At 33.7% G+C, this 70,869-nt stretch overlaps 6 protein-coding genes across 11 annotated transcripts in view; 2 read left to right on the top strand and 4 right to left on the bottom strand.

The window, feature by feature from the left end:
• Positions 1-6,802, top strand: part of LOC136221980 (PX domain-containing protein EREX) — a 7,912-nt gene extending 1,110 nt beyond the window's left edge. Inside the window, exons 2-10 of the mRNA XM_066009456.1 lie at positions 325-435; positions 889-987; positions 1,121-1,207; positions 2,681-2,789; positions 3,083-3,843; positions 4,280-4,444; positions 4,529-4,771; positions 5,839-6,057; positions 6,379-6,802. Coding sequence (XP_065865528.1) covers positions 325-435; positions 889-987; positions 1,121-1,207; positions 2,681-2,789; positions 3,083-3,843; positions 4,280-4,444; positions 4,529-4,771; positions 5,839-6,057; positions 6,379-6,636 — 2,052 coding nt within the window. The 3' untranslated portion in view covers positions 6,637-6,802. The remainder of the gene's footprint in view (positions 1-324; positions 436-888; positions 988-1,120; positions 1,208-2,680; positions 2,790-3,082; positions 3,844-4,279; positions 4,445-4,528; positions 4,772-5,838; positions 6,058-6,378) is intronic.
• Positions 6,803-7,989: 1,187 nt separating this feature from the next.
• On the bottom strand, positions 7,990-12,171 carry LOC136221982 (signal recognition particle subunit SRP54 2). Its single transcript, XM_066009457.1, has 9 exons — positions 11,771-12,171; positions 11,564-11,663; positions 11,288-11,441; positions 11,023-11,173; positions 10,793-10,941; positions 10,337-10,437; positions 10,057-10,214; positions 8,695-8,809; positions 7,990-8,598 (listed from the first exon to the last, which is right to left on the bottom strand). Exons 1-9 carry the CDS (start codon positions 11,999-12,001, stop codon positions 8,270-8,272), a joined length of 1,488 nt encoding a protein of 495 aa, XP_065865529.1. The 5' UTR covers positions 12,002-12,171; the 3' UTR covers positions 7,990-8,269.
• A 15,603-nt stretch (positions 12,172-27,774) lies between these two features.
• On the bottom strand, positions 27,775-36,443 carry LOC136223454 (uncharacterized). Of its 2 annotated transcripts, none has more exons than XM_066011456.1 (11): positions 35,968-36,443; positions 35,606-35,674; positions 35,055-35,144; positions 34,112-34,230; positions 32,283-32,478; positions 31,348-31,523; positions 30,472-30,601; positions 29,109-29,269; positions 28,470-28,561; positions 28,232-28,337; positions 27,775-28,123 (listed from the first exon to the last, which is right to left on the bottom strand). In XM_066011456.1, the coding sequence occupies exons 1-11, from the start codon at positions 36,292-36,294 to the stop codon at positions 28,078-28,080; spliced, it is 1,512 nt and encodes a 503-aa protein (XP_065867528.1). In that variant the 5' UTR covers positions 36,295-36,443; the 3' UTR covers positions 27,775-28,077. The 2 variants fall into 2 exon arrangements, with proteins under 2 accessions (XP_065867528.1, XP_065867527.1); XM_066011455.1 differs by having other exon boundaries at positions 28,232-28,343; positions 35,968-36,442.
• A 4,008-nt stretch (positions 36,444-40,451) lies between these two features.
• On the bottom strand, positions 40,452-44,765 carry LOC136224151 (uncharacterized). Of its 2 annotated transcripts, none has more exons than XM_066012414.1 (5): positions 44,406-44,765; positions 42,807-42,921; positions 41,649-41,878; positions 40,959-41,132; positions 40,452-40,859 (listed from the first exon to the last, which is right to left on the bottom strand). In XM_066012414.1, exons 1-5 carry the CDS (start codon positions 44,574-44,576, stop codon positions 40,773-40,775), a joined length of 777 nt encoding a protein of 258 aa, XP_065868486.1. In that variant the 5' UTR covers positions 44,577-44,765; the 3' UTR covers positions 40,452-40,772. The 2 variants fall into 2 exon arrangements, with proteins under 2 accessions (XP_065868486.1, XP_065868487.1); XM_066012415.1 differs by having other exon boundaries at positions 41,649-41,863.
• Positions 44,766-49,482: 4,717 nt separating this feature from the next.
• On the top strand, positions 49,483-55,372 carry LOC136223559 (probable U3 small nucleolar RNA-associated protein 11). 2 transcript variants are annotated; one of them, XM_066011639.1, is made up of 10 exons: positions 49,483-49,620; positions 49,842-49,927; positions 50,049-50,139; positions 50,237-50,328; positions 50,415-50,508; positions 50,619-50,698; positions 53,818-53,901; positions 54,671-54,770; positions 54,862-54,957; positions 55,097-55,372. In XM_066011639.1, exons 2-9 carry the CDS (start codon positions 49,872-49,874, stop codon positions 54,952-54,954), a joined length of 690 nt encoding a protein of 229 aa, XP_065867711.1. In that variant the 5' UTR covers positions 49,483-49,620; positions 49,842-49,871; the 3' UTR covers positions 54,955-54,957; positions 55,097-55,372. The 2 variants fall into 2 exon arrangements, with proteins under 2 accessions (XP_065867711.1, XP_065867710.1); XM_066011638.1 differs by having other exon boundaries at positions 55,053-55,372.
• A 397-nt stretch (positions 55,373-55,769) lies between these two features.
• On the bottom strand, positions 55,770-56,989 carry LOC136223560 (adenine phosphoribosyltransferase 2). 3 transcript variants are annotated; one of them, XM_066011642.1, is made up of 5 exons: positions 56,763-56,989; positions 56,583-56,648; positions 56,325-56,417; positions 56,046-56,254; positions 55,770-55,973 (listed from the first exon to the last, which is right to left on the bottom strand). In XM_066011642.1, exons 1-5 carry the CDS (start codon positions 56,851-56,853, stop codon positions 55,911-55,913), a joined length of 522 nt encoding a protein of 173 aa, XP_065867714.1. In that variant the 5' UTR covers positions 56,854-56,989; the 3' UTR covers positions 55,770-55,910. The 3 variants fall into 3 exon arrangements, with proteins under 3 accessions (XP_065867714.1, XP_065867713.1, XP_065867715.1); XM_066011641.1 differs by having other exon boundaries at positions 56,583-56,693; positions 56,763-56,984; XM_066011643.1 differs by lacking the exon at positions 56,046-56,254 and having other exon boundaries at positions 56,583-56,693.
• Between the last annotated feature and the right edge of the window lie 13,880 nt (positions 56,990-70,869).

Here is a 70,869-nt window from a genome sequence, read left to right as displayed (position 1 = left end):
CAAAGTGCAAATAGAAGAAGTTTATGGGTGATAAGATCAACTTGAAGTTTTGATGTGGTTGCTTGCATGGAACTTCATGCTACCACTGCCTTAATGTTCTCCTTGGTTGACATCCTTGAGCTCCAGTGATCTAGTAGGATGGTCTAGGATGGCGGAAATTTAAGCACATTAAAGTTACATATAGCTTATGGATATTCACCAAATACATTTTCAGTTGCTCAATGATATATAAATACATGATTCGAGTTATAATTGGCGTATATGAAACATTGGAGCCTGGATTCATTTGTTCTTATTTAATAATTTGTTCTATATTCAATGTAGGATGGACGGGACTCTATTTGGCCACATGACCCTCACTCAGGATGGAGTTACTGTGTCACAGTTCCTTCCTGGACTTTCCTATCAACTCCAAGAGATTCAGTTCCTGTGACGGTATTTTCTATTTTCTTTTTCTCTCAATGTTTTTACTTGTTGTTCGGTACTCAAGCTGATAGATAAAGGTCCACTTCACATAAATATCGGACACACCTCCACACGCGACTGGGCTTGAAGCGTGCACAACACAGGCCCATATTACCATGTCGTGTCATGGAACCAATTGAACTAAAAGCTCAAGCTGATAGTTAAAGGTCCACTTCATATTAATATCTGACATACGAAAATAAAACAGATTATCACTTGATCTGTCACTAGAAACTAGAAGAATTCCTTCCGAGCTTTTACATATGTATCTAAATACAACAATAAAGGAGGGATTTACTCTTTTACTTTTGTATGACTACTTTGAGTTATTATGATGCTGATCATGTGATAGCATATATTTTCTTTATTTTATCTTGAATTCAGGGTTTAGTTTTGTTTTAATATTCATTATGGATACTACAGTTTTACAGAGTCCAAGTTGGTATACTATCACCTGAAGGGATCACCACAACTCGAGGGATTTTGCGAAGATATAGTGAATTCTTGAAGCTACATTCTGAAGTGAGTAAGATGTGAAGTATACTTTAATGCTAAGATTAACAGACTTCGGGAATGCTGCTTTGGGTGATTGTGCGTCCGATCTTGTTAGAATGTAATGGTTTCAAGAAATTCTAATTTTTACCATGCTTTGCAGCTTAGAAAGGCATTTCCTGATAAAATGCTACCTCCACCTCCTCCAAAGAGTTTTTTGAGAAGGAAGAACAGGATGCTATTGGAAGAGGTAGGGTAGTGTTTTCCATCACTAGCTTCATTTTATATTTTGTTATGGTATAATATTTTCCAGAATTAATAATCTAACAAGGCAGCTCAATTATTTGTTTCAGATTCTAAAAAGTGAGAATAGATTATATGAACCTTTTCTATGGGCTATTTCATAAGGAATATGAGGTTATATCCAGGCTTATGAAGAACTTTAGTTTTGTTATGGTATAATATTTTTCAGAATTAACAAGGCAGCTCAATTATTTGTTTCAGATTCTAAAAAGTGAGAATAGATTATATGAATAACCTTTTCTACGGGCTATTTCATAAGGAATATAAGGTTATATCCAGGCATATGAAGAACTTTAGCTAATTTTTCAATTATCTCTTTAGCGTTTTTGCTTTCTACTACATTAACAGACTCTGAAATTGAATTCACCCGACCCTAGAGTACCCATTTTATTTTGGGAACATCCAGTGAAGACCGAAGCACCGCTGAGAGGGGAACTAATTAGTAGCCTCTTTTAGAACCTCTAAATCCCTATAGGCTGAGAAACTCTAGTCGAACAAATAGATACACACAGAGATATGCATATACACCCTTCCATCTTCTCTTCAAGCAGTTATAGTTACATGTGAAAAACAGTAAGTATTCATTATTTTAGGTAGTTCCAGGACCTTAAGGAGCCTGAAGGGATTTATGGAGCAGGTTATCCTTTGCTATTCAGACTCTGTTGTCAACTTCATTTTTGTGGGTTATCCGCTTTTTTATCGGGTAAAAAGTCTCTATGAATTATAATTCTGTCTTAGTAGTTAATTAGAATTTATCTGATGCATTTTATGATTGAAATTGTTGTTATTTGACTATTTGTGTTGTTATTTACAATTTTATACGTTATATTGTTTTGGCGCACCTAGGCTCTAGGGCCCCCTTGCGCCTTTCACAACTATGTTATTAACGTGGTAGCCACGATTGTTTTTCGTTGGTCCAGATCGCCGGATCCGCTGTAGTGACTTTATTGACATAAATTTGTTACTTTAGTGACTTTATTGGGTTAAAAAATACTTTAGTGGCCACAAGTGCATAAACTCCCTACTTTAATGATTGTACTATGTTGCATGGAAACTCTTCTTCATTAGCATTCCCGGTTTTGTGTCCGTGTCTGTTTTCGTTTCTTTTCCATTCCCATTACCGTTTCCTAGCTAATTTTTCTTAGAAATAAAGTTTCCCGGTATCCGTTTCCATTTCATTTCCCGTTTCTGTTTCTGTGCAACATAGCTGTAGAAACCTTTTTCCCCCTTATTTTTTTATTGGGCAAAGTGTTTCAAATTTTTTTCTCCTGCACTTTTTATTATAATATAAGAGAAACAAGATCTTATTGACATAATGATTTTGCTGCAACTTAGTTTACATCGGATCGTCTCTTCAGATTTTGCCTCAGATTTTCTTTTAATTCATGATAATACTCTAAAATTTGTTAGCATCTTGCAGAGAAGATGTTCCTTGGAGGATTGGATGGAAAAGCTTTTATCAGATATTGATATATCTAGAAGTGCTTCAGTTGGAACATTTCTCGAGCTTGAAGCAGCTGCTAGATCATGTAGGCCTCTCTTGATACATTCTTTTGCTAAACTTTGATCAGCTATCTTTTGTCATATGCTTAACAGTTATTTGATTCTTGACTGTAGCTCGGGGATGCTTATATGACGATGACATTCATATATTGACATTGCTTTTATTCACAAATTGGTTGAAATATATGAAAAATTAGAAGTAGGCAATTCCCATCCTAAACATTCTCAGAATACCTGAGTTCAAATCACCTTTTCAAGAGTATGATTTTACTCAAATGATAACACTTTTTGAATTGAGAACTGCCTTGATCCTTTTCAGCTTTTGATGATGCAAATTCTACTAGTGACATAATTCCATCAGCTCTGTTTCACACCAGCTCGGATGTTTCTCTGTTTTCTGGTAGTTTGTCGAATGCATCAGATCTGGGGAATGATTCTCCTGAGGTATCAGAGTTGGAAACTCCAAGTTATATGAGGGGTTACAATGTCGATTTGGGCATGGTGACATCAACTTCTGAACAAAACACAATTAATCCAACAGAAGCAACAGTCAAATATGGCATATTTAACAGGAAATCTATTCTGGAGAACTTAGAAAAGCTTACCTTGCAGAGAAGGCATACCAGAAGACAGAAAGATGTCATACAAGAAGACCAAGCTGTAGAGAATATATATAGGGCTAAATCTTTTCCTGGGGACGGAAATGAGCCTTTACCTGGAGTTGAGTATGAGAGACTGGACGGTCATGTCCGGAGACTATCAATGGAGAGTATTGGGAGCAACTTAAGTTCTCTTAAAGCTAGTGAAATATCAAATTTGAAGTTTAGTAATTTATTTGGTGATGACTCGCTTGATCTTCAAGAAGTTGCTGATGATCCCAAATTATTTGATGCTCCTGTAACCTCTAATTTACAATTTCAAAGGGACGTACGAGTCATCCTTCCGTTAGATGAGCGTCATAAGTTGAATAGGGTTCTTAATACGGCGAGACAGAGAATAGCCACAGCAAAAACAGACATGGAGGATCTTGTTGCCAGATTAAATCAAGAGATTGCTGTGAGGCAATTCCTGACAACAAAGGTACACATGATCACACTTTTTATTTGTCTTGCCCAGAATAAGCTCTTCATTATTATTTTCAAAACTATAGTCAAAGTGAGGGTTACTAATGGTTGCATGTCTAGTATGCCAATCTTTCTTTGGTATGTTGCTATTAGGTATTTAGCTCGGACACTTAGAGGAGTCCCTTTGTAGAGTGGCATTTATAGTTAGTGTTTCTTATGTTATATTACTACTTCACTAGTCTATACCATTTTGGCATTTGATGACCTATGGATGAGCGCATTCAGCATGGACTTAATTGCAGTAACCATCATGATGCCTGAACTTATTCTGGCTATTATTGTTAAACGTCAAAAGAAAACATTTTCACCAGAAATAGAGAAGGCTAAAATAAAGAATGCTGTACAGTTTTAATAGAATGGCTATAATTGATATTGAATATTTTCTCCTGTAGGTTAAAGATATGGAAGTGGATCTTGAGACCACAAAGAATAATTGTAAGGAAAACATGTTGCAAGCTGCTTTGATTGAGAGGGAAAGATTTACTCAAATGCAGTGGGATGTGGAAGAACTTCGTAGGAAGTGTTTGGAGATGGAGACAAAATTAAAATGTGAACAGGTTTATCTTCTACAAGCTACATTTTTATTTTATACATCTATCACAATGATGTATGTTTCTGAATGACACATGAGAATGTTCCAGGATGAAAGGGCTCTTGTCGAGTCTGCAAAAAATTCTATTGTTCAGGAGAATGAAATGTTGCTGCAACAGTTGGATGTTGCCAGAGAGGACCTTGATAATTTGCAGAAGCATCATGAAGAGTTCGAATTGAAGTCAAAAGCAGATGTGAAGCTCCTTGTTAAGGAAGTCAAATCCCTTCGAAGTTCTGAGTCAGATCTTAAACAGGAACTTAGCCGCCTGTTGAAAGAAAAATTGGAAGTGGAGGTATAGTCTTTGCTTTGCTTTCGACATTTTACCGTTGCTTTCTATGATTTTGCTTCTCTTGTGGACTTCCCACTATTATTTAAAATAATTTTCGTGCTTACTTGTACCTGAAACAGACATGTTGCCAGTCACTCGTAAAAGCTTATGTATTTTTTTGTAAATCTTTTATTACAAAATCAAGATATAAAAGTAAGAAACAACTAAAGTGCCTAAAATTTGCTCACCCTGTTCAATGTAAAATTTAAAAAAGCTCTCTTGGCTTGATGTTTCACTGTTAGAGTCAAGATTAAATTTTATTATGTAAGATTTTTGAAGGATAGAAGAATGCTAAAGTTGAACTAAATATGAAATTGGTGGCTGGCTAGAAAAGCTGGGGAGTAGCAGTAAAATTGAATCACCAGGCAAAAGAAACATGATATCTATACATGTAATGGGTGAAAAGTCATTGTTGTACTGATAAAGGCCTGATAACTCCCTTTGTTGTAAGATAACAGCCATTATCACTGCAGTGAAAAGGAATAAAGCCTTTGCATACGGGCTATAATAGTAATGGGGGCTTTTTTTTCTAATGACAGAAGTATTGGAACTATTGCTAAATCTGTTTAAAAATGGCATAGGATTGGAGCTATCCTTCCTGTTTACATGAGTGGTTAACTCTGCTGCACGAAAACAGACACGGGCACCGGGAAACGTTATTTCTAAAAAAAATATAGCACGGAACGAAAATGACGCCGAAACGCTACTGTAAGATGAGTTTCCATGCAAAATAGGTGGTTAATTGTCAAAGATTTAGAAGAGAAGTTTATCTTCACGAGATTCTGGACTTACGAAAATACATTATGTTGTAAGAAGAGAGCATCTTCTTTCATTCTCCAAGTATGCGGACTGTCGTAGTGTTCCTAAAGTTTCGAAAAAGCTTTGTTTTTCGTTATTGCAGGATAGCAACTTAATACAAGTCTCTAAACATGATATCAATTTTGTCTTGTTTTTGTTCTTGGTATTAATTTTTTTTTTTAAAGAAGGCCACTAACTTCGTTACCATTGCGTTATTGTATTTCTACTTTTAGAGGACTCTTCAAAAAGAAAAGCATAGAATCCAGGCTGTAACTACTGCCAATACCAAGTTGTTACATGAATGTGAAATCCTCCGCAATAGGCTTCAAGAATGTAGTGTTAATTTCCTAGTAGAAGAGGAAGATAAATTGATTATGGACACTTCATCGCCATCCGATGCTGTAGATATCTTGACAACATCTGACAATCGAATTGGTCTCCTTCTTGCAGAGGTAAATTCTATACCTTTTTTTTCAGATAATGTTTCAAAAACAAAATTGCTCTCAGCTTGTCTCTTTTTTCCTTTGTGAAATGCAAATGTTATTGGATGCAATGGCAATGCTACATGAATGCAACGGTTTTAGAATACGCTCTCTTCACATTTTAGCCTATCACGCATGAAGATGTTGAGAAGTAATTAGTTGTATATTTTCCCCCATTCCCCCATAGCTCTTGATGTGGTAATACTAGAAGACAATTCTAATTCTGGTTAAATAGATAACTGAAGTTGCATGATGTCTTTTTAACACCCGTATTGGATGGTTTTTTAACAGGCGCAGCTCCTTGCGCAAGATGTAGAAAATTCAGTGGCAAGAAGAGATGAAAGTCGTGATAGCAGTGGCAGTGATAGAACTGATGATGAATTGAGGAAATTGCTGACAGAAGTATTTGTTGACAATGCCAGATTGAGGATGCAAGTGAATTCTGTAATTCGTTGTGCTGTAAATGCAAATGTAAAGTCAGAGAAAGAAGATGAGCAAGAGGAAACACCTTCGCGGAAAACAGTTTTGAGCAAGTTCCTGGAAAGATAAAATAAATATGTTTAGTTTTTATATCCAAACCAAAATTATACCCCATGTGCATATCCACCATTTGTAAATTCTGTAACTGGTACCTGATTTTATATTATTAATACGCTAAATGTTAAATATATCAGAATAAATTAAACAATATATTTATAGCACAGGTTCAGCAACTTATGTAGCATATCTTAATAGTCTGGCTGTTCTGTAAAGGCTTTAGAAACTCTTCTTTATTAGGCTTAATACATCGTTTGCTTCATGAACTTGTCCAAAAAGTTTGATTGACTTCCTAAATTTTCAAAATGTCTCGATAGTCTCCTGAACTTGCATAAAATATTTAGTTAGCCCTCTGAACTTGCGTAAAATGTAATCAATTGATTATTCGGTTGCAAAAAAATAAATTAAATGCGGAAAACGTGTAAGTTGAATACATTTTATTGATTACATTTTACGCAAGTTCAGGGGGCTATTGGGACACTTTAAAAGTTCAGGGGGCTAATCAAGCTTTTTGAACAAGTTCTCACGGGGCAAACGATGTACTAAGCCTCTTTATTAAATGATAATTTAAGGTCCGACTAATTTGATCAATTTATGAACATACAATAAGACTTCCTTAGATTTTCTTTGAAAATATGATCAAATTCTAATAAGTTTTATTGAAAATGGTAGAAGTGTTGATAAATAAATGAATGAAAGATAAACTTGAAAGGATTGTGTGGCTTATTTTATGATCATAGTTGGTTTTCTATGTCATAGTAATTATACAGTGTTTCAAGGGTAGTTTACACTTAATTTTACCTTTTATTAATATAAAAAACTCCTATAAAAATAAAGGATTTAAAATTGCTTAACATATCATTTTCATCCCCCTACAATGTAAATAACTTGTGCTATTACTATTGGAGTAATCAAAAGCTAAATGACTTTTATGTTAGTAAATGACAAAGTTCAGGGATCTAAAGTCAAAGTTGAATAATATTTAGATTCCATTTTGAAGTATAAGAACCATTGAAAAAAAGAGGCTAAATTGATGGTGATGGTTGTAATTTACCCATTTTTCAATGTCAAAAAATATTTAGACACAATCTTAGCAAAGATCAATGTATATTAGTAATTATTATGATTATATTATTACATATCACAATTAAAGAAAAAATCATGCAAAGTAATATAAAATTACTACTAGTATACTGCCTTTTCAAGTGGGATGCAATTCACATTATAAAATTGTTAATCTAATTAATGATATTATAATATAATTGAATGGTCACTGTACAAGCATTAAAAATCCTTCCAAAAAAATAAAAGCATTAAATTATTTAATTAATTTTCAATTCAACTTTATTGTTTTACTGTGAGAACTAAATCAAAATCAAATATTTATATTCAATGACCTGAAACCTGAAACTGCCACATTTATCTCTTTTTCCAATTAAAGTACACCTGTAGCTGGAGTATATAAAAGTTTAAATTAAAGTACATGACTGCCAAATGTTAAGATGATAACATTGCCGTGAGAGACAAAGAGCATTGACCTTCAAGAATAGCAGTTAGTAGCACTAATTGGCCTGTAAACTTCTCCCTCCTGTCCTGCCAAGCTACACTTGATAATTGAAACCCGATTCAGCCAGCCGAACATATTCTATTTGTCCCCGCCTCCGAACATCCCCATCATGTCCTTGGCAGAACCCATTTGCTTCATCAAATTCTGCAAGCCACCCATGCCACCTATCTGCTTTAACATCTGAGGAGGGAGGACTTTGCTCATGTGTTGTGCATTCATGTTTCTTGAAAGAGCACTCATTTCACCCTTCTTAGGAATCTTCAGTCCCTTCATTTTGCTCCAGATTTTAGCCAGACGCTTATACTCTTCAAACATTTCCATCACTTCTCTTACTTGGTGCCCAGAACCCCGTGCTATCCTCATAATTCGTGAGTCATTTATAAGCTTTGGATTAGAACTATCCAACTCTGCAACACATAAGCACCCACAAATTATCAACTGTCAGTTCCAACATCCAAGACATAACATACTAAACATGAATACATGAAAAAGCATTCACTTGCCTTCATTTGTCATTGAATCCATCATTGTCATGTACCGCTTAATTTTAGCCTGGCTTTCCTTTTCACGACCTTTTGGCATCAATTCATTACTAAATCCAGGAAGCATTGAAAATACCTGAACAAAAAGTATCCAAAGGAATTTTCAACTGAAACACACAAATAAGTAATGGGAAAAATAACAAAGAGTGGGCGTGAAACTCCAATTGAAGTTCCAATAAAGAGAAACAGAAATAAACAGTTATAGTTCATATAAATTTTAAGATGAATAAATTATTGATATTACTTGTAACTCTTGAGTTATAAGCTTAAACAATTAATTAACCACATCCAAGATCAGTTGTGAGTCTGTCCAACATCTGATTTTTCAGAAACAAATGCATAAAAAGTGGACTTAACACTCCTACCCTAATCCTACCAAAATTACTAGGTATTCTAGCATATTTAAAGCTAAACTTATAGATCACAATCCCATCTTAAAAAATGAATGAAAAAAAGAATCCCCAGACATCTGATCATTCTGAGTTTGGTGGATTGAGCCACTAATATTTCACTGAACACTTCATCTTTTATTTTTTGTCACATTAAGCCCGTTATGAACAAAAAAAAATCAGCTTTTTCTTATATGTTTGATTATCTATAAAGAAACGGTAAAAACCTTACTTTGAACTGTAAAACTTATCATTTCAGATAGATGAAATGAGTAACGCTCTTTTAACTGGATCAGATGTTCACAACTAACTAATTTGGCAAACCAGGCTTAATGTGACAAAAATAAATGATCAAGGGTCTAATGTGTTGAAATGAAAGATTAGGGCTCAATCTACCACAATAGGAATGATCATGGGCTCAATCTACCATATCAGAATGATCAGGGGCCTCATGATGCTTTTTGCCAAATTGAATGGAGTAAATACTACTAGGAAGTACTCATGAAATAAATTTTCAACGAAACAGCAAATTATAGTCTCAAATCTTTAAGCACGCCTAGAGAAAACTGATCCAAGCCAGGAATACAGTCCAACTCTTGAAGGCAAGCAACTGAATTTTGGTAAACAAAAAACATGATGTTCTGGAAAAGGAGACAGTAGCACGCAAAGTTTTGGAGTGTTTCTGCCCGTGCTTACTCACCAGGCATTACATAGGTTGCCTTGCCTTACAATACATTTCATAAAAATTACTGCTAATAGTTTTCATGTCTTTTTCATATACAGGAAACAACAAGAAGTGAGCATATGAAACTCTACAACTAGAGGCAGTAACCAGTAGGCATATATCATTAACTATCCAAATATATTAAAGCACTAAGGTTACTAGAAAATAACACATTCTAGGTTCAATTTAATATAAAAGCAAGACAAAAACCTGGCCAATTGGACCCATTTTGAGTATGTTCTGAAATTGCTCATACATAATCCTCAATGTAAAATTTCCTTCTGAGAGTTTCTGCAGAAGCTCAGGCTGTTGCTCCATAGGAACAACCTCATGAATTTTGTCCATAAATCCAGACCAGTCACCCATGCCTAGAAAAAAAATCATTATAATGTACTTATAGCATTATTAAACATTCTCAAGTGAATGATAATGGAGGTTTGAAAAACACCATAGAAAGAAAGAGTCAGAGAAGAAGGAAACGAGCTAATACCTAATAGGCGACTAACAAAAGGTTTAACATCAAAAACTTCAAACTCATCCATATGTTCTCCTGTTCCAATAAATATAACAGGACTCTTTGTTGCTGCAACACTGCAAGGTACGTAAAATAGAGTCGGATACTATTAAAATTGTTAAACAAGAAAAAACATGGTAAACGAGTCTTAAAATGTCACCATAATCATTAAAAAGCATCCTCATTTCAGATAAAAAAATTGTTGCAAGAAAATGCCTTTCATAATCTACGAGAAAAATAAACCTAAAGGAAAAAGCAGGACTATGACTATCAACGTCAGATAATAGATAGAAAATAATTTTGCTTGAATATGGTTTTCTTTTCATTCTATAACCAATCTTATTAATTTAACTTCTTTCATATAAGATTTCATTTAATCCAATGAGAAACGCTGATGAAAAAAAAACAGAGGGTAATTGCAAGAACACTTACGCACTAAGAGCACCACCACCCTTTGCATGACCATCCATCTTGGTAATAATCACAGCTCCAACTGCAACACTTTGCTTAAATGCTTGAGCTTGATCAAATGCAGCTTGACCAATGCTGCTGTCCATGACAAATATGACAAGATCTGGTTTCTGGAACAGAAAAAAAATATTAATACAAGTAACCATAAATCCATGATGAACAATATCACTATATTAAAAAGCAGAAAATACCGTTGCTTCAGCAACTTGACGCATTTCTTCAAAAAGAGAAGCTTCCTGTTTATGTCGCCCACTAGTATCAACAATAATAAGATCACAATTTTCCTTTTTGAATCTTTCCACTCCTTCAACTGCAATCTTCACAGGATCTGATTCCATATAACTGTAAACAAAAAGCTAAAAGGATAATCAAAATAATAAAATGCAAGCATAACTATGTCCAGCGTCTAAAGCATTTTGTCTTTTAACACAACAAAAGAATAATCTAAGTAGGCACCTTCCGAAAAATGGAATCTTCGCTTTGGTGGCATTCTGCTTCAATTGATCAAAAGCACCAGCTCTGAACGTATCAGCACAGACCAGAGCAGGTTTCCAACCTTTTTTCTGATGATAATATGCATATTTTGTACATGTTGTGGTTTTACCAGAGCCTGAAAACATTGATAAATTACCATATCATCTGGCCATTCTCAATTGTTATGTCATCCAACCATGATCAAACCAAGCCTGCCAGCTTTAGCTACTAATTAACAAAAAGAAAAAAAAAAAATACCTTGTAATCCAACAAACATAACCACACTTGCTTTCCCTTTCTTTGGGGTGAAAGATGGCTTCCCGGGATCCAACATTTTGCATAGCTCATTAAAAATTGCCTAAACGGAGAACTCCTCTATCAACATCCCAAATTCACAGTGATCCAATCTAATCTTATAAAAGTAGCGAAATTGAATAATTGGGCATCAAATGAAATTGTAATTACCTGCTGAATGATCTTGCGCTTGTTGTGACCAGCAGCAAGGTCATCGAGATTGACAATCTTCTTAATATTAGTTTGCATATTGCGGACGAGCATAAATTGGACATCAGATTGGAGGAGAGCACGGGTGATCTCGTTGAGACACTCATTCAAAACTTTCTCGTCGATAATGGTGGCATTGCTCATCTGCTGGATAGCTCGGGATATGCTCCCGCCTAACTGTGCCAACACCATTTTGAAATTTTCAGAAGAATCTCACACCCTTTGGTTTCTGAATTTGGGGTTTTTCGAGGAAGATAGAAAATTTGGGGGTTTAGGGCTTGTAATGAAATTGAGACGCCGGAGAAAAGGGGAAAGAAGAAGAAAATAAGATCGGAGGATTTTTAATAATAAGTTGTGATTTAAATGAAAAAAAGAAGGTAATTTGCGTAAGATATTTATTGAGATATAATGGGCTGGGTTTGGTTCTGTGTTGGGTAGATTTAAAAAAAAAAAAAAAAAAGGAAATTATATATAAAATCAAATTTGAAATTTTTATTAGACTTTTGTTAAGTATACAGTTTTTTTTGAGTTTGAAAAAAATAAAAAACTACCACTTTTCAGGTTTGAAAATGTGGTAAGCCACAATTTTTAACAAAAACACATATGCTAAAACCATTTTTATTATTCAACTACTTGACATTTTAAGAAATTCTTTATAAATATAAGATAATTGTAGTTGGATTAATAATCTAATATGTAACTTACCCTTTCAAAAATTCATTTTACTATAATTCTAATTGTGAAAGTAATATATCATGTCATATTTCTGAAAAGAAACACGAACCAGAAAAAATAAAAATAAAAGTTTTGATTTTTTTTAAATGTAAATAATTCTGATCTTTTTCTGAATTTCGCCAATTTCTCTCCCTAACCGCGCTATTAAATAATAAATGAATAAAATTTATAACGTTACATTAAATTTTCATTATTAACTTGATTTAAAAAAATTGATTGACTCCTGAAGTTATTTAAAATTATATAATTAATAGGAGTCGGAGGATTAATATAGAGGATGATTGTGTTATGTGTACTCGGGACTTGGAGGATAATTGGCATTTATTTGTGTTATGTTCAAAAGTCATGGAAGTTTGGAGGGAGGCGGGCCTTGCTAATTTAATTGAACAATCAAGTCTTGATGCAGATAACTTTGCTGGCTTCTTTTTCTATTTTTGCAGATTAGCTGGTGCAAGGAATTCTGAGATTTTTATGATGTTGCTGTGGTCATGGTGGGAGGCGAGGAATGACTAATTTTTGAATCGAAAATCTACAACCGCTGTTGGAGTCGTTTTGAGAAGCAGGCGTTATCTAGCGGACTGGAAAACGGCTAGGGAGCGGAGTATAATTCCTTCCGCGATACCTAGGGAGGACGAATGTCAGAAACTATGGCACCGACCACCGACTGATGTTGTTTCCTGTTGCACAGATGCAAGCATATTTACTATTCTTGAAAAAACAGGAGGTAGTGCTGTACTTAGAGATTCACATGGTGCCTTTATCTCGGCCCGGACAAATCTGGTGGAAGAAATTATGAATGTTAGGGAAGCGGAAGCTTGGGCGGTCTTACACGCACTCGGATGGACCATGGAGGCAGGTTACAATAAGATTTTATTTGAATCTGATTCCTTAACCACTGTTAAAGCTATTACTTCAGGAAGTTTGGATCAGTCTGAGTTTGGTGACATTATTGGGCAATGTCGCACACTTTTATCAACTCAAAACGGTTACACTATCCGTTTTATTAGAAGACAAGCAAACGGTTTAGCTCATACTTTTGCTAGAGAGACCTCTCAATTTGTTAGTCAGTGTTACTTTGATATTATCCCTAGTGGGTTTTCTCTTTCTGTGTTAAACTTTTGTCGACTTTTGGCTCATTAATGATATTTTACTTCAAAAAAAAAATTATATAATTAATTTTTCAAATTATAATGAAAACTCATTACTATATTTGATTAGTCATATTGTTTTTTTATAATAATGGAATCAATAATATCTTTCTATTTTTCTTTGTAAATTTACATAATAGGTAGTACGATAAAAACAAACATGAATACTCATTACAACCATGGTTTTTAAAACCGAATCGGCCGGTTGAACCGATTAAACCGGGAACTAGCCAGGTTTCCGATCCGGTTATGGCATTTTAGGATCATTGCTAATAACCCCATGCAAACTGGGTGAATTTGGTGAACTGGGATCAACCCAATGAACTGGTCTTACATGGGTTCGATTAAAAAAAATTGGATTTTAACCCAAATTTATTAAATATTTAATAAACAAGAGTTAAAAAATTCCAAAAAAAAAAAAAAAAACTATGAAGCACAACTTGAGGCTCCTAGGATTCCGTCATCCACTTATCTATTTATAAGTTCACTTTGTGCTTTCTTTTCTTCAATTTTCTAGTGTGTGATTGATCATTTCTTATTCTTCCATCTTCCACTTTGTGCTTCCTTATTCCATAAACTTGAAAGTAAATAAAATAAAAGTGTTATGAATAAATTAATGGATGTCTATAAGTATAACCATTGTAACTCCTCATTCCTTAATGTAACTCTTCATTCATTAAGGTTGTAACTCTGTATTACTTAATGTTTGTAACTACATAATTTATGTTCTTATGTAACCTATATATTCATAAGCCTATAAATATAGGTTTCTTTGATGTAATACAATACAAGCAAAAGGACAAGTGAAATACAAGAATACACTTACTCTCTCCATTGTTCTTATTCTATTGCATATTATCTTCCTTGTTTCATAACACGTTATCAGCATGAAACCCTAGCCGTCTGAGCAAGATAGATTCCCGAAATAAACAAGGTTTTGCGATTCAAGATTCAGATATTCGGGTAGATAATTTTTCTTTAAAAGAAAAAAAAATCATCATTGGGCACAAACTTTCTCATTCAATTAATCTCTACTCAGATTTGTTCATCCATTTAAATCCCAAATAAGTTCTAAATCAATCTTTAATTTCTTTCATATATTATAATCTTGTTTCTAATACACGTATTTGTATTTGAGTCATATCAAATTTTACAAATGTGAATATCTAATTGTTAAAGATCCATCTGTGTTTTAGAATTTTTTGAAAGAAAGATAAGACCACTAGAAGTTGGTTTTATTATCCAAATCTCGTTATTTTTTTTTTGGTAAGAAAGGAAAGGAAAAAAAACAAAACCAACAAAAAACCTACATCGGGATCAGTCTAGGAAGGCTGACTCCAATCCTATCATCTAGGAGAGAAGGCAAAAGAAAAGAAGGAGGAACAGATAGGGTAGAAACACCTAACATTCTCCCATGCCCAGCAGCTGCTAAGCGATCCGCCACGCGGTTTTGCTCCCTAAAAATATGGAAGAAATTAAGATACTCAAAGGCAGGACGAAGCCTCAAAATAGCTTTGATGAGATTCTGGCTCTTCAGACAAACAGCCTGGCTATCTGAAATCCTGTTAATAGCCTCCAGATTATCAGATTCCACCGAGAGCTTTTTAACACCCATGCGAATGGCGAGTTTAATACCTGACAAGATACCCCAGAGCTCCGCAGAAAAGGAGGAGCCCGTCCCCAAGTTATGGGTAAACCCCGCCATCCAATTGCCACCAGCATCCCGAAGAACTCCTCCAGCAGCAATTCTGCCATTGCTAAGGCAAGAGCCATCAGTATTCAACTTAGCAAACCCTTCTCTAGGCTTACTCCAGCCAACTAGCAGGATCTCTTTATCCGGGGAGGGGCGAACAATGGAATCTCTTTCAAAGCTTTTAGTAATAACAAAGAGAAATTAAGATTGCAAGATTTTAAATCGGTACATAATATAATTCAACTCTTTTTAAGATTATATCTCAATTAAAATTATGTGGAGATGATGTTACCAATGAAATTATGTTAGAGAAAACTTTCTATACTTTTCATGCATTTAATATGCTCATGCAACATCAATATAGATAGAAAGGCTTCAAAAAGTATTTTAAATTACATCTGGTTTTACTATACTAAGTAGGGGTGGGCAAAAAACCCGGACAAACCAATAACCGAACCGAAAACCGATAATCCGAACCGAAAAAAGCGGTTAACCGAACCAGTGGTTTTCTTAATGGTTAAAAAAATAGATAGGTACCGGTTTCGGTTTCGGTTTAGGGTTAGAGTGTTCAAAAACCGCGGTTAACGGTTAACCGAACCATTTAATAAATATAAATTTTAAAAAAATATATAGGCCATTTGACGACAAAGGCAAGGCAAATATAAATATAAATACATAGATTATACTGCTTAATATAAATACATAGATTATAATACAGATTAATATAAATATATAACATAGATTATACTACTTTATGTTGTAATAAGTACTTTGACGAAATATTATTTACATTTCTTTATGTTTTAAATGTAAACTTAATGGATTGTTTTTTAGTTCGGTATTAATGTTTGAATTCTAAACTTTTATATGAATTCGTTTCGTTTGAATTTTTGAAACTATGTGTATTTTAATATTGTTTAAAAATTTAGGTTTGGGTAAAAATTTAATTGTTGATTTTTTGTTAACTAGTGAGAATTGGTTAAAAACCGTTAACCGAAATTAATGGTTAACCGGTTGATGGTTAACCGATTGATATGAACCGGTTTCGGTTTGAATGGTTAAAAAACCGTTGATAACGGTTCGGTTAATTTTTTACCTAATGGACCGGTTAACCGAACCGTGCCCACCCCTAATACTAAGCTCCTGAAGAGATTCTCATATATTAATATACTATCTTGTAACACAAATTTAGTTGAAGGCTCCGACAGAGCCAATATAGTCTTACCAAGAGAAACGAAGTTTATTATGAATAATCCATTATTTTCCCAAAGTCTCAAAGAAAGTTGTTGAGTTTTAAAGATATTCGCATAAATGGATATCATATTGAGGCTGTAACTTTATATTACAAATATAATTATGGGAAAGATATATGGACTAGAAAAAATTTTAATACTTTATAATATAGTTTGTGTTACACATTTATTAACGTAATTGGAGCAAATCTTACTGTAAACCAGAAGTTTACCGATTCACATACTTATAAGATTTGACATGATAGACTAGGTCATCCTGGTTCTATAATGATGAGAAAAAAATTATAGAAAATGCACATGGGCATCCATTGAAGAACCAGAAGATTCTTCAAAGCAATGAATAATTTTGTGTTGCTTGTTCGCAAGGAAAATAATTATAAGGCCTTCGAAGGGTAAGATTGGAATCACCAACATTTTACAATGCCTTAAAGGCGATATATATGGAACATTTAGGTATTTTATGGTTTTAATTGATGCTTCTACTCGATGGTCATATGTATGTTTATTACTGTCACGCAATTCTTCTTGATAATGCTAGTGAATTCATATTCCAAACATTTAACGGTTATTGTATGTAAATTGGGATAAGTGTTGAGCATCTTGTAGCATATATTCATACACAAAATAGTCTAGTAGAATCTTTACTAAATGTATGCAATTAATCGCTAGACCATTACTTATGCGAACTAATCTTCCTACATCTGTATGGGGATGTGAAATTTTACATGCAATATCACTTATATGTATTAGACCAACAAGCTATCATGAGTATTCCCCATTACAATTAGCTTTTGGTCATGAGCCCAATATTTCTCAATAATTAAATATCTTGAGCAATTAGCGGGAGATATGTTTATTGCATGTTTTGCATATTGTCATTTTGATGAATCCATATTCCCTAAATTAAGGAGAGAAAATAAAAATGTGGAAAAGACAATAACATGAAAATCTTCATCACTTTCTCACATGGATTCTAAAATAAAGAATTGTGAACAATAAGTTCATAAAATAATTCATCTTGAAAATTTAGCAAATCAGTTGCCTGATGCACTTGCTGATCCAAAATGAGTAACAAAAACCAGCTGGTAATGCACCAATTCATATTCCAATTCATATTGAAATTCCTGAAGAAAAACATGATGATCGTTCTTAAACACGCCTGAAGCGTGGATGACCTATTGGTTCAAAGGATAAAAATCTTAGAAAAAGAAATTCGATCGATGATAAGAATGAATCTATTAAAGATGTAGATACTAATATAAACACACTTCCTGAAGAAGTGCAAACACTTGAAGTTGTTACAAATGAAGATATTTTAATGATATAATTTTTCCAACATTAGGGGGAGAGAATGAGAAGTTGAAAAAAAATATTACATGGAATGCATTAACATTATCTCATTTAGATCCTCAAACAAAACAATGTGAACTTGAAGTTCAAAAGATAATACATTTACAAAATATTGCAAATCAAATTCTCCCTATCACAATTGGTTCTTAGTCAAGAACCAAATATTTCTCATTTGAAAGTTTTTGGATGTGCGGTATATGTTTTAATTGCTCCACCACAACGCACTAAGATGGGTCCTCAAAGGAGGATGGGAATATATGTTGGATTTGAATCCCCATCAATTATTAAGTATCTTGAGCCAGCTACTGGAAATTTATTTAAGGCTCGATTTGCTGACTGTCATTTTAATGAGTCAATTTTTCCAACATTAAGGGGGAGAAAAGAAACAGCTGGAAAAGGAAATTAGTTGGAATGAATTATCTCTGTCTCATTTTGATCCTCATACTAAAGAATGTGAAATAGAAGTTCAAAAGATAATTCATTTACAAAGAGTGACCAAGTTACATATTCCAGCTGTAAATGCTCCAAATATAATTGATGTCCCTGAATGATAACATCAGACTGCTAATGAGTCTCACAGACGCATGAAGCGTGGTAGACCAATCGGTTCCAAAGATAAGAATCCTCGAAAAATAAAAGGAGCAGAATTTGGCAACGGCTTTTCCGAGGAACCAAATAGAAATGAAGGATCTCTTGAAGAGACCATACACGTGACAAAGAGATCTCAATCAATAATGTCATGTCTAGAATAAAATGGAATCGAAATAAAATCGACGTCGATGAAATTTTTGCATGCAATGTAGCAGTTGATGTTATGGATAAAAATGAGGACCATAAACCAAAATCTATTAAAAAGTGTACACAAAGTAATAATTGGCCAAAATGGAAAGAAGCAATTGAGACAGAATTGAAATCTCTTGCAAAAAGAGAAGTATTTGGACATGTAGTCCGTACACCTAAAGGTGTAAAACCAGTGGGATATAAATAAGTCTTTGTGAGAAAAAGGATTGAAAATGGTGAAATTGTGAGATATAAAGCACGTTTAGTTGCACAAGGATTCTCACAAAGACCTGGAATTGATTATAGAGAAACATACTTCCTTGTGGTGGATGCAACTACTTTTAGGTTTCTCATAAGTCTGGCAACAAGAGAAGGGCTTGATTTACATTTAATGGATGTAGTCATAACCTACTTGTATGGGCCACTGGATAATGACATTTATATGAAAGTCCCAGAAGGATTTAAATTTCCAGAAGAAACAAAATCTAGTTCTCGAGAACATTACTGCATAAAGATAAATAAATCTCTTTATGGACTGAAATAATATGCGCGCATGTGATATAATCCTATTTGTGAATATTACTGGAACTCCTGAAGAGATTCCAAAAGTAGTAGATTATTTGAAAAAGGAATTTAAGATGAGAGATCGTGGAAAAACAAAATTTTGTCTTGACTTACAAATTGATCATAGTTGATTATGTATATAGTTCTTTGTTTGCTTGTTTACATGTTCATTGCAATTGAATTTTATGCTTGTAATGAACGTAAGTGGTTAGTTATATGTATGGTTTTATTGTTTATATGCTCACTCTTATCTGATTGCTAAACTTGTAATTGTCATGTTTGGTTGGTTGATGTGTCAAGCTTGTGGTAATAAATGACTAAGTGCTATTAGTATTTATTGTTATTAATGATTATTGAGATTGAAATGGGATTGATGGTTGGTATGTAATTATTTGGTTATTAAATTCTATTTAAGTGAATTAATTATTTATAATGGTTGTTCGATCACTTGATGAAAATAAAGATCCTTTTCGACCTCGAACAGATAAGGAAGAGATTCTTGGTCCTGAAGTACCATATCTCAGTGCAATAGGTGCACTAATGTATCTTGCTAACAATACGAGGCCAAATATTGCTTTCTCTGTCAATTTGTTATCCAGATATAGCTTTGCATCTACACGAAGGCATTGGAATGGAATTAAGCATATATTATGTTATCTTCAAGGAACTATTGATTCAGGATATTTATTCACATATGGAAGTACAACTATATCTCGGCGCTCTACGAAGCAAACTATTACAGTTACTTCCTCAAATCATGTCGAGTTAATTGTTATTCATGAAGCAAGCCGAGAATGTGTTTGGCTAAAGATCATTAACCAAAGCATATACGAGAATCATGTGGTAAATCATCAGATGAAGGATCACCGACTACAGTATATGAAGATAATGCAGCTTGCATTGCTCAACTGAAGGAAGGCTACATTAAAGGAGACAGAATAAAACATATTTCAACAAAAATTTCTTTACCCATGATCTTCAAAAGAATGGTGAAATCAGTATTCAGCAAATTCGATCAAGTGACAATCTGGCAGATTTGTTCACAAAGGCATTACCTTTTACAAAGAAGTTGGTTTACGGTATTGGAATGCACCGTCTCGGAGATCTTCAGTAATACTGCGAATAGGGGGAGTAATCACTGTACTATTTTTCCCCTTAACTAATGGCTTTGTCCCACTGGGTTTTACTTGGTAAGGTTTTTAATGAGGCAGTGCCCTATTCGCATGGATGGACATCCAAGGGGGAGTGTTATGAATAAATTAATGGATGTCCATAAGTATAACCATTGTAACTCCTCATTCCTTAATGTTGTAACTCTTCATTCATTAAGGTTGTAACTCTGTATTCCTTAATGTCTGTAACTACATAATTTATGTTCTTATGTAACCTATATATTCATAAGCCTATAAATATAGGTTTCTTTGATGTAATACAATACAAGCAAAAGGACAAGTGAAATACAAGAATACACTTACTCTCTCCATTGTTTTTATTCTATTGCATATTATCTTCCTTGTTTCATAACAAAAAGTGATTATAAATAAACTCTTCTTAGATTATTGGTGTGTTATTGATTTTTTTTTCATTTTTTTCTTTTTTCATTTAATATCATAGTTCAATTATTTTTATAAACTAAATTTGGTTTTTTGGTTTTGTTATTGAGTTTACTAATGGCATAATTACTATTATAAATATAATAAAATATTAGAGAGATGGTTTTATTTTATCATAATGCTTTGATTAAGTATATTTATTTTTTTATTTTTTTTTGGAGTATGATTAAGTATATTTATTAATTATATATATTATTTATGATGTTGTCTGGTTCAACCTCTGAGTTAACCGATTAAACTTATTGACTTCTGATCCCTTTAACAATCTGGTTAGATATCTTGTCCGGTTTTTAAAATATTAATTACGACTATAGTCTTTTTATTTTTATTATTAACAATGAAAAAGGGAGAAAATATGAAAAATACATGAAAATGAAAAGAAAATACGAAAAATAGAAAAATGTGAAAAAGTGAAAACGAGAAAAAATACGAAAAACGCTAAAAATGAAAAATAATAATGGAAAAATGGGAAAAACAAGAAAAATGAAAAAACAGTCAAATGAGAAAAATATGAAAAAACACATATAAACGAGTAAAAAGAAAAATAAAAAAATATGAAAACGTGAAAACTTGAAAAATAAAAAACAAAAAGTAGAATTGAGATAAAGATGTGTTAAAATAACTTTTAAATTTGACTAATTTCCGATTAATTAGAACGTTGATTAGTGTTTGTGTTTCTTTTGTCTTAGATACAATTAGGAAATGTTAAATAGATAATGTATAAGTGAATTATTGGATACTTTTGTACTACCTTGATTATTTTTAACTAGTGTTGTACCCGCGCGTTGCATAGGTGGATAAAAAATTTGTACATAAATTTAACATTTAAATATTTTTTTAATTTTATATCATTTACATATAATGATATTAACATTTTGTTTTATAATAATTTAAATTTACAAATGGTAAATAAATTAATAAACACACATTTATAATTGCTTGATAATGAAGGATTTGAAGCGGAAGCATGTTGGTATTTAGGAACGAATTTCAAAAAATTTCCCTAAACAAACAATCAGTGTGATCCAATCACTCTGATAAACAGTCAAACATCCGATGTCTGACATCAAATCCTTAACCAAGATCATTAAGTTCTTTAATAATCAAATTGATATTTATACTACGAGATTGGAAAAATACCTCTTGTAGATTCCAATCGGGTATTAAAGCTTCTCTAGTGGTGAAGCCTCTAGTCAGTCCACTAAGTCGATTAGATCAAGCTTTGAAGGAATTGATTGTTCTTGCTCAAAATCGAAAACTGATTCCGGATATGATTTCTCTGAACCGAAAAAACCGTACGCATATATTATTCCTTCGTGTATATATATCGTTTGATATATATATAACATGCACCAGGACACTTTGTTTCAATCCTTTGGATTGAAACAAAGCATGCACCAGGACAAGTGTCCTGGTGCATGTTATATATATATATAATAATAATGATAATAATAATAAATTAATATAATAATTAATTATATTATTATTATATTATATATAATAATAATTAATTAACAACTTAATTAATTACTATTATATGGAGTTAATTTAAGACACCTCTTAATACAAACAGTCAACACTTGACTATTGTATTCGGAAAAAGTCATCAACTTAAATTGAGCAAGAATAATTATTATAATTTTCTCGTTTCAATTGAATATCAAACAGTGTTAGAATGTTTTGTCAATCTCATTGACATATTTAATTATGTCAATTAATTAATTAAAACACTTTTAATTAATCAATTTAACTAAAGCTTGATACAAACAACTTATAAGTGTGTGACTTTCTAGGTTCATCTTTAACTGGCATCAGAGGCATAATACTAACTCTTAGTAAGTATGTCAGGAATCCAATTCCTTGTACTATAAGCGTATCCTATATAAGCTTAGCTTATATATACTTATAGTCCTCTAAAGGTCATGATCTCCAGCTAACACACTGCACCATGACGTCCCAATTAAAGAATGAAGTTACTCGAAGTAAACTTATAATTAAACTAATTATGAACCATCGATCATAATTTCCATGCACTAAAGTCCTTTCATTAAAAATCCCGATCTTGACTAGAGCCACAAAGTGTCAAGCTCTAATTGTCAAGATAAAATAAGACTCTTATCAAAGAACCATTCTTTGATACTTATCTCATCAGATGAGTCTTATTGTCCTGACCAGGAACTCATTCCATAAAAAAACTAATCAATAACTATCTTAGGATTTATCTCTATTTACTTAGAGTAATGAATCCTCTATTAGCAAACTCTTGTTACACTACTCAACTAACTATAGCGATTCACTGCCGGATTACCAGAATTAAGATCCCAGTACAAAGCAGGAACAAACTATAATTACCTGCGTAAGAACAACTAAGTTTCCTCAAGTCAAAGGACTATATGCACTATTATGACCTAGATAATAATTATGTTGACTAGGAGTAAACCTTTGTGCAATTATTATCTAACGTCACAGTTCGAACCATTCACCTCTTTGAATGTCCACATTTTTATTCTGATATCAACATATCAAACAGAATGAGATTTTCTGTTTCTGATTACTATCTCATACTAATCAAGAAAATAAACAGAGGTGATAGTCTAAGGATAGATGATTGTCCAATTCATTATCCACAGACTATGAACATTTAAGATTATTATTTCACCAAAGAAATATATCTCATTATTATTAACTCTTAATAATATTATCTCTTTGTAAGTAATCTTTGGACTAATATATATTCATTAAGTAATTAAACAATACAAATAATTACACATGAATACATATTTTATTAACTGCCATTTGGGTACAAAATTCACCCTGTATAATATACAAAAGGAATGGCCTAGGGCATACAACACTTACAGATAATAGTGTTGGGAAGTTGTTGAAGTCATAATCTATTGTCCATGTTGACATATTTGTAAGAGTCATTCGTTTCCGTTCTTGTATAATATTTTTACTATATAATCTTGCAATTTAAAAATATTTACTACACTTTGTCGGATGTCTCTTCAACCAAATTTTAGTGCTCTTCAAAATTATTCTTCTCCTACTTTCTATAATCTTTGCTAAATCCATGAATTTGAAATAAGTATGTATTTTTTGGTTTATATAGTAGTTTGGAGGTTTAAATATTGTATTAATTATTACAACGAAAAATTAAATGTATCATAAAAAAAAATCAGTTATATTGATTTTAATGCTATTTATGAAAGTTAAATGGATGAAATTTGAATGGAAATTCACATATTCTTTTTGTCGTTATATAATTTATTTTTTGGGATATTTTGTAAGATATTTTATTATATTTATTAAATATAAATTAGATTAGATTAGATATAATATTTTCAATTTTCTTTTGTTACTATTTTGACAACTCATCAAAAAGGCTTTCAAAACTCTCATCGTCGATTTCTCTCTGCTTCCACTATTATATATAGTATAGATTTGTATCACTGAATAATCAATAAAATGTAAGGTTGTAAAAGACGCTAGACGCTAGTCAGCCGGATGGGTACTCGAGGATTAATCGGGGATTAATTAGATTTGTATTTTGTATCTTGTATTTGTTAATCGACATATTGTTATAGAAATTCAATTAAAATATGTATTCTACTATCTAAATATAATAATATATATTATATAAAATTATTTAATATAGAAAAACACATATATTTGTAACATATATCTTTAACAATGTATAAACATCAACATTTCAACAACAATATAATTGGAGTAACTAAAAAATGAATTATATAAAAAAAACACAATAAAAAAAATTCCACATCGTCGCTTAGATGGCGTCTAGGGGCTAAAAATCGGTTAGGAGTCAAAAATCATTCAGAGGGATTAATCAGAAGAAATCAGGACGAATTTTTTTATTTCGAGCGTCTAGACGGTCCATGCAGCATTATTTTTTAACAGTGAATATATGTCATTGTCATGTAAGTCCTGTGAATTTTTTTCATGTTTTTCACAGTTTTACCATTTCACATTTTTCCTCTTTTTTTTTTTTTGTGTGTATTTCACATTTTTCATTTTCATATTTTTTTATTATTTTAATTATGCAAATAAAATTTTATAATTATATTTAACTAAATAAATATGAATATTGTAATGGTAATTGCATTTATCATTTTTTTTTTAATTTCACAAATAAAAATGGAATCACTATTCCATTTCATTCCATTACAATTTTGACTGCGTTACAATTTTAATTATAATAAATAGGCTGACTCTTGATTGGATGTTTAGGTGGGCTTAGAAGCTTACTTGCAACCATTCTTCCATATTACTAGGCATTGACTGCATTAGTTGTCGCTAGAGGCTGCGAGCGGAAGAAAGACTTGAGAAGTCAATTTTTTTGAGTGTTTAATTCCGTCAGGGCCGGGAGAAGACAACACAGATGGATGCTCATTGGATCCAGGAGATGGATAAATATCTTCTTCTGAGTTCTCAGGTTCTCGGCAGATGCCAAAGCATTGATAGCAGTAGTTGGGGCATTAGCTTCTCCCGTCCTATTTGAAAAGTGCATAATTGCATGGATAAACTCATACTAACCCGTCAATTTTGGATCCAATTCGGGATTTTTCTTGGGAGGTGTCGGGAAGGATGATAAGATCCCTAGTCTCTTAATGAGTTGTGGACTAAGATGTTGATAGGGAACTGCTCTTTCCTTTAGGCTGTGTAAACTCGCTTAGAGAGATAGAAGAACATAAGCTGTTTAATATTCTAACAATTAGCTCATTCCTTTAGGAGTTCATAAAGAAAAGGAAGATCCCGTGCAATCAATAGGGTGAGACGCTTTGAAAAAGGATTTGAAAAGTTGTACCAAACAGAGCTTTAAGGTTTGAGTTCCAACAATCCATGGATACCGTTTAATTTCTTCAATTTCCGCCTATTTGTTGGAGATGATGCTGTCTCTTTGTTAGGTTACTGTCGCTCTCTTTTTTAATGGAAAACTTATACTCCTTATTACAACAGTAAGTAATTAATTCATCTCAAAATATTTATCTAAAAAAATCGGTTTTGTTTTTATCATCTTTTAAATGTAACTGTCCAATTATTTCATTAGAAAAGAATGACCACTCACCACTTTTTTTATATTTTCTCGTGTTACAGTTAAAAGGGTATTTGATTGTTTTTGTTTGTCTTTTCATTTTAAAAATGAAAATTTTAGATGTTTGGTTAGTGATATTATGTTTGTTTTTACATCTAAAAAGTAGCATTTTACAAAAGGAAAAAAAAAGAAATCTCTGCTTTTTGAAAATATATCTTTTTTCAATAACAAACGGTAATAATAAACAATAGGTAAAACAAACGGACTTTAAATACCGAAAAATATTTTATTTTGTAGCATAAAGCTTTCCATTACCTAAAATTTTTCAATACATAATATTTTATTTTAGAAATAAGTCGATTTAGAGAATTATAAATGATCTCATTTAAAGGAAAAGTACAAAAATAAACTTTGTGGTTTGATGATTTGCCAAAATAATTATCGTGGATTAAAAATTTACAAACAGATCTGTATTTATAAACTTATTCATTCCTTCAAAAAAATATTATCGTTTAAAAGAAAACGATTCGAAACAATTAAAAAAATTAACTTTGCAAATGATGTGAAACTTTGCAAATTAACTAGTTTGGTCCAAAATTCACATATAGGACTAACTTTATAAATTGATCAAAGATTTTTTTTTTTTTTCTTTTTTTACTTTTCTCAAAATTTAATTACTAACAAAAAAGAAAAAGAAATAGAGACTCCAAAAGAATTAACAAATTTGAAATATAGTTGAAGAATTTTGAGAAAGAAATAAAAGAAACGGAATCCAGCAATATAAGGAAGGCAAGAAAAGAGAGAGACAATTGAAGATAATGGCAGCGGTAGCCATGGCTAAGCTCTGCAATTCCTACTCCTCTCAGTCTCACCGCCTTTCAAAACCGGCAAAAAAGAAGCTTACGAGTTCCCCTAAATTCAGCCTCACCTCTTCTTCATCCAAATCAAGCCTAAGAGTAGCTTCACCTCCTCCTATCCACGCCAGAAATTCTCCGACGGAAGATGAAACTAATTCCATAAATGGAATTCCCCAGGTTAGGTACTCTGTTTTTCAGTTTCCATATATTCGTGGTTTTCCTATGATTATTCAATTGAATCCCAAATTGAAAAACAGGAAGACTTGAAGTATTTGTGGAAGGTAGGAATTGGTTCAGTTGCAGGAGCAGCTATTATAAAGTATGGAAGCGTGCTCTTTCCTGAGATAACAACACCCAATATCCTACTCGCTCTGCTTATCATATCAACTCCTGTAATTCTTTCTATTTTTGTCTTGATCAACAAAAGCCGTTGAATTTTCCATTCATATTATTATATTATTGTTGTGGGAATTAATATAAGGACTTCAATTTGTACCACATAACATTAATCCTGCAATGCAACTATGTTAATCACACTTATGCTTGAATTTAATAATGAGATGTTTAAGGTCTTACTCCATATCAGAATGCTTGAATTTAATAATGAGATGTTTAAGGTCTTACTCCATATCCACCGGTCTGGATTAACAATTACCGATGGATGGCAGTTTTCGTCCAAATCCCGTAGACAGTAAAATGATCATAGATTCTGAAAATTCCGTATTAACACTTATAAAGATAAACGCCATTTATGGATTGATTTATTTATGGTGGAACAAATTCTACACATCAAGATGGTTAACACTATTACAGAATTCAAAGAACACAGGAAAATAAATTATGAATCAAGAAAACTAAGAGATGGATCAAACTAATACAAGTTAAGTTTTCAATCCAATTCTTGTTGTAAAGAAAAGAAGTGAGATGGGGCTTGAGCTTATTATAAAAATGAAAAGATCAAATGTACATTCTTTTCCCTGTCAGCATAATAGAAGATGATGATGCACTTCAAGAGATTACCAAAAATGAAATTTACAACAGGGAAAAAAAATGAAAGAATTCAAGTGAGGTGCTGTAGGATTTTCTTCAGCACAATGCTGAGAAACATCAATAACATAAAATGATGGCCAGGGGACCTAAAACACTAATGCCCCAATTTGAGATACAAAGATTTCTATTGGTGAATTCCACAGCATTAGCATGAAGATTCTATTGTATACTAGAGGTTGTCTTTCAGCCATTTCAGAGCGCCATTTGCAACAGACCTGTCAATTCAACAACTCTATCAGTTAATTCATGAAAGGTACAGAAGCTGAAAGGTATATTCTCAGTAAATGTCAAACATTTAGATTCAAATATGAAACAATTATTACCCTGCAAAATCTTTTAACTTCTGCCACACTTCGTTTCCATCCCCCGATTCCCTTGATTGATCACTTTCCTCAGCAACAGTTTCTACTGGAGCCTCCCTGCTTTTATCTGCAGCTGCAAAACATTAAAATTTACGAAGAGAACATATGCAAGATAGCAAGAATCAGCTAATGACATTTTAATTTACGCTCCATTTAAGAAAAACGACACATCATCTGCGAACGAGAGACAATCGCTTACTTGCAGGTTGAGTTTTGGGACGAATTCGTGTACGAGGGCTGGTGGAATTACTCAGAGAAGCAAGTTCCTCAAGTAATTCACGTTCTTTCCCACTGTAAATAAGAGCCAAAATTTTGAAGATCAGCTTGATGTATCTATTTATGGTATCAAGAAATAACACAGTAAGGTATCCAGATTTGGAACTCAGAACCAATCTATTAAACAATCAAGTATGAATACTATGTCTAAGCATCAACCACGGTCAAGTTTAAGCTTCATAATCTTAAAATATAGTGTTAAGAAAAGCTGAAAAATCACAAATTTAGTGAGGTCTGCATCCACCCTATCCTCACAAGGGATATATAATTGTTCAAACAAGTAACTAGTAAATCAATCAAATCAGTTTTCACGGAAAAATTGAAGGGGTGAGAAAGAGGGGGAGGGAAGGGCTGGGTGGATTTAAACACAACCAGTATGAAGACCAGATATAACTCGATATCTAACAACAGTAAGGAGTCTTATGATGTATCGCACAAAAGTTTACAATAACAATGTCCAAGACATTTGACAGACTACAGAAAGATTGTCATACATTAGTCAACAGTAGAAAGAATAGCTAAACAATCACCGAAAGCAGAATTCAAGAAAGAAGATGCATACCTTACACGATTAGGTATGGTAACTTTAACAGTAAATAAGTGATCGCCACGGATAGATGGTCTATTCAATTTAGGAACACCTTTCTTTGCCAGGACTAACACATCTCCAGGCTGAGTACCTGCTGGAATCTGAAGATCAGTAATTCCTTCAACCGTTTTTACCTGTTTCAAAAGTCAAGACACAAATTCAGGTCTCGTGAAGAAGTCCTTAGATTGTGCAGCTACTATTCTGGCACAGCATCTGGAAGACAATATGAACATGAAGAAGGGACCAGAGCTAGTTGCCTTATCCAAGATAAGAAGCAAGAGATACTATATATAAGTAAGGTGTTTTTGCATCAAGCTTGTGCTTCAAACCTTTAATCATTCAAGGAAACCGTAGCCTGATCTCTTTCTGTCTCCTAGTATATAAATGAATTCAATAAGTCCCTAGGCACTATAGCTCCAATTTATTTAATTACACATAGAAGTAGATTTTAGCTCCATCACATTGCATTTATCATAAATCTCATGATTCATTTAAGTAAATTATTTTCACTCCTTGTGCATCTGTCCTGCATGAAAGAGAGAACATTGACTGGCACATATTACCCTGGTAAAGTTAAAAGGCATATTTAAATTTAACATTTAGAAACAACCACATTTACAGGAAGGAACGTGTCTCACTGCAAAGGAAAGATCCACAACCAAAATGGCCTGTTTCGGTTTCTTATTATTATTTTATGTTCATTCCAAGATTTGATAATAGTGCTGATAAAATCTCAAGACTCTTAGCCATTGCAATCGTCTTTTCCATAGTCACAATGTGACAAAGGAGGGTCACAATTTGCATTAAGGAGTTCCAATTTTAATTTATCCAATGCAGGCAAATCATGGCAGAAACAATTTTAGCATTCAAAACTTAAACAATCAGCTCATGCATTACAGGAAACTTAAACCATCCATATCTGTTCTGTTATTACAATAAAAATTTAGACTACTGACCCCAAATGATCCCAAAGCTTAAAGTTTGAGGCTAACAACAAATTAACATGGCATCAGGTCCTGCTCCACTAAATTTATTGAGTTTGGTCACAGTATATTTAAAATGTATAAGAAAATCAATTGATAGCTCTGTCTTTCTGCTTCAGAATTTTCATGTTGTCTATTTCAACCTAAACATTTAACAAGTGAAGGGAAACGGACATGAAAGCATGAAATTCATTGTTGGCCTTTTTCCTGATGACTTAAAACTTTTGGAAGCAACTGCAAACTAAAAAAAAGCATTGAAGAATACTTTATCTGGTTGATGCTTCTTTCAATTAAGCAAATAAGTATCACATGTTAAAGAGACTAAAATTTGGAGTATAATCAATAAATAAAACCTTCACTACAGCCCCCAGAATTGCATCTAGATAACTGATTGAAATTGTTGAGTTGAGATTTATGCCGTCTCGTTGGATTCCAGTTATCTCCTCAACATCAAGATAGACATAAAGATCTCCAGGAGGACCACTGCAAAAACCAAAATTAATTATTTTAAATGAAATCTGCTAAAGATAGGCATGCATAAGAATTGTCCACTTCAAGATTTACTTGTTGGTCAAAGAAATCCATGTAGATTTCAAGGATTCAAACATGCAAAAAAAAAAATGCTGAAATAGAAGAAATAAAGTTGTTCAAGACAAATACACAAAATGAAGGAAATGTAAAAAGGACTTGGAAAGGTTTTGAGTGAGGGTACTCTACTTCAAAACAATCCAAGCAGAGAATTTAGAAGAGCCTATAGACCCTCAATATTACTTAATCATTTATTGCAGTGATCTTGAGCACACAAGTAGCTAATATGCCACCTCGCATATCAGGTGAAACATCACTTAACAATGATAAGCAACCATGAGCAGGCATGAATCTCCATGAGTTTCAAAGATTTTGAGAAACTAATTACTCAAATATACTTTTTACTCAATCAAGCAATTGTTTGTAAATTCCGACAGCAGCCATTACAATTTATTACCTATGTCATTAATCCAATTAAATTTTTCAAAACTTAAATAACTGAAATTGAGGTGATTTGTAATTTATCCTAATGGGATGAGGGCAAATAAGTTATCCTGTCGGCAATTACACAGATTTTCCAATGGAGTCCCTTGGAAATTGATAAAATTGGGCTTAAGGTTTCTACCATGGAGGAAACATTTCCCTATCCTAATTGAAGATACGAATACTAAGAATTTAAGAAGCAATGTGCACAAACATACCCCCTTGGTCCAGCATCCCCTTCTCCAAGGACTCTAAGAATACTGCCTGTCGTAACTCCAGGAGGGACTCTGACTTTGATACTTTTCCTAACACGATTACGCCCTTCACCAGAACATTTTCGACAGAAATCAGAAATGACTTCACCATCCCCACCGCAGCTGGGACACACCGAAACCTGACATAAATTTAAAGATGGATATATGAGCAACAAAAACATAGCAACTCCCTCATGTCAAATTGAAACAGGAGGACAAGAAAACAAATCATATTCTTACATCACATTCATGACTTGTTACTTAATAAGTAAAACTTCATTGTGTGGTTTATGCAATGATGGTGTGTTTAGTTGGAGTACAGTTTAAAATTAGGCTTAATACATCAGGAACCCCCTGAACTTGGCCCAAAAACCAGATTGCCTCCGTGAACTTATAAAGTGTCTAGCTAGCCCTCTGAACTTGCTTAAAGTTACCTATGGGCCACTTGAACTTGCTTACAAAGATCTATTTCCTCCTGAACTTATACATTTCAATTTGTCCAAATCATCTCTTGTTCTGACACGTGGACTTAGGGGGTTAATCAGGTCACTTTAATCATCTCTTTTGTGAAATCATTTTGCTTACCTTGTCCTTGCCGTGGCTATCATGTTAGATATACACACATCACCAGAAGAACCTCAAAAGAAAATCTACTTGATGTCATGGCTATTTAATATGGTCCACTAATTTCTTATACGATCATAGAAGTAATCGCGACAATCCTATGGATTTAAGCAAAATATAATATTTTTTTTTAATTTAAACAGTGAAAAGAACGCTCTAATTTAAGCAATTTGAGATAGAGTCAAAATTTCCATAGCTTTGCAAAAATAAATAAAGAAAAGATAATACAATACATGGAAATTTCAAAAGCCTTATAAACAAGGGAACCAAAATACCTGTGAAAACAAGCCAAAGGGTGTTTGCTCAGTTCTCATAACTTGACCCCTCCCACCACAAGTTGAGCATATTCGCTTCTTGGAGCCAATCTTTGCTCCAGTACCAGTGCAAACTTCACAAGTTTCCAAATGATTAAGCTCAAATTCTTTTTCAACTCCAAATATAGCATCCGAAAAATTCAAAGTAATGTCATAACTGCAATAATATTTCATAATCAGTCATTCATCTTCTAGCTCTTTACAACAACTTCAGGTAAAAACTCCAGAACAGTGAAAATTAGGAATACGTCATGGCCAATACAAAACATATTAATACAAATGAATAACAGATTAACAGAGTTAAGAATATCTGCTCAATACTAGTCTATTAATCAATGCCACCATAAAATCCACAAATGCAGCGTATATGTTTGCCTATAGTTCACAATTGGATTATATATATATATATATATATATAAAGTTCACACAATCAGAACATAAATACATAGCAGCATGTGAATGCAAGTAAAGAAAATATAAAGGAACTTAAAGCCTAAATTGCTCAGACTATAGCATTGTCATTTAGGAAAAACTTCTTTTACTGGTCTTCTACCAACATGAGTTCTTAGGACTTAAAATAAGATCTCTAAAAATTGAAACCTAATCTCCAGAATTTACAAATGTCACTTTAATCTGAATTATGTTATTATTTGTTCTTTTAAATTATTATTAAGATTGTTAGATTGTATGTTTTTTAAGTTTTATAAATTCTATTTAGAAATAAAACTCTATTAACAACAATTAATAGAATAATTACTTTGAAAAGTTGGCCGAAAACATCTAGAGGACATAAAATACTAATTACAAGCAAGAATGATGAAGAGTTATCGGAAAAAAGCTGATAAAAATGCATTGTTCGTAACGTTCATTGGATGAAATTAGGGCCCTACACATCATAAATATTACTCCCTCCATTCTCAAATAAGTGTCGTTTTAGATAATTGTTTTTGTTCTTTTTTAAGTGTCGTTTTCGTTTTTCAATAAAATTTAGTATAGTTTTTTGATCTAAGCATTTAAATTTTGTCTAGATTTATGTGTTTTTTAAGTTTTCAAAGTTTTTTCTCCAACCATTATAGGAGAGAGAATTTTTATTTAGTTAATCAATGTAAATTTATTAATTTAAGTGCATATTAATTGTGTTTCTTAATTTGTGTGAAAAACTCTAAAACGACACTTATTTGAGAATGGAGTGAGTAGATACTAAGGCTACTCAAAAGTTTAAGCCATTAGATTTGAGTTAATAAATGCCAACGCAGCATGCTTTTTTTAAAAAAGGGGCAAAAGTTTAATAATAAGCAAACTAGCATAGTTGATAAGAAGGGAAAATAGATTAGCAAAGTTGGCAGTTTCAATTTTACCAGATGCTCATTTGTCAGCACCCAGGTTTAGCAGTAATTATTTAAGAATGGGATCTTAAAATGAAGAAGTGACTATAAGATAAAATCTTAGGGCTTTGTATACAAATTGAGTAGAATCTACGACACCTGGTTTTGCATCTTTTTCTCATATTTCACCACAAATTATGCAAATACATCAATGTACCCAAGATTTTTTCTATACAATGCCACCCACTATATTCCCCTTTTCAGATGGGTGGGCAGAACTACTTGGTTTTTAGAATAAGCAAAAATACCACTTACTAGGACTACACAAGAAACAAGCTAGAAACCATTAGTATAAACTATAGATTAACACAGAACACCTGATGAGACAAGATCAGTTCACACATTCTATAGCACTTGTTGCAAAATGTTGGGAACAAACTTCTACACTTAAATTTATTAACTCACCGTAGGTCTTCACCCTTAGTAACAGTACTACGACGGCGCGTCCCAAACCCAGTTTCCATCCCAGAAAAACCACTCATGCTTGGCCCAAAAAATGTCTCAAACAGATCAAAAGGATTCGTCTGCAGGAAAAGAAAGAATCAATTGTGTAAGTCTTAACTAACTTTACAGGCATTCAGATGGTCCATGCCAACACTATCAATTATTAGTTTATAACATGGGATTATAACATCCACAAACTAGAAAAGCAAAATAAAAAACATTTTCTCTGCGCTTTTTTGAGTTTGAGTACAGCAGTCGTTCAGCAAACTAATCTTTGATTTATACAATGTGAATAACCTTCAATTTTATTTTGCAAAATTCCACTTCTATACATCACAAAGGCAGCTACTTTTTCATCTTCACCAAGAAGAAAAAAAGATCAGCATAAAGAAAAACCATAAGCATATGGACCATACAGCATTTCAAAAACCTAATTAAACACGATAATATAACGCAACTCTATTTGAAATAATAATGCAGTGCTCTACAAAAACATAATTTTCAACATAAAGTTCTCCAACAGGTGATAAAATTGCATTTCTAGGAAAATAGAACATCAAGAAAGATAAGAAGCAGATATTCTCCAAATTGGCAACCATAGAACCACTTCCGTACATAAGATTAATAAGTTAAAATTAATAACAAAACAAGGGATGGATTGCCTCTCATAATTACTCATACAATATATAAATCAAATATTGATGCTAGATACTTGAATATCTCATAATTTGGGAACATATACAACAGAGAGTGTGCTCTAAGGAACTCCACAAAAATGTGCTGCATACACTAGGAATAATGTATTGACAAGCGAGCTTGTGAATTTCAGGTATATACAAACATTGGTCAAGATGTTAAAGCACAAAAGGAAATATATGTAAGGGATACATAAAAAATGAGGTACCGCATAAGCACTTGAACCTCCAACTGTACTCTTGACCCCAGCTTCACCATACTGATCGTATAAGGCCCTCTTTTTATCATCTGATAGCACCTGACAGTGTTGTACTTCAGAATTCAAAAAACAATATGACCAAAGCAAAAAATAGAACTTTAATTCCAGAACTTACTTTAAGCAAGCAGACGTTTTTCAAATGAAAAGATCGGAACTAAAGGAAATAACAAATAAAAGCCTTTGCATTATTGTAAAACCATGGCTAAAGCTACTTTCCAATACAACTATCAACCAGAAATCTGAGCCACAGAAGCCTGAATAAGATGTACAGCAATCCATTCAGGACATCTTCCAAACTAGCCATGAGAAAAGTAGAATAGAATTCTGGATATTGTATGTTAGATGATTGATAATGACAAGCTGTCACCAGATACTACGGGCAGATAGCAAAATCCACAAAGCTGAATCGATCAAGGGATGGGATGCTATTATATCCAAATATGATGTGCCAAAAAAATCTAAAAAGCCACAATATAAGAGTTCAAAATTCTTATGCATACCTCATAAGCAGCACTTATCTCCTTGAACTTTTCAGTTGCTCCAGGTTCCTTGTTAACATCTGGGTGGAACTGGAATCACAATATAGTTCAAATTTCAGGATTCTAGAGATAAGAAAAGACATAGTGCGATTGAACCGAATATTCAAAAATAGATAAACTTCCTAAATGGATAAAATAGAAAGGATGCTAGATAGAGCATCATTTACATACATTCGGAATTGGTTCACTTATAAATTCTAGTTCAACTTCTCCTATGTCCTTCTCATCTCTTTGTCACATACACCCATAAAAATTCAGGTGTGGCAGCAGACAAACAAACTAAATTAAAAAGAATAGCCACAATAAAGAAGAATGAAATATACCTGGCGAGCTAACTTTCTATAAGCAGCCTTAATATCTTTAACAGTAGCAGATTTGGGAACTCCAAGAGTAGCATAATAATCTCCGGAAGCATTAATGACCGGGCCAAAACGATTCGAGGAGGCCTTGGTCCTGAACTTGAAAGAAGTAGAAGATGAAGAGATTAAAGAAGAAGAAGAGGAAAATCTTTGGTGAGACCAGAGGTGGGTCCCACCGGGGAAGAATGAGGAAGAAGATAAAGAAGTACAAGGAGAAGAAGAGGAAGAAGAAGAGGAAGGCGAAGTGAAACCCAAAGAAGGGAGAAGAGAGAGCGTAGTAGGTGTAGCCATTGGGAAGAGATGAGATATGGTAATCAAAAAATGATCATGTTTGAAATTGGGGGCATTGCAGACGGAAAAGGAAATGTCCCCGCCAGAGCCAGAGCCAGAGTGGAGTGGGGAAGATGAAGAAGAAGCGAACGGGCGTTAAAAAGGTTATGTTTTTATGGGAAGAGAAAAGATTGTGTTTGTGGTCGTAACAACCTTTTACACTTCGCACGTGCTCTATTTTGGACCTCTATCTTTTTCTTTTCTCTAAATTACTCGGCTCAATTTGAAGAAACCTCAAATTTGGGCCTCTACATGGATTTTGGACCAGATTTTGAAGGATTTGGTTTTTAATCTGATAACTCCATTCCAATTTCGAATCGACCCGTTAGAATAACGATCGTAAGTCACGTGTTAGAAAGTTCAACGTTGATAAATTCTTATAGAGTGGTGTACATGGTAGCTTCCTATTATAACATTAATTCTTCATTAGAAGTGAAATTTTACCTTAATTAGAAGTATGCAGGAACTATAAAAACTAGCATTCATAGTGTTATTATATATGTTTCTACACACTTTACTCGTTCTTTTTGCTTTTTCTACTCTTAATGAACGATATCAACTTAGGTATCAGCGAGTCCCTCTGTCGGTCATCGGCGTCTCCCTTATTTTGCAGGAAGCAATGAAGTGAAGGAAAAACTAAAGATCCGACCACCGAAAATCTACCATATTTATCATTGGTACGAAGAACGTGGAGCTGAGAAATAATCATGACTTCATCAGTTCCTGAAACGGTGACTATTGATAGTGGATCTGAAAAAGCAAAGGTCGTTCTCAACAATGAAAACCAGTTGTCATACTAATAAAGTCTATCGACAAATTCCTAAAAAATATTGCTTCCGACATGAGTCCAGAGGACTCGAAAACTTTCTCCACAATTCTCACCCAGATAGTCCAATAGTTAGGGAGAGCAAACAAACCTCCCTATATACGTGTGAACATGATGGTCGGGCCCATCGTTAGTAACCCACTCCAAACCCCGGTTGGGAGTGGAATAACGACAATTGGACTAAACCCTAGGAACTTATAACCAGATACATGTGGAGGTGTGTTAGAAGGTTTAAGTGGATAACATTGTTGGTTCCTTGTGAGGTGATATTAGTTCAAGGGGGTGAATGAAACTATTGGTTAATTTTAACCCTTTGAAAAATTCTACTCGGTTGGCGTGCTTTAATTTATAGAGCACAAAGACAAATATTTAATATCAGAAACAGGTTCAGATCAGCAATAAGTATGTCTACTGAGCTTGGTTTTGATCTTAAATATTATGCTTCTTAGTTGCCTTTTAGTTGAACAGGCTTCTTATGATAATAAATATATGTATAGTGCTTAAAAGCAAATCAAACAGAGGCAATATATATATGTAGAGAATCAGAGTCAGAGCATAGAAAATCAGAAGCAATGGGATAGAGTTAGAAAATCGGTACTCATCAGATTTATACCGGTTCCGCCTCTAGCCTATGTCCACTAAAGCACTCTTTCACTGGTAGAGCACAAACCTTTATACAATATTCAGAGCCTTTGTAAAGTACATTCCTTTACAATGTCTCCCATCTATCTATTTTTCTGCTATTTGCTTACAACCTAAACAAACAACAGAGCTTCTGATGTAATATTATGAACAAAGTTCTTACAAAGAACACAATGAAGATCTAAATTTTTCTTGTGGACAAACACAAATATGAACAATGACTTGTGTATTTGAATATTGCTCTAAACACTTTTGAAGTTTTTGATCTCTCTGATTGCTTGTAAAATTCGTCCACTTCAAAAGGAGCAAATGACTTGGTATTTATACTATAGGCTGGTAAGAGATCCATTTGAATTTTTAACTAGTTGTTCTAAGGAAACAGATCATGTCAACATCAGCTTCTGGCATCTCTAATTCTCTGCATATCTATATATAATATAAAACAGTAACGATTGAGCTGAGGTGTCATTTCCTCATTTTTTACTGATAAAAAATATAATATAATATATAATATATTAATTTTAATTATATCATTATATTTATCTATAAAAATATTATTTTATCCGTACTATATCTAAGAGTTCTACAAGATTTAAATTAATTTCTAAAATCTCTGTAATTTTCTACATATCTATATTAATATAAAACTGTAACGATGGAGCTGAGATGTCACTTCATCCTTTTTTACTAATAAAAAATATAATATATATTAATATATATTAATTTTAATTATATTATATTATTATATTTATCTATAAAAAGATTATTTTATTCGTACTATATCTAAAAGTTCTACATAATTTAAATTAATCCCTAAAATCTCTCTAATTCTCTGCATATCTATATATAATATAAAACAGTAATGATGGAGCTGAGATGTCACTTCTTCATTTTTTAGTGATAAAAAATATAATATAATATATTAATTTTAATTATATTATTATATTTATCTATAAAAAAATTAATTAATCTCTAAAATCTCTTTAATTCTCTGCATATCTATCTATACATAATATAAAACAGTAACGATGGAGCTGAGATGTCACTTCCTCCTTTTTTACTGATAAAAAATATAACATAATATCTCAGAGTTCTACAGAATTTAAATTAATCCCTGAAATCTCTCTAATTCTCTGCATATCTATATATAATATAAAACAGTAACGATTGAGTCACTTCCTTCTTTTTTAATGATAAAAAATATAATATAATATATAATATATTAATTTTAATGATATTATTATATTTATTTATAAAAATATTATTTTATCCATACTATATTTAAGAGTTTTACAGAATTTAAATTAATCACTAAAGTCTCTCTAATTCTCTACATATTTATACATAATATAAAACAGTAATGATGGAACTGAAATGTCACTTCTTTTTTATTGATAAAAAATATAATATAATATATAATAGGTGCCTTCTATGGTTACTTTGTTTTTGACTAAAGTACCATTACTTGATGTGTTTTCACCATTGGATGATGGATTAGAAAATTAATCCAGTAGTGAAAACACACAAAGTAAGCATAGCCTTTACCTATATAATATATTATTTTTATTTTTATTTATTTTATCTATAAAAAAGATTATTTAAAGTAAATGTGAAAATGAAATAATAATATTTAATTTATATAGTATCTTTATATTATTAATTGTAATTATTAGATTATATTTTTATTAATATTTATATGTTACGATGAATACGGACCAAAAACTAGTTAAAGATAAATTTGTACCATTTTGTTGAATAAAAAAAGTTGTACAATTTCATAAATTAAAGTCAAATATGCACTTTCTTGAAATGTTTTCCTCTCCTTTTTTTCTTAGTTTGCTTTTTTTTTTTCATTTTCATTTGTTTGTTTTTAAAATTTTATTTTTTTATTTTTTTAGCGTTTTTCATTTTTACAATTTTTCTGATTTAGAAATACAAAAACAAATAGCAAATTATGAATAAAAACATTTTAAAAAAATCAATTCAATCACTCTAACCCATTGTAACCTATAAACACTACCTTCCATAGATTTGGATTAAAATTAGATGGTTATAATAAGGGTAATTAATTTATTAATCCTTATATTTTGACAAAACACACTGTTTAATCCCTGTATTTTCAAAAACATGGTAAGATCCCTAACCTTTTTCTCAGTGAACAGACCCAATGCTTACAAATTTGAACGATTAAGAAGAAAATCAAAAAGAATAACACTCAAAGTTGATTTCAAATGCATTAGAGTTTAAAGGAAAGAAAAATAAAGGAAAAGAAGAACGCAAATCCAAATTGACTAACAGAATCTTCATGAAAGTCTAACGGTAAGGACTAAACAGTTCACCAAAAAAACGTTAGGGACTTTATCGTGTGTTTTTGAAAATACAGAGACTAAACAGTGTGTTTTGTCAAAATATAAGGACTAATAAATTAATTACCCTTATAATAACCCATTCAATTTTAAATACCCCTATTAACAAATAATACCACGAGGCAAAATGAAATTTTAAAGCATTTATGCCATTAAATTATAACATGTCTTTTCCACTAGCTCATGCACAAATAATTGAGCGTTTTGGTGGGTTTTTTCACTAAAAGAGAGAAAAACTAATAGGTTACACAGGCTCAAGATAGATCCTCTCGGCAACCTGCTAGTAAACGGCAAGAAAGATTAATTACAAGTATATTTGATCAAAACAGAATCATTAGAGAGACGCAAATAGAACTACAAGACACTGTGGTGTCCCGTAACTTACGGCAGCAAAACGTAACACAAAAGAAAAAGAACAAAGGGAAATATTTTGTGAAATTGCCACAAGGAGCTAGTGACCTCTCACATTCATAATCTCCAAAATCATAATTGCACCTCTAGAAGCTTTACACGCACAAATCTATAGCGAACGCAACACATAAATGCTCTTGAAGTAAAGCATGTATTTCCTACGTCTACTTTTGTAAGTTTTTTCATATCTTTCCTTAGAAGACATCAGGATGAAAACGTCCTGGCATAGAGCTGCCTTGCTCTACCTGTCTCAAATGCATCATCAATGCATAGTTTTTCATCTGGAAGCACAGTCGTTAGAAGGCAAAGGTATCAGTATGTGCCCGAAAATGATTTTGAATTTCATCCAGCAAAAATAACTTAAAGGAAAAGTATCTAACCTCGAGAGATTTCAATTGTTCATGATACTGAGATACCAGCTGTTTCAACTGCTGCAACTCTTTGTTCTTATCATCAAATTCTTTCTGACGTTCATGCTGGATTGCCACAGCTCTTTTCAGAATAGTATTCTCACGGACCAGTACTTCAATATTCTCTTTCAGCATCATGGTTTCCTGAAATACATAGAAAAGACTTTCAAGGAATATGCTAAAATCTTACAATTGACTAGACTCATAGTACAATTTTGGCATATGATGTTTTCAGAATCATTATCATTCAGCCACTGCCAACATAGAAATAACTCCCTCTTTCCTCCCTCAGTCCAATTATCCATCACTAGAACTGACAAGGAAATGATATGAATATTCATATTAATGCATTATACCCTTCTTCGTGAAGACGAAAAATTGTGAAAGGGATACTTCTACTATTCACATATGGCACAAAAATCACACAGCAAGCATGCCTATTATAATGCTAGAGCATATCACTTTCAACTGAAAAATAAATAAATAAATTACGATTTCCTATTAGCCCAATGGATATCACTCTAAGTGACTTGCCAGAGACGTCAAGAAAAAGATAATTGACATGTTACTATAACCATCTTATGCATATCCTTCATCAACAACAGAGTCATCCTATTCAAATCTTTCTTTCAAGAAGAGTAGTATGAAACAGATAGATACCTTTTGAAAGCTCTGCACTGCCCCTTTAGCAGCTTGTGAACTGATGGATTTCTCCAAAATCTCCAGCACTCTGGAAGTACGGGCTCTGGCATCATCAGGACTAGTAGCACTCATCATTTCTCTTAGAAAAAAATCCACCCATTCTGCACCATTAACAGGCAGATTGTCTGGTGCTGATTCCTTAGCAGTAGCAATTTCATCACTGGGTAATGTACCTACCATAAGCAAACCTAAGCAATGAAGCATGAAGAAGGTGCACAGAACATCATATGATGAACAACTGAAAGCAATGATTTGCATCTTATTATTAACATGGTTTAGCAGTGCAGATGACAAGAGCAGCTCTCATTGCAAGAATAAACTGTTACACTTCGCAAGCATTCATTGGCGAAAACGGTCATGTCAAAAAGCGACCAATAAGGAAAGGAGAAAAAAAATATCAACATCATAATCCTATACTTAGATAGCAAGTTTGGCAATAATGTCGAATCAGTCTCATGCCAATTGCCAATTGTTTAAGAACTTTAACAGAGAGGTAGCAAAAAAGAAAAATAAAAATAAAAAGAAAGATCAAGATCAAAATAGAGGCATTAACCTTCATCAGAAGGCATTCTACCATTTCATATTTGCATCACCAGATTTCACGCAAGGAAGAGGATAGTACTATTGATAGATTTATCACAATTTGATTGTAAAACAAGCTGATAATCATACTTGCATGTTAGCCCAAGTGACTTCATGATGGTAGGTTCTTAGTAGAGAAAAGTTCTTTTAGGTTAAGGCACAAGAATTAAAAAATGTAATTAATATTAACTAAAAGACTTATTACCCTTACTTAAATAAGGGTATATTTGGCAAAAATCAATTAATGTGCATGGATTGAATCAAAACATCACGTATTATGGAACAAAAAAAAATTCTCTATAAAGACACCTATTGTGGAACAGAGGGAGTACATAGTTAATGCTCAACTGATAACCATCAATACAAATGAGAGAGGAAGATAACTTCATTTACATAGTCAATACTCAAGGATGCAACTGATAAGTGATTACCATCTGAACAAGTGAGAGAGGACAACAACTCCAATTACAAGAGAAAGAGGAAGAAACCTCATTTAGCACCAGTTTTCTGTCTACATTTAATGATATAACACACCTTGATTTTGATTTGAACCAGAGTCATGCTCTGCAGATTCTGAACAATGCTCATTTAGGCTTTTGATGGCAGCGTCCAAATTGTTGCCACATTCTTCCAATGCTCTCTCAAGAAGCTGCAGAGTAATATCAGAAAATGATGAGAAAATTTCATATTCTACCACCTATCACTGTTATTAGAATCTTACAATTCACGATTCGATTTGAGTCAATTCTGCTCTATTTCAGCTCTATTTCGAGCCAAATCTATAGGGCGAATATTCAAGTCAATTCATCTCTATTTCGAGCCGGATCCATAGGGTGAATATTCAAGTCAGTTCAGCTCTTTAATTCTCTTTAATTGAAGTCCTCTTGCTAGGTCCTTCTAACTTTTTTATTAATCAAACCAAATGATTATATACAATTTCAGTTGAAATCAAATTATAGAAATTTTTTGTCAAAATCTTATTCTCACTGAGATTCCTCTATTTCTTATTGCAAAAAAATATTAATCAAATTTACCTGATAGAGCCAATTAGGAAAAGAACACAATTATAAATTGTAAATTTTTAAATGTTACAATAATGTTGATTTATAAAAAAAATATATATGATATATATTTCTAATGAATATATGATATACAAGTCATCAAATTTTGCATATTTAAAAAATAAATTTACAAATTTTTTTTTTCTATATAAGAATTTTATACGACTAGTAATTGATAATATTTTAAGCTTAACATGGTAAATATTTTATTTTTTATAATATTATGAATTTAAACGGTATCTTATGATTCGATTCGATTCACGATTCACAAAATGAGGATTTCGATTCACAAAATAAGGATTCACCAGTAAAATCTCGTTTTGACAACTACGCCACCTATTTATATATATATATAAATGCAATCTTCTCACTGAAACAATAATCTACCAATAATAGCACAAGAGAGTAAAAAAGAAATGGAAAGAAGAAAACAATAGTGTCATTGGTGACAAAAAAAAATTAGAAACAGCAAGATTTTTAGCTAGTAAACACCAATGAATTGAAGACACTGCAGCAGCAATAAACAAGAACCATCAACACAGAAAAATAGCATTACATCACCACTGCCTCCTACACCATTGAGAGAGGAAAGTACCGGTTTGAACAAAACTTTGCAGTTTTGTTACAAGAACTTCCATAAACAAGATATATAATTCTGAAATAAGATGTAATCGATAAATAGAGAACAAGGGATGCAACTGGAGGTTGTGAATTTGACATGGACTAAGCTTTGGACTCTCAAGAGGCTGTAGCCTACTGCCTAAGCAAATGTCAGACACTTAAATACAAATGGATCTAAACAATCAAATAAATCTTACTCAAACTCATCATTCATTAGAAGTAAAACTAAAATTTCAGCGAAAGCAAACGCAACTTAAATAAGTACAGAAACAGATTTCTGATAATAATAATAAATTTCAAAAGAAACTAAATCACACCTTCACACAAATACAATACAAATCACCACGTAAATTAAAAGCGAAACAATGACTGAATATAAGTTTCAATAGCAACAGTTTGCATAGAAAGTTGAGCAAGATATCAAAATCAATAAATATAAAGATAGAGGCACCTGAGGATCGACAAGAGGAAAAAGAGTTTGGAGATGATGGAGAGAGGAAGGAGCAGAGAACCGAGCACGGGAAGGAGAAGACGAACTACAGCGAAGGCGTTTGGAAACAGGAGCAGAAGGAAGGTCCTCATGAAAGAAGGATCTCTTGCTTCCGTATACGACCGCAGACATAGTGCAGAGAATTCTAGGGTTTCCGGAGAGAACGATCGGGTGTGTAGATGGGGTTTAGGCTTGTAGCTTGGGGGTTAGGCCTCTGCAGCTTTACGCTTGGACTTTTTTGAGCTTTTCTAGTTTATTTCAGCAACTTCTGATTATTATTTTTCTTTTCTCTGGCTTCGGTTGTTGTTATGCATATATAGTGCGACGGTGGTAAAGAAAGAAACAAAGCGGTGTCCTTTATTTAAAGAGGACAATATGGGCGCGTGGAAAGTTTTCCGCAATTTCGGATTTCGAGTTTGTTATACGACGACGGATTTTGCGTTATCCAGCCCTCGAGCATCCCGTGTGTTAGATTTAAAATAAATTAGACGTTATATTTTTGAGAAATTATACCGTTATTATATATTTTACCATTAATGTTAATTGTAGTCTTCTATTTAAGGAAGAATGAAGATTGTCTTTCTTTTTCTTCCTTACACCATGTTATTGTTTTATTTTTCTTTTTTTTATTCAATAAATTATAGTTGAATTACATATACAGTAAAACCTCTATAAATTAATAATGTTGGGACTATGGAATTTTATTAATTTAGAGAGTTATTAATTAATTGATAAATTAATAATTATTAATTTATAGAGTGATTTTAAATTTTTTTAAAAATAAAGTTTAAATTACTAATTTAAATAAAGTTTTTGTCTAAAATCAATGAACAAATAAGATTAAATGTGCATTATATAAGTTAATTAAACTTGAAAGTTCATTGTATTTATGTTAAAAATATTCAATGTATCATAGTTAATTAATTACTATATAAATTTATATGGAATGTTATTTCAAATCATACAAAAAATAGACTTCTTATGAATCTGTCACAACGAATTTAGAGAAAGCAACCACTGAAGACATTCATGAACTTGATGGAATGATTGGTCAGCTTGGTTACCGCAATCTAATGGATGTCAATCAAATATTGGATTATCCAGGTGAAAACAATGAATGCTCAAGTTTAGAAGAAATTGTGTCGAGCGTTAAGCAAAACTCAATTGAGGATGAAGTTGAGAATGATTCGGTACCTTTAAAGCCAGTCACAAGAAAGGAAGTAATTATAGCATCATCAACTCTTTACAATTTTTTATTACAATTTGACAAGGATACGCCGAAACTTTTGAATGCACTGAGAAATAGTTAGAGATAAAATTCAACTAGATTTAAATTTAAAAAAAAAAAATACTATAGATTCATATTTTTACTAAATTCTCCTAAGTATGTATATCTATATATATTTCGCATATGTATTTAAGAAATTATTAATTTATAGAGGTAATAATACAATGTATTTATAAAGGGTTGTTCCAGAAAATTATTATCTTATTAATTTATTAAAATTGATCATTTTTTGAACTGGCCCAAGTCGGGACCAGAAGAAATTATTATTTTAAAGAGTTTATTAATTTATCGAGTATTAATTTATAGAGGTTTTACTGTATCTCACCAAATCTCTTATTCCGCTTGAATTGCATCTGTTGTTTGTTATCTTTTCATTGGTAACTTTTTTTCTGTTTTAACAAGAGCAGAAATGATAGATCTTATATGTAGATCACTACATCTACGTGATTGCAAAAGAAATGACTTAGATCTGAAGATTCAGAAGAGTTTAAATGCTGAAGATGGGATTATAGATGTTTTTCTGCAAATTTGGTATTTGAAGAAGTATATATTTCATCTATTGTTTGTTTTATCTGTACCTTTGATGGTTTATTTTGCTCGTTGTAGTCGTTTTTTTACCTTTATGGATTTTATAATAGGCATAACCTGTACTTATGTAATGTTTTATTTCTTACTTTCCTTGTTGTACTTGATATTTTTGTATTTATAAAATGATATATGCATTTTTATCAAAAAAAAAAAAAAAAAAGTTCAATTTTAAAAGTATGAAAGTTTTTAACAGTTTCAGAATTAAATTTTTACATTCATGGAAATACCTAAGTTTAATGTTCTTAAATCTCAAATATCAGAGGAGGATTTATCATATGATTATCTTTTTTTTTTGGTAAGAAGGGAAGAAAAAAAAACAAACAAACAAAAACCTAATCCGGGATCAGTCTAGAAAGACCGACCCCAATCCTATTGGAGTAGTTTATTTTCTTTTGATGGAGGGTTTTTTATTTTTATTTTTAACAAAAGAAACTAATAAGTATCTCATTTGGTAGGAAAATGTTATTTCATATTTAATAGTTTTTTTTTTTAAGAATTTAATAGTATTTGATATAATTGGAATTAGATTTTTTTTATTGGCGTTGTGAGTCTTATCTTATTTAATAGAGTTAGTGAGTTTTATGCAAGGAACACTGTATTTTTTTTTAAAGAAAGTTAGATATTATATCTAACTATACTTTAACATATATATATATTATATGATTTTACGTTCTTTCAATTAAGTATATGGTTTTACGTTTTTATAATTAAGTGGTAATATTTTTTTTAAATCGAGAGGTGTGCTCCTCCTTGTCAGTAATGTTGGAAAATATATTTATGTAAATGAAATTATTCTAATAGATACATCATGAATAGACATATCCATTCGAATTCTATTTATACATGATGGAGCTGTAAAATTTGATAGACTTTAATTCAAAAATATTCTCTAAAAAATTTCGTTTCATTATACGTTTATATTGTTCTTGTTTTCCTACTATGGTAATAACGAATTTATACACAGTAAGAGTTCACTTACATAATCTATTGTATCTTGTGAGACAATCGTCAATAGAGATAATATCTGACTTAAAGGGACTACTACTGCATGACTCACTCTATTTTTTTAATGGCCTAATGCATCATTGGCTCCCTAAAGATGTTCATAAAAGTAGATTGGTTACCTGAACTTCGTTAATATCTCATCAGCTCCCTAAATTTGCTTATTTCGTAACATCAGCTCCTTAAACTTGTCCATAAAAATATATTAGCTCCCTGAACTTTGCAAGTGGCTCACCAACTCCGTAAACTTGCTTATTCCGTAACAACTAAATACAAAAACTTATTAAACCTAAATTCTAAAAATACATTTCCATCTATTCGAGAGGTAACTTTTTTCTCTTCTCCTACCTTTTAACCTATTATAAGAGTTAGTGTTGCAGGTTTGAGAGATCGAATGGATGAGGATAAAGAGTTAGTATTATGGTTTTTGTATTTAGTTGTTACAAAACAAACAAATTTATGGAGCTTGTGAGACACTTGCAAAGTTCATGAAGCAAATCACATTTTATGGACGAGTTTAGGGAGTTGAATAAGCAAGTTTAGAGAGTCGGTGAGATACTTACAAAGTTCAGGAAATCAGTCTACTTTTATGGATAAGTTCAAGGAGCTGGTGATGTATTAGGCTTTTTTATTTCAGTTTTATTGTACATAGACAGTTCTGTATTTATTTTGTTTTTTTTTGTTTAATCACATCTATACTATATATAATTACGGAAACAGAGAGAAATGAGAAGAAGTGTTTTAGAGGTCTTTTTGATGAGTTGTCAACGTAGTAAAAAATCAGATTAAAAATATTTAATTAATTAAAAATAAATATTTAATTAATTAAAAATAACAAATTTATATTTATAATATATTAAATAATTGCTAGCCTATTAATTAAAATAATAAAAGAAAGCAAGAGTTACGGAAAGATGAAAAAACACAAAGCAAAGGAAATCCAAAAGTCACAAATAAACTTCTATATAAAGCATGATAGATAGTATTCCACCATTATATTCATTGGTCACGATAGATAGTATTATATTTCTGAAGGTAAATATTCGATTTTTTTCATATGTTGTAGTTATTTTGTTCTCAATTATGTTGCTGTTTTATTTTTATTAAACAATAGGTGTTATAGTTTCATCTTTCAGATTCATTTCTGTTGTTACCCAGTTCTATACCTCTCGCTATCTTATCTATGTTTTCTTTTTTATTTGTCTTTTTTTCCAAACTGATAGCTTCAATTGAAGAAATCCAACAGAAATAGAAGATGCATGAACAACTTAAAACTGGCAAAAATGTCAAAAATTACAAGAAATTCTTATGTTTCTCAAGGTAATTATTCGATTTTTTTCATATGTTGTAGTTATTTTTGTTCCCAATTGTGTTGTTGTTTTCTTTTTATTAAACAATAGTTGTTATAGTTTCATTTTTCAGAGATGAAATTCCATTTCTGTCGTTACCCAGGTTCCATATCTCTCGCTACCTTATCCATATTTTCTTTTTTATTTGTCTTTTTTTTTTCAAAATGACTAAAATAAAGATTTTGTAAATTTGTATTCTTTAGTATATGTTGCTAGGTGTTATCGTTTCGATTGCTAACTCTTAACTAAAATTTGTATCCCTTCTGCTCATAGAAGAAATAGAAAAAAAAAAAAATTACCATCATATATGTCACCCCAGCGACAAGTACAAACAAATTTGAAACACCCCTAATATATGACCAACTTTCTGAACTTGTCCAAAATAATAGATTGACTTCCTGAACTTTGTAAATGTCTTACTAGTTTTCTAAACTTGTTTATTTCGTATCACCTAAACTTTGCAAGTGTCTCACAAACTTCTCAAACTTGATTATTCTATAACAATCAAATATAAAAACCATAATACTAACTCTCGATCATCATCCATTCAATTTCTTATAATAGGTTGAAAGGTAGGAGAAGCAAAAAAAATACCTTTCGAATAGATGAAGACGTATTTTTAGAATTTAAGTTTAATAAGTTTTTGTAAAGGCTTAATGTATCCAAATAAAATATCAAGGGCTTAATTGATCAAAAAATAAATATCAAGAACTTAATAAACCAAAAATGAAAGATCCTGGACCAATGATGCTTTTTGCCTAAAAGAGATAAAACATTAGGGGTCAAACTGTCATTCACTCAACAATTATACAGGTAAGAAATTTGCAAGCAGAAGCTGGGGTAGTCGGCGAAATTGTATAACCCTTTACCCCTCGACATCCAACGGCAACTCCACTGCCTCCGCCCTCAACACCAACGCCAATATAGTACCGCCTGTGTCAATCTTAAGGTAAGACTTGCATTCTGTGGTTGCTTCGAAAACTTTATACTTTTTCCTATGCAGTAGAAAATATTTAAACGGAAAAGGAAAGAAGAAAGTAAAAGAGATTTCAAAGGAACTCCGGAAATAATACAAAAAGATTTTTATATAATTGGTGATTCAGATAATTACCAGTTCAGTAAATCCTGAAAGTATCTTTGTTTATATCTCTGTTTGTTTTCTATTTCCAGAAAGAAGGAAGGAAGAGAAGGTAGGGAAGCATGTCATCTCTAAGAAACTCTGTTCCCAGAAAGGCTCACAAGGAGCGTTCTCAACCGTGAGTAATTATTAATACCTTTTCTCCCCTTTGACAGCAATTATTTGTCTTCTCTTGTTCTTTCATGTTACTCTGCTTTCCCCCAATTTTATGACTTCTGAATTGGACATTGTCACTCCAGGCAGTCGAGGAAGAAATATGGATTTCTTGAGAAGCACAAGGACTATGTCGTCCGTGCAAAGGCTTTTCACCAGAAAGAGGAAACTTTGCAGGTAGAATGTGAAACCTTTTATTTCCAGTAAACAATTTTTTATTACATGATTTTGTTTGTCTCATGGATTTTTTCTGTGGCTATGTTTATGTTTTCAGAGGCTCAAGGAGAAGGCTGCTTTCAGAAATCCTGATGAGTTTTACTTCAAGATGATAAAAACTAAAACTGCCAATGGTGTTCATCAATTAGAGTAACATGTTCTCTCTCAATCCCTTTTTACTTGTTTTCTGACTTTTATGTTTTATTTATCTTGTATGTTTTTTCTTATTTTTATAGGAGTCAAGCAAACAAATATACTCAAGAAGAGCTGATGTTGATGAAGACACAAGATATTGGGTATGTTCTTCAGAAACTGCAAAGTGAAAAAAAGGTGTGTGATTGATTAATTTTTGTTCTACATAGTTTTATTATTTTTTATTGCTTGGTTCAGGATGACTATACTGTGCTGTTGGGATGATGAAGTTTGGTTTTTTGCTGCAGAAAATTGAAAAGCTTTCTGCGACTTTGCACTCTCTTGGTAGTCAGCCATCAAATAAACATATCTACTATGCAGACGACAGGTTAGAGCTTCCTATCCTCTTCTTGATTGTTGATATGATTTGTTCTCATTGAGGTTGAAATTCAAGCTCTATTGGTTGACAATGCTAAAGAGAAAAAAGAAAGATTGATGTGTTTGATACTTCAGTTAGTTTTCACTTTTCAGGTTACTAATACTAACCTGTCCACCAGACAATAATAGAGGAAAACAATATTGATTTGTTCTATCTACTTTATGTAATATGTGCAGATACTCGAAATGAAGGAAATGTGCATTTGTTATGTAGGAATTTAACTAATGCTAGACAAAAAAATAAAATAAAAGATTAAATGTATAACAATATGATTAATCATAGAATTCAATGATATCTAACAGCTACTAAAACGTGCTTGTTTATTGTTTATTTTTATAAATTCACTTACTCTCCAGCCATATGCTCTTATAAGTAGAGATAATAATGTTGTGTCTAGACTTTGATGTTTTTGTGGCTGGATGCTTTTTCCATGTGGGTGTTGGCATCTGAAGTTGCATTAGAATATCACATATATTTTTATTACCATACCAATAGGCATGTGTTTTAAACTCTTAAATATTTACAAGGGTTTGAGTTTAAGTGCCCTAAGTTTGTTCTTGATGCAGGAGAAACATAAACCTTTCTTTTTTCCCCCATTTTCTGCTATATCTCTTTGCTTTTTAACAGCATAATAACTTTCACTTATATATCTAGCTGGACATCTGATTATTAGGGATGCATCACCTATTCCCCATAATTTTCACTCAATTCAAATTGAGAGTAGAAGGAGAGGAATCAAATTGATCTACCCTTCTTAGGTAGCCCCTTTATATAGGTGTGCATATGACCATTATGGCTATTTTTACATTAATGGGATAATGTTCATAATGGTAGTAACCGTTGCCTTTATGGTTGTTATCAAGTACACCAAAAACTGTTGTTTGGTGGATGTTGCAGAAGAAGCAGGTTCTTATTAAGGATTAAAATAGTTTAATACAATTAAGGACATGCATTATTGAGTAAGACAGTTATGAGAACCCCAAGTTCGGAGTCAATGGAACTTCCTATAGCCATATTGGATTACATCTAGGATTTGCTTCGAGTCTTTTTCCTCTACTAGTAATAGATGAGTTCACCAAGCATATGCAAGGGGGAGATTGGATTATATCAAGGATCTGAGTCATTATCTTTAATTTTACCTTAGTAATAGGTGAGTTCACCAGTCATATGCAAGAGGTTGTTATATCGGTGCATGTTATTGAGAGAACATAATTTCTATAGATGAGATAGAGGAGGGAGTAAAGAAACCAAGTCAGGTAGAACAAATACCAAGCATATGCATTAATATTAAGTAAATGTAGATGCTCAAGTATCTCTTGGGGGACATTGGATTATATCAAGGATCTGAGTCTTTATCTTTAATTTTACCTTAGCAATAGATGAGTTCACCAATCATATGCAAGAGGTTGTTATATCGGTGCATGTTATTGAGAGAACATAATTTCTATAGATGAGATGGAGGAGGGAGTAAAGAATCCAAGTTAGGTAGAACAAATACCAAGTATATGCATTGTGAGTTCTGAATAGTAAGCAAATTTAGATGCTCAAGTATCTCTTGGGGGATACTAGTACCTTTGTGTAACCAGTCCTGCTACTTAAGATCTATTATACATACTTGTACGAGAGATATAGAAAAGGATGGCAATCTAGGACTGAAGAAGGATGATTAAATGGATAGTTGCAATGAGAGTTTGACATGATAGAATATGCTTATACAACTGATAGAAATTCAATTGATGGTTAGAGGCTAATTAAAATTGTAGAACTATTCGACCGATGTCACTTTATGGAAATGAGTATTGGGCCATAAGAAGATAAAATATTCATAAAATGAGCGGAGTAGAGATGAGGATGTTGATTAGATGGATGAGTGGGTGATATGGATGGATAAGATCAAGAATATGTGTATTTGAGGTAAGTTAGGTTTAGCACTCAAAGAGAGAAAATAAGGGCGTTTGAGGTGGTTTGGACATGTCAACACCAGCCTATGAATGCTCCAGCGTCTAAATGCAAAGTATAGAGTTCAATACCTCTAAGAAGAGAGGAGGAAAATTGAGATTAACTTGGTTGGAAATTATTAAAAATCCCAGTTATTGGATCTTTAAGAGGATCTTACAGCTGAAAGAAGAATTCATACAGCTGATTTCAAGTGTAGTTGGGAATAAGGTTTTGTTGTTGTTATTCGAGACTTGTTTAAAAAATTAACAAGAAAGATAAATTAGTTTGAAAGGATTGAATTTGTAACTTTATGAGTCAACAACAAGGGAGTCAATAGTGTTCTCTAAACTATCACTTGTATGCTATTACAATTTTTATCAGATGGTTACACTAGAGAATCCCAAGTTAACTTTAGCAAAGATTCTATTCTCTCTATGTATGAGGTTGTGTATTTTTTTCTTCACTCTATTTTTTTTCTTCACTCTATTTATATGGTATGAAGTGTTGGGCAGTGAAACACTGTCACATTCATAAGATGTAGGTGGCGGAGATGCGTATGTTGAGATGGATGTGTGGTCATACGAGAAAGGATCGGGTGAGTAATGAAATAATTAGGACAAAAGTAGGGGTTACATCTATTGAGAATAAAATGAGGGAAAACCGACTTAGGTGGTTTGGCCATGTAAGACGAAGAGCGCCTGATGCGCCGGTTAGGAGGACTGAAGAGTGGCAAAGGGATGTATTGGTGAGGGGTAGGGGAAGACCTAAGCAAACTTGGAGGATGGTGATCGAGAGTGATATGAGTTCAGTGGGGATTGGGGAAAATATGGTAGTGGATAGGACAGAGTGGAGGGAGAGAATTTGTGTCGCTGACACGATTTGATTTCACGGTTTTATATGATGGTTCATTTTAGCCGACCCCGAATCATTTCGGGACTAAGGCTTTGTTGTTGTTGTTACGATATTTCTGCTGTAGTTAATTACTTAACACTTGATAATCTTTTCACGTTGTTCTTTGTAAACCTATACTTCTGCTTTTCTCTTATCCAACTTCATTATTTTCTTTTTCTTCTAACTGGCTGTTGATCTGATATTCAGTCAATAAAATTTTCTTTACGGGTATCTTGCAGGGAGGAAGCTAAAGAACTACGGTCACGATCAGCAGATACTAATGTTGGGAGTGCTTCTGAGGACGTTCCTGATGATATTAACCGGTAAAGGGGATTTATAGTGAGATATAGATCTCACTTCAAAATAAAAGGGGGTGGTTGGGGCTTCAGTCCCTCTTACTTCTTTGAGAGGCAAACTGAACTGGTAGTCAGAGTGTGCTTCTCTGCATGTTGACCGTACAATGAGTTTTGCTAATTTGACACCTTAAGATTGCTAAGCTGTTTGTGAAATTGTTTTGATATGCATTAGAAAGGATAGGGCAATGACCTGTGCTTTATTTGGATTTACAATGTTTTTTTTTGTCTGTTGGCCTAAAGAGGATTTCCTTTTTTGTTGTTTGATTGTTTGTATTTTTAAACATGTTGACGAACTTGGAACGTAGAATTTTCTTCACCATCTCTCTTGTTTCACATGCAAGAGGTGAATCAGAGTGGGAAATGTCCCAATCCTTAGGTTTAACAAACCCCTTATTGGACCTGCATTTTGTAGTCTTATGATGGAATGAATAATCTTTATAACAGTTTCTTGCTTGTTATGTCTTTGACGAAATTGAAAGAAACTAGACCAATGTTCAATATTGGATGGAATTAATCTAGGATTTATGTTTGAGAACGTTATTAGGTTTACATTAACACGTTTCCTGCTGATCATTAAGATTCTGAGTCAGAGTTCTTATGACTTCTGATCCTGCAAGCTCTCATTCTGAACTTGCTCCAGAAGAGTAACCTAACAGAAATATTTGTCTGGGGAGTTCCTCCTGCATGCTTCCAAAATACAAAAAAGTTAACAAGATCTTTTTTTCTTCATGCCCAGGAAAATAGCCAAATCATACAGAGAGCTTGAGGCACGGAAGAATAGAGCAAACCAGTTAGAGAAAGTTTACATGGATATGGCGTTGAAGAAGGAATTACAGGTATCATTTGTTTAAAAAACTTGTCTTGTAGTGATTGTCTGGTTTGGTTTTGCATTGAAGTTTGACATTGAGGCTGCTTGTTAATGATCAGAAAAAAGGTCGAAAACGCAAACTGCGTGAAGATGAGATTGAGTGCCCAACTTCCAGACCAGTATATAAATGGAAATCAGAAAGAAAGCGATGAAAGGTATTTGCATGTAACAAACTATAACCTGTTTATCTGCTTAAATTTAGTTTTGCACGTTCAAATTATTGAGGAGTTTTTGAATCTTATGCATGAAGTCAACAAATTATCTCACTCAATATCTCGGACGATTCAAGTTCAGTTTCAGCTAGGTGGAATGTGATGAGCAACATAAGCGGATGAAGATGGAATTCAGATATAATCTCTGTATACTCTTTTTGACATTTTAACTGTTTAAGCCACCCCCTTGAGGCATGTATTTGGCAAATTTTTTTACAAAGATTTCATTGAACAAGTGGATAACGGTGTAGGATTTCCCTGTCCTTAAGGTCTCTTTGTATTAGTGCTCATTGGAAAAACTTTTGTGATCATTGTTTCTGTTTGCACTTGAATTTTAAATCCAATTATAAAACTCTGATCTCTGAACTGTCTACGTAAGTGGGGCTCGCTCCTCAGAAAATCTGTAGCAAGTGATGCAGAATCTGCAGTCAGTCATAGAAACTTGGTTTGTTGTTGTTATAGGATTTCAGTAATTCAACCAGCAAAGCGCCCGCTTAGAAAACCTTCCTCGCCAATGGAGGCCAATTTCTACAAAGGATAAAGAGTTAGCGTGGCACCTGTCCTTTTTTTTTTTTATCAGTTTGGTCCTCTAATTTGATATTTTGTTAAATCTGTCTAAAATGCTAACAAATTGTGAATCATATGTTGACATTTTTGGATATTTTGACAAAATAAAAATAATATAATGCGAGTTAGAGCTGGAAGCGAATAATATTGAACAGACGGAATTGAAGGAAAATGAGAAACAAGAGGAATAATGAAATCTAATCCTTCTTTATATTGATCCCTCCTTTAATGTAATACATTATATCTTATTAAGAATACAAGTTGTTTTGTTCCAGTTGAAAGAAAATGCATGTTTCGAGAGCATTTTGTCCCTACATCTTGGGAAGGATTTAGTTAGTGTTTTGTGGCTCAACAAGAATGTACAAAGGTTTCCCATTTAGGCTGCTCTGCCCCTGCAGAAGGATAACAATAATAATTTAGCAAGAGATGTTGGAATAGGAATAGGATATTTATGTGATTACCACCTTAAAGTGTGGAAAGCCAATAACACAAGCGCATTCAACAACATGGGCACCGAGACGTTCTAAAAGAGTAATAGAAGCAGAGAGAGTGCCGCCAGTAGCAACTAAATCATCAATAACAATAGCACGCTCTCCATCCCCAACACCACCCACATCTATCTCTAGACAATCATTCCCATATTCAAGCTCATACTCTTCATATATTACCTTTCCTACATACAATAACATAATATAATTAACCACATCAGGGATAGGAATTAGATATTAAAATGCATAAAATACCTGGCAATTTGTTGGGCTTGCGTAGGGGAATGAACTTTGCACCAATAGCTAATGCAATTGAAGGCCCAAACACAAAACCTCTGGCTTCCACACCTACAATAGCCAATCAATTTAAACACTGTACAAGTACAACAAAACAAAACCTTATTTTTCTTTTAAAAAAACTAATCTCAACCACTCTGAGATATAGGAAATCCCTTTACACCAACTAGTTTCATATATCAAATTGACATCACTAATCATAAAAATATAGAATACCTGCAACAATAGAGATGGCCATGTCTCTGTACCGATCAACAAAAATATCCACTGTATCCTTAAATGCTTTAGGATCAAGCAACAGCGTTGTTATGTCTTGAAACATAATTCCTATAATATAAAGCAACAACCTGCTTCAGCTACAACAGAAAACACTTACAGACTCCATTAATTACATACCTGGTTTAGGGAAGTGGGGAATAACTCTAATGGCATCAGAAATGGCTTTCAATCTTGGGTCTCCTTGTAGCCCATTTTCTACTGCAAACATTTTTATTTTATTTCTTCAAACTCACCCCAGAAGAGAACAAACTTGTTTGCTTTTATGGAAATGAGACTGTCATCTAAGAAACAAAGTGTATCTTTGTTGCCTAAACCAACACTGCGCTATATTTATAACCTCACTATCTCTCTCTTTCTTCTCCTATTCCCTCTTTTTATTTATTATCCCTAATATTAATTTACTTTTTTTTTTGTTTCCTTGTAATTATTATATATATAATAAAAAAACAAACATGACTCTATGTTTGAATTAAGGGTCAAAATGATCGTTAAAGATAATCGAACTTTAAGTATCAACTCAGTTTTCAAATTGACAAACCCATCCAAATACAATCAATTTTAGTAGCTAAAATTTGTAAAATCCGGATCTCAAAACTCACAAACTTAAAAGGCTTAGTTGACACATGAAGTTCAATTTGAGCTAAATTGATATTGACTGTCAATTTTAGGGATCATTTTAACCCTTAATTTTCTAAAATTTGTAGCATTTAAAGTTTGATAATTTTAGAATTGAGTTGATATCTAAACTTTGATTTGATCTAAATTAATATTGATTGGAATTTTGGGGTGCATTCTCAGCCTTAATTATTGGTATATTTTTACCCAAACTTGATATAAGTGCTTAGAATCATGAAATATTAGGCGTAATTATCCATTTATTATTGTTAAAAAGAAGTAATCACTCAATTGTTAAAGATGTTAAGCTTCAAAGTAAACTAAACAGTGAATAGCTATCATAATGCTCAACTTTTAATTATTACAAGTAAATAAAATATAAAATAATTTTAGTAATTATTGCATTCTATAAGTCAAAGTATTAAAAAGTATTATTATTATTATTATTATTATTATTATTTTGCATGGCCTATCTCCATATATGATATAGCTTGTTTGTTGTACTTCAATTTTTGAACAATTGAATCAATTAATTAATTGGTCCAAACCATAGACGACTCAAATGTCATTATTTTCTTAATTTCAATAAGTTTATATATATAGTTTCTTCAAAAAAAAACATTATATATATAGTATATATTTTCTATAAAAAAGATCAAAAATCAAAATGCAAGTATATAAAAAAAAGCATGGAAAAGGAAAAAAAATATGTAAGTTGGTATGGGTAAGTTTGGAGGAGATGGTAAGAGAATCCAAATAGCAGGAAGGAGATATTTTTAGTACTGATGGTACGGATACCTAAAGGATTGTATGTTGACGTGGCAATATATAGATGAGGAGTCCTTTTAATTGAATGGCCAAGATCAGAGTGAAAGTCTTTGGACCGTTGGCTTCTGATTCTCTTGAAGCATCATAAATGTTAGGTCTCCCTCTCCTCTCCTGTTCCGAAAGAGCTCAATCATTTTATTTTTTTGTACATTAGGTAAAAGTTTGCACGAAACCAAAAATGATTCTTCACTACTTGCTGCAAAACTCAAGTTCTTGCTTCTAATTCTTTAAACAAGTTGCTGATTCCAATTAAAGTTTTCTGTATATATCAGGACTTGAACTCAATATTATTTTCTCGAAATAAGATTGGATGAAGATGAAAAATTCATTCGAATTGACTGTAAGTCTCCTATGTGCGGAGGATCGTCAATGCATTTTTCATATGCGATGACGATGATGTTGGACTCATTTATGATAACTTGAGTTATATTCAAGGTTATCAAAATGTTTAGATTTTTGTTGAGTTAGAGAGGTCCATATAATAACGGATTATGGGTCATCATGACGAACACAATTGTTGATGATAATCATGTTCAGATGACTTGTACTGTGGATGGTCAGGGTCCAACAAATGTTGATGGGATATGTCATTATTCTTATAATTCATTAAATTTTTTTTTATCAAGGCTTAATACATACTCAGCCCCATGAACTTATTTTTTTTTTCATTTTACCCCCTAAACTTAAGGGACAACCCCCCTAAACTTCCAAAAAGTCACCCAATTTACCTCTTCTCTCCGACGTGGCGTTTGGATTGTTGCAGCTTTGTATTTTGCCAGGTCAGCGCCACGTCGGAGAGGAAGGGTAAATTGGATGGTTTTTTAGAAGTTTAGAGGATCAGTAGGTTGTCCCTTAAGTTTAGGGGGTAAAATGAAAAAAAGGGACAAATTCAGGGAGCTGCGTATATATTAAGCCTTTTATCAATTATGCTATGGGGAGAGAAGGAAGTGGCCGACAACTATCGAGTTGAGAAAATTCAGATTATATCGGTCAAAATCTCCAAAAACCTTGAGACTCTTTTGTTTCCTTATCCCTAAAAAATAAATAAATAAAGGGTAGCTTTCGAAAATATTTATTTGAAGTTCTTTTTATTTTCTAAGGACTTGCTGGAAAATATCGGGTAAGCGATTTTTTTTGGAAAATAAAATATTTTCGGCGTTTAGCAACAACACCGGTGAACGAGAAGATGTGGTAGATAATTAATGTTTTCAAAATACTAAGAAGGAATAGAGTAGAGTTCCAAAAATTTCAAAAAACTGTTATATTTTTTTAAAAGAGTAAAATATTTTCCTCACTTTCTTCGTATATTCTTTTTGTTGATTTAATTTCTTAAGCAAATAAAAAAAAAAAAAAGTAAATTCAGAAAAATATATGAAAATCAAACAAATCTGTTTAAAAGTCAAGGCAAATTTTGGTTGTTAAGGGATAGTTTTTTGCTAACTAATTCTCGTAAATTATAAGAAGGCGGCTAAGTGTTAGTTTTATTCACCAAAGAGGAGATGCCCCTCATAAGATTTGAACGCTCAAACCTTTTTGGGCTTCTAGGGAAGAAGAAAATAGAAAGAAAATTTTAAAGAAAGAGAGAATAGTCTGGGTAGAATCTTGAAGACAGTTTTAGAAATGCAGAAAACTAGTACATTAATCAAGAACAAGTAGTTTCTAGAATTTCAAGGGAAGAAATGAAAAAAATACATTTTCTATTAAAATGAAAAAATATAACATTTCCTAATCTCTGAATAAATGCATAGTATGTGTCGAAGAATGAATGACACATAAATTTCTTGAGACAATGGTTTTCTAGAAATCTGGAAAAATCTGTGCCAAACCTTAAAAAGCAATTACAGCTTGTAAGGGGATTTTGATAACATCCAAAAATATTTTGTCCGGTCCAAGATATTAGGTCAACTGGGTCTTCATTATTAGATCAGATATCTATTAAAAAAACTTCTAAGTCCCCTCCAATCCAACTTAATTAGGATATTTAAGTTCGGTTCTGGTTCTAATTATAGTATACGAGATAATGCAATAAACTCCTAAATAAGAAGGATTCTCCCGAATAAAATACATGAAAATTAGTAATATTCTAAATAAAATTCTTATTTCTTATGGTTACTTTTTTTTTTTTTTTTTGACAAAATATAATTACTTGATGTGTTTTCACTATTGGATGATGGATTAGAAAATTAATCGAATGGTGAAAACACACAAAGTAATGCTTACTTTGTTAAAACTATTTAGCCTTTACCATTTCTTATATAAATGCTTTTAGCTTCAAGATATGATTACATCATTTTTATGCAATAAAAATCTTATAATTCATATTTTTTTAGAACAAAGACCGATTATAATTATAAACAATTTTTCATTAATATTTAATCCGAATCTTCTCAACCTAATTGAAGATTCTGATTCAACCAGTGTGAATTTGGATTGCGAGTTAGTTGAGTTGACCCACTAACCCATTTATTAATTTGTAAAAAACGAAAAAAAAGAGAAAACATGAAAAACTAGAAAATAAAAAATGGAAAACGTGAAAATATGAAAAATAGAAACGTGAATTTATATAAAAATTTAAGCTGATAAAATTAAGGGTTAATTAAAAAAAAAACCCTTTATGGTTTCACATTTTGTCAGATTGTACCTGTGGTTTTTTTTTTGTCCAAAAAATAACCTTGTGGTTTTTGTTGTTAGCAAATTCGTGACAAATCTCTTAACGCCGTTAAAATGTAAGGGTATTTTCTTTCTTCTTTATTCTTCTTCTGCTTTTGTCCTTTTTTTGGCCACAGTCCGGAATTCCAGAATCTAGAATTTAAGATTTCCGAAGTTATAGAATTTTAGTATTTCCTGGAATTCCAGAATCTAGAATTTCAGATTTATGAAATTCTAGAAAATACTGAAATTCCAGTATTTTATGGAATTCTAAAATTCTAGAATTCCAGTATTTTCAAGAATCCATAATTTTCTAGAATTCCAGAATTTAGAATTTCAGATTTTTCGAATTCTAGAAAATACCAAAATTCCAGTATTTTCTGGAATTTTAGAATTTTGAAATTATAAATTTTTGGAACTTCAGAATTTTAGAATTACAGATTTCTGGAATTCTAGTATTTTTGAAATTTCAAAATTTTCTACGATTCCAAAATCTAAAATTTCAAATTTCTGGAGTTCCTATTAATTTACTAGAATTTCAGTATTTTTTGGAATTCTAGAATTTAGAATTACAGTATTATTTAGAATTCCACTAGAATTCCAGTTTCTTTTCCGTTTTTATATATTTCCGTTTTTTAATTTTAATTAAATTTAGTTAATTGAGTTAAATAAAGTAACCCGTTTAATAAATGAGTCGAGTCATGTTAATCCATATATAAATGTGTTATCTCAACTCATCTACCAAATGGATTGGGTTGATCCATTTATTAAATGGTTTGGGTCAACTCATTTATCCATTTTGACACCTTCATTTGAAACCCTCAGTTGAAGCCATCACATTTAGCCTCAAATCTTCAAGCTTAGGTCTCCATGTATTTTTTAAATACTCTAGATACTAAAGAAGTTTCGAGTTAGTGAACGACTGATGACACCAACTGATACAAATTGAAATTGAGAGATGAAAAGTATATAGTTATTTTTGGAGGAAAAAACTAAGATACCGATATGAGAAAACGTGAAATCAACTATTTTTTTTTTGTAAAAAATTTAACCTTTAATATATTTATCATATCATTTTTACCATATAGAGTAATACTATCCTATTATTTTTTTTTTAATTTGTTTAAATTTAAAATTGTTAGATTTATGGAGTAAATGTCATCAATGCATCATGACTCAGTTAGACCTGTCCATGGGCCGGGCTGGGCCGGGTTTGGGCTGGGCCAGTCGGGTTTTTAAGTAAAAATGCTCAGCCCAAGCCCAGTCCAACCCACAATTAATTTAGGCGGGCTCGGGCTTAAAAATCAAATCCCGAGCCCAACCCATATAAGCCCACCTAAATATATATATATAATTGTTAATTATAAAAAAATAAATATTATACTTAAAAATAAATATTTAATATATAAATATATATTTATTAATTAATATTAATAAGCGGGCCGGGCTGGGCTGGCCCGTGTTATTTTTATTAATCCCAAGCCCGCCCAAAAAATAGGCAGGCTTTGACGAGCCTGGGCCGATGAACAATTTTTATTGTCCAAGCCCGGTCCAAGGGACACGGGCCTGGGCGGGCCGGACGGGTATCCGGGCCCGTGGACAGGTCTAGACTCAGTTGATACTAGTTGCCCTTGTGACTTAAATTTAATTTCCGCTAAATATATTAGTAAAGATGAGTGAAAAAAATTTAACTGTGATTAAGTTCTAAATAAAATTATCTTAATGAAAATAATCATGGTTACACAAAGTGATGCGGACATCCTAACTGGGATCGCTGATCACACACGCTCTGGCGGATCCTCAGACATCAGACCCACAGAGGTTGTACCTAGGAGGGCGGATCCCCAGGACATACGAGCGGGGCGGATCTAGGAGTATACCAGGAGGCGAATCAACATCTACCCTTGGGCGGATCTCGGTTTACTTCCTCCCGAAGTAATTCACCAACAACCCTGACAATCCGTACCTGTACCATTGTACTGATTGTCGGGGCGTATCACCCATTTTACCCTTTTATGGATAGCCTTATCAGAACCCTAGTAGGGGTAGTCCTTGTCTTTTATTATTATTAGTAAGAGGTATTTAAACCCTCAATTTGTAAGGATGTAACAACTTTTTATCAATCAAACATCATTTCTCTTTGAGAGCTTAAGGTTTATACCTTGTTATTGGGATTCACTCCTTCTAGTTTAGCTAGAGAAGAACCTCTTTGTTGGTTTACGATTAAAACCTTCATTTATCGCTTTCAATCTGTATCAGTTGGTATCAAAGCCGATCGTTTCCTGACCCGAAACTTCTTTTGGCAATGGTTCAACCCCGACAACCGCAAGATTCCATGGAAACCAGTGACCAGAGGTATGAGGAGCTGAGGGAGCACCTCGCGGAGCAGATCCAGGCCAGCCATGAGCGGGAGAGGCAAACCGACCAACGGTTCCTGAAGCTGGCTACCTCCCTAGAAAACTTCAAACTAGAGGTTCGGGCTCTAATCCGACCAAACGCGGGAGGATCAACCCAGAGAAAGGAAGGAGTTCCTGAACAACAGATTCCACAAATTGATCCTAGGGATCCTGAGGTAAGAAGACCCAACTTTGTCCTTGTGCATAACGCTGATAGTGATAGTGATGACTTTGAGGGTATCGGGAATGATGATACCGTTAGAACTATGAGGGATGTTGGGCCTGTTGACAACCGACGTGTGGAGGTTGCTAGAGTATACTCAGGTCTAGGAAACTTTGATAGAGATGATGCCTTTAAGCTAAAGATAGACTTACCATCTTTTGGGGGCGAACTCGATATAGAGGGATTCTTAGACTGGTTATCGGAAGTCGAACGTTTTTTTGAGTATGCTGGGATTCCTGATGAAAGGAAGGTGAGGCTGGTGGCATATAGCCTGAAGGGTGGCGCATCAGTTTGGTGGGATCAGATGAGGGAAGAAAGAAGAAGGGGGGGCAGAGATCCGATTAGATCTTGGCTACGGATGAAGGCGATGTTGAGGGAGCGGTTCTTACCGCCGGATTATGAGGAGTATATTTACAGCTCCTACAGGGGATGCTCTCAAGGGACCCGAAGTGTCCATGAGTATACTTCAGAGTTCTTGAGGCTTTCGGCGAGAGCCAACTTGTTTGAAACTGAAAGCCAAAAGACCTCTAGGTATCTAGAAGGGTTGAGATACAACATCCAGGATCGTATTGGCACACAGATGGTGGTTCAGGTACAAGATGCCAGGAATTTAGTCCTCAAGGCTGAATCTCAACTAACCAGAAGATCCAGGAGATCCGCCATTACTGAGTATACGCCCGGAGGAAGAGATAACATGAGGTCTTATGACAAAGGCAAGCAGGTGGCGAGTGCCAGTGGGGGCCAAGGTTAACAGTGTGGGAAGGGGATCTGTCGGAGATACTAGGCCATACAAGGAAGCACCTATACCACCTAAGAGAAACAATCCGTATGCGAGGCCATCGCCTTTCAAATGTTTTCGGTGCAATGAGCCAGGCCATAGATCCAACGAATGTCCTAGGAGGAAGAGCGCCAACATGGTGGAGAGGTATGAAGATGACTATGACGAGGGGATGAAGTATTTTGTGAACCCTTAGGAGAAGATGATGATGAGGCGGATGAAGAGAGATACACCATTCATATGGTACGACGTTTATTAGTCTCTAGCCGGATAGAGGGAGATCAGAGGCATCAACTATTCAGGACCCGCTGTCTTGTGAAAGGTGGGCGATGCAATGTGATAATAGATAGTGGGAGCCAAGAGAACATTGTGAGCAGCAGCGCCGTTCAGAAATTCGGGTTGTTGGCGGAGGCGCATCCCGACCCCTATAGGGTGGGATGGATAAAAAACGTGGGTGAACTTAGGGTGACCCAGAGATGCAGGGTACCTATTGTGATTGGTGATTATAGTGATGAAGTCTGCTGTGATGTGGTAGATATGGATGCCTGCCACCTGTTGTTGGGTCGGCCCTGGCAGTTTGATAACGATGCCATCCATGCAGGAAGAGAGAACACTTACAGATTTGTGAAGAATGGGGTGAAGTTCGTCCTTACGCCAATGATGAGAGAGCCAAAGACCGACGAGAAGTCTACCTTGGTAGTCTGTCCTACACACAAATCATTTGTCAGCCAATGTGAAGAGAGCTAGATGGTGTATGTGGTAATGGTTAAGGCGAATCACGAATCCGCCCAAAGGGGCGAAAGGGAGATGCCAACTGAGGTGACCCGCCTACTTGGCGAATATCAAGACCTGTTCCCTGAAGAACTGCCGAGTGGGTTACCACCTTTGAGGGATATCCAACATCATATCGATCTTGTGCCCGGGGCTAGTTTGCCAAGCCTTCCCCATTATCGAATGAGTCCAAAGGAAAATGACATTATGAGGCAGAAAGTGGAAGAGCTCATTGAAATGGGATACGTTAAGAAAGTATGAGTCCATGTGCCGTCCCAGCCCTACTTACGCCCAAGAAGGATGGATCTTGGCGGATGTGTGTGGACATCAGGGCTATTAACAAGATCACTATCAAGTATAAATTCCCTATTCCAAAGTTGGATGATATGCTAGACCAACTTGGCGGATCCCGAGTTTTCTCCAAGATTGATCTCAGGAGTGGTTATCATCAGATACGAATTCGATCTGGGGATGAGTGGAAGACGGCTTTCAAGACCAGAGATGGATTGTATGAGTGGTTAGTAATGCCATTCGGGATGACTAATGCCCCCAGTACATTTATGAGGCTGATGAATCAAGTGATTCGCCCGGTGATTGGAAAATTTGTAGTTGTGTATTTTGATGACATCCTGATTCATAGCGAGACCTTGGTGGAGCACTTACGGATAGTGTTCGACCTATTAAAGAAGCACCAGTTATACGCCAACACTAAGAAGTGTGACTTTATCATGGAAAGTCTGGTTTTCCTTGGGTTCGTGGTTAGTGGCGAGGGGGTCCAAGTTGATGGGGAGAAGGTAAGAGCCATCCGAGAATGGCCCACTCCGAGGAATGTGGGGGATATCAGGAGTTTTCATGGGTTAGCAACGTTTTATCGCCGATTCATCAAGAACTTCAGTTCCATAGTGGCCCCATTGACGGAATGTTTGAAGAAGGGAAGGGGGTTCGAGTGGGCGGATGCCCAAGAGAAGAGCTTCGCCCTGATCAAGGAAAAATTGAGTACAGCGCCCGTGCTGGCGTATCCCAATTTTGATAAACTGTTCGAAGTTGAGTGTGATGCCAGTGGAGTGGGGATTGGTGGAGTCTTGATGCAAGAAAAGAGGCCCATTGAATATTTCAGTGAGAAGCTCTGTGAGTGTAGACACCGAGTCAGAGGACCTGTGATGAAAACCTGAAAACAAGACGGTGGAAGCGATTGATTCCGGAAGTTTCGAAAAAATAATAAAATAAATAAGTTACGGTGGGTCGCTGTTGTTGATTGGATGGCTCGCGAATGCTTAGCGGCATGGTGCGAGTACTTAGCGGCGGCCGACGCGCGTTCGACGACAGTCGGACACCCGCTCGACGACGCAAAGCGCGCGCTCGATGCTCGTCGGACGCACGCATCCAACCAGGAATAGCACGCGCTCGACGTCCGAGCAATGCACGAGCTTGGCAGCACGAGGCGCGCGCTCGTTGGCCACGGGGCATGTGCGCCCGGCAGCGCAGAACACACGTTCGGCGGCCACGACGCGTGGACGCCTGACGGCACGGAACGTGAGCTCGACGGCCGCAGGGGGCGTGCACGCCCGGCGGCGCGAGACGCGCCCCGGCGGCCGTTGGGCGAGCGCCCAACCGCGTCGGGCGGACGCCCAACGGAAGTTGGGCGCGCACGCCCAACCTCGCGTTGGGCGCTCGCCCAACGCTGTTGGGCGACCGCCCAACAATTGTTGGGCGATCGCCCAACTATTGTTGGGCGGTAGCCCAACGCAAGGTTGGGCGACCGCCCAACATGCTTTGGGCGGCCGCCCAACCCTCTTGGGCGACGCCCGATTTTACTCGGGCGTCGCCCATTTGTCCGGGGACCCGTTTGCCTATAAAAGGCACGGATCCCCATGCATTTGAAAGAAAGGAGGAGATTCTTTGGAGCTTTCTCACTCTAAACATTTTTAGAGAGAGAAAGTCAATTTTTTGGAGAAAATATTTTTTTTCCCAAAAAAATCCAAATTTTCCCAAAGTTAAATTTTTACTAAAAAAAACACAAAAAACCGGAAAATCACGACTCGTGGAATCAATCGGCTTCGACTGTCAGATACCGAATTTAAGGTATTATCCGAGGACTAGACTCTTTTATTTTATTTAATTTATTTCCTTCTTATAGTTTTTATTTATTTAGTTATTTATTTATTTTATCACGTTTTATTTAATTTAGCGTATTTATTTAATTTTTGTCTCGTGTTGAATAAAATTTGGTTTTGTTTTAAAATAAAAAACCTCGTTTTGATATCCCAATACGAACCGTGATCCGATAAAAAGGTAGTTCGGGTATTAAAGACGTTGTAATTATAAGTTGTAATTTAAAGAATTTCCAAATAACGTTTTAAAATAAAAACGTCGTTTTAGGAACGTCCGTTATTGACTATGATCCATTTTTGGTAGTTCGGAAATCCAAAACGATTGAATTAGATTTAATTTAAAGCTTTTGAATAAATCTGGAAATAATTGGAGTGCTGCTGTAATTTGCCATTTCTGTAACTAATTGCTGTTTACCGACGGAATTTCCGTCGGTAAATCTGCTGGAATGTAAAAAAATGCTGTTTTAGTCCCTCTTTCTCAACTTTTAAGTTTTTGATCCTTGGTATACATATATATAGTTATGTAATATATATTTTTAAACTATTTTTTAGATATTTGGTACCTATAGTTATTTAGAATGTCTATATATTATTTTTCATTAATTTGATCTATTATAAGTATATGTATATATATATTTCCTTTTTCATTCATTTGAGTTATATTGGATTTTATTTTAAATGTTATTTACTTGAGCATTTTGGAGATAATTAGTAAATATTAGTGGATAAATATATATTATTTTTGACTTTGGAGATAATTAGTAAATATTAGTGGATAAATATATATTATTTTTGACATTTAAAATTACATTAGTTATGTATATATATATAGTTTTGGGATATTTGGGCTATATTAGTTATTATTAAATAAAACTATTTTGGTGACAAATGTTATTTTCTTATCTAGGAGTTTTATTTACTATTTTCACATGTTTAAAGTATAAATGTATTATATTTAGTATTTTCATATGTGTATTATATAGTCTCTTTTCATTAACTTTTATTTCATATTTCCTTTTTGGATTAAAATGTATATATATATGCTTATATTATTTTCTTTATTCTTTTGGGCCATTTAGGGGTCCATGTTTCAAATGGGCTTTATTTGGGAGTGAATTTTGGTTTAAATATGTTTATTATTGTAATTATAACAAGTAGAGAATCCACTAAGGAAAAAGGGGAAAATAAATCACAAAAAGAGTTTTCAATTTAATTATTTAAACTAATGAGTTTTTAGAAGTTCCTAATGTAAATAAATAGTGTTTTCTTGACATTTCAAAATCGTTTCCCAAAACATCACACTTTAAAACCTTAGTCCGTTCCAACGACGGATTAAGCGAACCTTGTAATTAAAATCGTTTTCATTGTGAATAATAGAGTTTTTGAATCGTTTTCTTAAATGATTTGTACAAAATAAATTGAATTGTATGTTTAACCACGTTTTCTTATTAAAGGTTTTTATCTTGATGTTTTCAAACGCTTGAGTCGTTCCAACGGCGATTCGGGTGAACTTCATCAAACGGGGTTTTGAAACGTACCTAAATCGTTCCAACGGCGATTAAGGTGCGAACCATGTAAATGAACTCGTTTTGGGGAAGTGAATTAGTATAGAATTAGTATGTAACACGGAACATAAATCACGTTGTAAATAAATCAATTCTTCCTTCTCCCCCTCTTTTTCCTATGTATTTTTGAACTGATGTAAATGGGTGATTCTTTACCAAAGTGGCTTTTCAATAATATATGCTCAAAAAGGTTTTCGAAACGAGAAAGAAAAGGTTTCAAATGAATTTTAAACTTAAAGGAATATACGATTAGTCCGTTATCGCCTAACATGCTGAGTATGAGGCCGGTGGTTCATAACCGGGCGATGTCGGGGTGCCTAGTAGCCTTTCTCCGGAAAGGAGCTAGCCTTCTCGGCTCGTACCTAAGTTTCCCGAACCCACACCGGTCTCCCGCAAGGGATCGGTGTTCATTTTCCCATTCGTGGGTGGCGACTCTTCCATATCTCCGAGCTCCGGTCCTGCCGAGCAGCTTGATTCCACGATTGGTTGCTTTCGGCGCCAATCACCGCTTACGTCGCCATGAGGTGTCCACCCCCCGGTCCGCCCGGGAGATTAGGCCGCGGCACCTCGTCTAACAAGTGGCGACTCCGCTGGGGAAGCGAGAAATTTGATTCCGGAAGGTGTGTATTAAGCCCTTAACGGGGACGGATCGTATTATTTCTTTTCGTATGCATTCATGTGCATTATTGCAAACTTTTTGGGTAATTTCCGCGAAACCTCTAGCGAGAGTCCATTCGTCGCTCGAAAGAGGCTAGTGTAAGTTCCCCCTTACAGTAAGGCGCCAAAGGGTCCCCATCCATTCGTTAGGGGCGAATTTGTGCGGTCCTGTGAGGTCCCGCGCTCAGCCGTGTCAGCATATAGTAGCCTTAGAAGTTGCCATAGGATTACCCGTTACTATTTTTGATGTGATAAATGAATCAGTTCGGGTTTTCAAATCGCCATGATACGTGTCTAAATCCTAAAGTATGTAAAGAAAATGAAATGATGCGTTAATATATACTCTTGAGTCGACATACTAATTACCCTAAAACATCGAAACGATTTAAACTAAAGACGACTTAGTCATCTCGTATGAATGAATATGTGCGGCCCGCCTTGTCCCTTTCTGTGTCCCGACGAAGGCACATGTTCAGGAAATGCGTTACGACGTAAGCACGTATTAGTATGCGTCGGTTTGGAGTTAAGGATAGTTACATTTCGATACAAAAGACTATATTAACAGCAGCCGTTATTCACATTCTTTAAATAGGTTGGGATAAAGCGAGATCATAACGAAACGAAAACGAAGAACATTTCTGTTTTGAACGACCCTGTCGTAACGTGAAAAGTTTCGCACAAGTAGCCCGTCCCTTCCGAATAAAAGACGAGCTTTTACGTTATGCCCCGTGTCGTTCTTAAGAGAAATGGACGTGTCCGCAGAAGTGACTAAGAAAAGAAAAGCAAAAAATGAACTAAACGACCAAAATCATTCCGAATCTACGATATATGTTAATCCCGAGAGTAGTTAAAGAAAATAAACCAATGTCGTTGAATGCGTGCCTCGAACGAGTGTATACCCCGTTTAAAATCACGAAGCCGAATTAAGCCAAACCATATAATTGCGCCATATGGATGAGACTGCGGGTTGACTAACGACTCGATCATTTTGACCGTTACCAAAACTGCAAGAAATATGGCCCGATGTACGTGTTTGCTTAATTCGTGCCTAAAGGAAAGAGAACGGTGATATCCTCGCTTCGAATAAGCATGCGATTCAACGAAATGTTGATTTTCTATAACCACACTAAGATGATATATCCCGTGGATTGGGAAGAACAATGAATTGTTGCTAGCCGAAGGGTTACCGTGCGCTCAAAATAAGACTCGCCGTCTTTTCACGTAGCTAAAATGAGCAAACGGATCCTCGACGCTAAAAACAAACGCGTTACGCGATGAGTCCGTTCCCTAAAATAAAATCCAAAAGTGATTCCATCACTAAATAAACACGTGGTTACGTCTCTCGATAGATCCAAAAGGTCCCGTTGTAATCCAAAAATCGAGACACGAACCCACGCGAACAAAAGGGAACGAGTCATTGACAATAACGAACGATTGGACTAGAAGAATAACTCGTACCACGTCTAAAAACCGAGATGCGCTCAAAGGGAGTCAAAACCCGAACTAATGCGTCTCACGAAAGGACGAAAGACGAGTTATTCCGAAAGGACAATCCAACTTGGTCGATTTCTTAGTCACTGAACGCTGATGCGTCAAAAACGAACTGTGTTGTATGGTGAATGATTTATTTT

Source organism: Euphorbia lathyris, chromosome 3 (assembly GCF_963576675.1).
Source record: "Euphorbia lathyris chromosome 3, ddEupLath1.1, whole genome shotgun sequence".
Classification (NCBI taxonomy): domain Eukaryota; kingdom Viridiplantae; phylum Streptophyta; class Magnoliopsida; order Malpighiales; family Euphorbiaceae; genus Euphorbia; species Euphorbia lathyris.
This window is presented reverse-complemented; position numbering and strand designations above follow the sequence as displayed.

What these genes read in the sequence shown, in the direction of transcription:
- LOC136224151 (XM_066012414.1), bottom strand. Translation starts at nt 44,576, where the DNA reads ATGTCTGCGGTCGTATACGGAAGCAAGAGATCCTTCTTTCATGAGGAC. An exon ending in CAGTGCAGAGCTTTCAAAAG is followed by an intron (nt 41,133 to 41,648) that starts GTATCTATCTGT and finishes TATGTATTTCAG; the next exon opens with GAAACCATGATGCTGAAAGA. An exon ending in AACAATTGAAATCTCTCGAG is followed by an intron (nt 40,860 to 40,958) that starts GTTAGATACTTT and finishes CTGTGCTTCCAG; the next exon opens with ATGAAAAACTATGCATTGAT.
- LOC136221982 (XM_066009457.1), bottom strand. Translation starts at nt 12,001, where the DNA reads ATGGTGTTGGCACAGTTAGGCGGGAGCATATCCCGAGCTATCCAGCAG. An exon ending in AAATGGGTCCAATTGGCCAG is followed by an intron (nt 8,810 to 10,056) that starts GTTTTTGTCTTG and finishes CTTTTTGTTCAG; the next exon opens with GTATTTTCAATGCTTCCTGG. An exon ending in GGATTCAATGACAAATGAAG is followed by an intron (nt 8,599 to 8,694) that starts GCAAGTGAATGC and finishes TATGTGTTGCAG; the next exon opens with AGTTGGATAGTTCTAATCCA.
- LOC136223454 (XM_066011455.1), bottom strand. Translation starts at nt 36,294, where the DNA reads ATGGCTACACCTACTACGCTCTCTCTTCTCCCTTCTTTGGGTTTCACT. An exon ending in CCTTTGGCTTGTTTTCACAG is followed by an intron (nt 31,524 to 32,282) that starts GTATTTTGGTTC and finishes AATTTATGTCAG; the next exon opens with GTTTCGGTGTGTCCCAGCTG. An exon ending in TTCTGGGGGCTGTAGTGAAG is followed by an intron (nt 29,270 to 30,471) that starts GTTTTATTTATT and finishes CTTTTGAAACAG; the next exon opens with GTAAAAACGGTTGAAGGAAT.
- LOC136223559 (XM_066011639.1), top strand. Translation starts at nt 49,872, where the DNA reads ATGTCATCTCTAAGAAACTCTGTTCCCAGAAAGGCTCACAAGGAGCGT. An exon ending in CACAAGGAGCGTTCTCAACC is followed by an intron (nt 49,928 to 50,048) that starts GTGAGTAATTAT and finishes TTGTCACTCCAG; the next exon opens with GCAGTCGAGGAAGAAATATG. An exon ending in AACTGCAAAGTGAAAAAAAG is followed by an intron (nt 50,509 to 50,618) that starts GTGTGTGATTGA and finishes TTTTTGCTGCAG; the next exon opens with AAAATTGAAAAGCTTTCTGC.
- LOC136223560 (XM_066011641.1), bottom strand. Translation starts at nt 56,853, where the DNA reads ATGTTTGCAGTAGAAAATGGGCTACAAGGAGACCCAAGATTGAAAGCC. An exon ending in GGCCATCTCTATTGTTGCAG is followed by an intron (nt 56,418 to 56,582) that starts GTATTCTATATT and finishes TGGCTATTGTAG; the next exon opens with GTGTGGAAGCCAGAGGTTTT. An exon ending in TTGGCTTTCCACACTTTAAG is followed by an intron (nt 55,974 to 56,045) that starts GTGGTAATCACA and finishes ATCCTTCTGCAG; the next exon opens with GGGCAGAGCAGCCTAAATGG.